Source organism: Squalius cephalus (genome assembly GCF_949319135.1).
Source record: "Squalius cephalus genome assembly, chromosome: 6".
NCBI classification, from domain to species: domain Eukaryota; kingdom Metazoa; phylum Chordata; class Actinopteri; order Cypriniformes; family Leuciscidae; genus Squalius; species Squalius cephalus.
The window spans coordinates 40066819-40138907 of record NC_137127.1 but is presented as its reverse complement, the minus strand read 5'-3'; the positions used below and the strand labels follow the sequence as shown (position 1 = coordinate 40138907).

General features: G+C 42.0%; 2 protein-coding genes and 1 long non-coding RNA gene across 4 annotated transcripts; all 3 read right to left on the bottom strand.

Annotated features, from left to right (window-relative positions):
* Nucleotides 1-17588: 17588 nt before the first annotated feature.
* Nucleotides 17589-19008, bottom strand: LOC307160472. Of its 2 annotated transcripts, none has more exons than XR_013821547.1 (3): nt 18844-19008; nt 18270-18388; nt 17589-17711 (listed from the first exon to the last, which is right to left on the bottom strand). It is a non-coding gene; the product is annotated as an uncharacterized lncRNA (long non-coding RNA). The 2 variants fall into 2 exon arrangements; XR_013821548.1 differs by having other exon boundaries at nt 18892-19008.
* Nucleotides 19009-26982: 7974 nt separating this feature from the next.
* On the bottom strand, nt 26983-47936 carry LOC307159896 (sodium- and chloride-dependent GABA transporter 2-like; the record flags this gene model as incomplete). Its single annotated transcript, XM_079873593.1, has 14 exons — nt 47792-47936; nt 46514-46648; nt 46014-46154; nt 44879-44966; nt 44628-44760; nt 44258-44392; nt 44018-44121; nt 43810-43934; nt 43581-43693; nt 38103-38240; nt 33803-33905; nt 33584-33684; nt 27340-27510; nt 26983-27105 (listed from the first exon to the last, which is right to left on the bottom strand). The coding sequence occupies exons 1-14, from the start codon at nt 47928-47930 to the stop codon at nt 26983-26985; spliced, it is 1749 nt and encodes a 582-aa protein (XP_079729719.1). The 5' UTR covers nt 47931-47936.
* An 8937-nt stretch (nt 47937-56873) lies between these two features.
* On the bottom strand, nt 56874-68265 carry LOC307160821 (sodium- and chloride-dependent GABA transporter 2-like; the record flags this gene model as incomplete). The annotated part of the gene is made up of 14 exons (XM_079875088.1): nt 56874-57053; nt 57242-57412; nt 57598-57698; nt 62849-62951; nt 63134-63271; nt 63464-63576; nt 63660-63784; nt 64070-64173; nt 64416-64550; nt 64789-64921; nt 65048-65135; nt 65252-65392; nt 67860-67994; nt 68127-68265. The coding sequence occupies 14 exons, from the start codon at nt 68263-68265 to the stop codon at nt 56931-56933; spliced, it is 1749 nt and encodes a 582-aa protein (XP_079731214.1). The 3' UTR covers nt 56874-56930.
* Nucleotides 68266-72089: the final 3824 nt, after the last annotated feature.

Sequence of the window (72089 nt, the reverse complement as noted above, 5' to 3'; positions counted from 1 at the left end):
AAGAGATTGAACATAGTCATTGTAATCACAGATTGACTCATCACGAAGCACGCTTTGAAACATAAGGTCAACAGGTAATCTCGGCACCCTCCCGAACATCAGGTAAAAAGGGGCAAACCCAGTTGTTTCATGGGCAGTGCAGTTATACATGAATGTCATTGTTTGTACCAACTGTGGCCACTTTTGCTTGGATCTGGGTGGAAGCAATCTCAGCATGTTACCTAACGTTCTGTTGAACCTCTCAGTCCCACCATTCCCCATTGGGTGGTACGGTGAAGTCCGTGACTTGTCAACGCCGGCAATATCAAGAAGCTCTGCTATCAGCTCACTCTCAAAATTTGCACCCTGGTCTGAATGGATACGCTGGGGAAATCCATAGATACAAAAGAAGCCATCCCACAGTTTCTTAGCAACACTTTTAGCACACTGATTTCAGCAAGGAAAAGCGTGAGCTAACTTGGTATAATGATCTGTAATTACCAAGACATCCACAGATTTATTGTGCCTATCTTTAGCAGACCAGAAATCAATACAGACAAGCTCCAATGGGGCAGTGGTCTTGATGCTCTCCAAGGGCGCTCTTGCTGCTGGCTCTGGAGTTTTACTCAGGACACAACGGGCACAAGTCTTGACGTAATCACGCACATCACGTTCCATCCCAGGCCAACAGAACCTCTGGCGGGCTAAAGACAGGGTACGTGGCTGACCTTGGTGACCGGCCAAATCATGAACACCAGAGAGTGCTTGCTGTTTCAGGGAGCCAGGCAGGACGAACTGAAACTTTTTATGCCTAGTGAGCGGATCTTTGACAGCTCTATACAGGATGCCATGAAGCAAAAAGAGTTTTTCCCACTGCCTCAAAATGAGCAAATCCTCATTCGCACGCTCACGCCTGGTAGGTCTGCGCTTCCTGCTGACATAGAAAGCCACCCTCGAAATAACTGCATCTTTGTGCTGCTGACACTGCAGTTCAGACAATGAAAAGGCATGGATTACGTCTTGACAGTCGGAAATCAAAGAAGACAAATGACCACCCACGGATGTTGCTCTGGATGCAGCTCCTGAATCCCAATCATCACAGACAGACAAGATAGACGAAACATCCTCAGAAGTCATGGAAAAGTTTATCTCAGAGCTTAGATTGAGTTCAGTGTCAACTGTCTGTGGCTGCCACGTGAGACGGAATGTCCTCTGCACAGAATCATCTCCCACACTGTGTACATACTTCAGTAGTTCAGAGTAAGGCTCGGACAGAAGTCGCTGACTCACTGGGTTGACGAATGGGTCACGACTGAGCGCATCCGCCACGACATTCAATCGTCCAGGAACGTACTTGATTTTAAAGTTGTACGGGGCAAGCTTTGAAACCCAGCGCTGCTCACAAGCATCCAATTTAGGTTTTGTCAAGATGTACGTGAGCGGATTATTGTCCGTCCACACGGTAAACTCATGACCTTTTAGCCAGTGACTGAACTTGTCGCACACTGCCCACTTGAGGGCCAAGAATTCTAGTCTGTGTGCAGGGTAATTGGCTTGGCTGCGGCTCAAAGACTTGCTGGCGAAGGCTATGGGACGTGCTTTGTCCTCACCACTGGGAACTTGAGAAAGTACTGCACCTAAGCCGTCCAACGATGCATCAGTGCAGAGAATAAATGGACGCTCAAAGTCAGGGTGTGCCAGGACCACGCTCTCGACAAGGGCTCTCTTTAACTCCTCGAAGGCGACATCACAATCAGGAGTCCAGTCCTGGGGAGACAACTCCCGATAAGTGCCAGATCGATTACGGCTACTTGTGCCTTTCGCCAAACGTTTTTGACCGGCCGTCAAATTGAACAATGGCTTTGCGACATGTGTACAGCCAGGGATGAAGCTCTGGTAGTATAGAACCATGCCCAGAAATGATCTTAGTTTCTTTGGCGAAGGTGTGACATTATCTTCCTTCATCAGGTCATTCTTTTGAAAGGCTGAAATGACTGCTACCTTGTCTTCATCCACGGAAACTCCAGATCCGCTGATCACATGGCCCAGAAATTTGATGGAGCGCCTGAGAAAGTGACACTTTTTCAGAGCCAACTTCAAATTACTAGCTCTCAACCGTGAAAACACTACTTCCAAGCGTTTCAAAGCCTCCTCTTCAGAGCGGGCGAAAACCAGCAAATCATCCAGATAGCAAAGGAGGCTGGAAAAATTTAGATCTCCAAACACACTGAGCATCATGCGCATAAAGGATGCTGGGCAGTTACACAGGCCTTGGGGAAGACGGTTGTATTCGTACAAGCCCATTGGTGTTGTAAATGCTGTGTAATGACGATCAGAAACATGGAGCGGGACGTTGTAAAATCCTGACGTCAAATCAACAGAGCTGAAGAGAAGATTGCCTCCTAGAGCAGCCAGGCAGTCTGCCTGATGTGGCAAAGGATGAGCATCCTTAATGGTCTTTGCATTAAGCCAGCGAAAGTCCGTACAGACTCTGAGAGATCCATCCTTCTTCCATACCATTACCAAAGGAGATGCATACTCGCTGACGGATTTGCTAATGATGCCTTTCTCTTCCATTTCAGAAAGTACCTCTCACAACTTCTGGTAGTGGGCAGGAGGGGTTCGGCGATATGGCAGACGAAACGGACGCTCATCGCTCAGATGAATTCGATGTAGAAAGTCTTTCACCTCTCCACAATCGAGTCCGTCTCTGGAGAAAACATCACGATAGGACACGATAAGACTCGTCAACTCCTCCTTCCATGACTTGGAGACCTCACACACCCTTCGATATCAGTGCCCTCCAAACCATATTCATGCAGTAAATGCACAGGATCAACAGTTGGAATAGACTTGGGGAAAGCTGCATCAGAAACTTGAGGTCTGCACACATCTTGTGAAACTGTAACATCCTCCACTGCCAAACAAGGAGACACATCAGCCAGCTTAGCATTACGTCGAAGAGTTATTGGAGACTGGGTGGGGTTCAAGATCTTCATCGGCACCCATCGATCACCCCACATAGGAGTCACTACACGTCCAACAAGAACATGACGCGGCGCTGAACGTGACGTAGTAGGCTCGACGATGACGGAGCTTCCTGGGGAATCATTAGTGTTAGCTGGTAGTTTTCCCCAGACAAGGTGCTCACATCTGGGAAGCAAAGTAACCGCCTGACAAAGCCTAACTGTGCCGAGCTTAGCGGGCTGTTGGGGACCAGACCAACGAGCAGAGCCGGCGGCAGAAACAAATCAATGGACGGGCATTTAATATTCTTGGGGGGGCCTAATTATGACATCCAATACATTTTTCTATAGGACAACAACCAACTATTGCTACAACAGTTTCACGGCGATTTCAATATATTAACTACAATTAGCCTATTGCCCACTCATATTTCGGCTACTCAGGATATCATGTTACAGTTATAGCCTTGGTCTGCATTGTTCCGTGAACACAGCATGCTATAAGGCAACTTCCTATAAAAACAGCCTAATAGTCACAAATCTCAAGTTAAGTATTAAATCAACCATGCATAATCAACTACGACACACTCACACATAGGGCTGGGTACCGAGTTCGATACTTTTTAGGTACCGACCGAATTGCCTCGATACTATCGAGTATCGAAAAATGACATGTTGTTCGGTTCCAGATTTCGATACCTAAGGAGTTAACTCGTCAACGTCAGTGCTCAAACAAATACATATGAAATGCACAACGACACACATAAAGGCGCTCACGCACATACAGGCGCTCACGCACATACACGCAAACTCTACACACACGAGACGCGCGGAACTCTCCTCGCACATACTCATATAAGACGCGCGCGAACGCACAAACTCTCCACGCGCATACTTCTATGAGACGCGAGCACACACACAAACTCGCGCACATACTCAATGAGACGCGAGCACACACACACAAACTGTCCGCGCACATATTCATATGAGACGCGAGCACACACACATAATCGGCTACCTTAAAGATGTGGAAAAGTCGATCAAAAGTGTGGGTACATTTCTCCAGGCTCGATGCCAACAGCGCGCGATGCAGTATTTGCGGTAAAAATAATTGCTGCAAAGACCGGTAGGCTACCATGACAAATATGATGAAGACATTGACAGTGCACGGAGTAAACATAAGAGCTGAAAGTTGCTCCGTCTTCGACTGGTAAATGAAGAGATACCTTGTTGATCACTCTGACAGTGTTTATATTGCAATAAATAATAACCTGAATGTACACTGCCGTTCAAAAATGTGTTGGTTAGTCAGATTTTTTTTTCCAGTAAGGATGCATTAAAGTTATCAAAGGTGACATTAAAACATGTGTAATGTTACAAAATATTTCATTTTTAAATAAATGCTGTTCTTTTGAATTTTTTATTCATCAAAGAATCATGAAAAAATGTATCATAGTTTCCAAAATATTAAGCAGCAAACTGTTTTCATATTTCTGAAGGGTCATGTGACACTGAAGTAATGATTTTGAAAATTCAGCTTTGACATCACAGGAATAAATTACATTTTGAAATATATTCAAATAAGATTTTAAATTGTAATACTATTTCCACTTTCATGATTAATTTAACCTAGCTAGCTAGCTTAGGCAAAACAGAGCGCATGTTGCTTCACGATAACTTTACGAGATGCTGCTGTTAGAGCGGGTCAGCGGAAAACCCCTTTTTTGTAAACAACCAGTCAAACTTCCAGGTGTTTTTTTTATTTTTATTATGAGTCAAACATTACACTTAAATACACACATCAATAAATCTATAAATACTACACGTAAATTATTATTATTTTTAAATAAATTTATTAAATGCAAATTGGATGGAGGGGGGGCACAGGAGCTCTGTAGGCGGGCCCGGCCCCCTAAGGCCTGCCCATAGCGCCGGGTATGCCAACGAGAAACACCGCTCAAGAGCTCAAGAAATTTTTCACATTCAGGGTTGCTGTTTTGGCAGGAAATTAGTTCCCAGTATCTCTTTTCGGCTTTCATCTTCTGAAGCACACATTTGATAACATTACTGCCGATAATGAACTCATCCTTCTGTCCAGGCACTACTAAGGTTGGCACGGCAAACTTGAACCCGTAGACTTCGATTTCCAGGTCATATGTGCACTTAGGCTGAGTAGTCAGACCACCGCAGCCCACCAGGAATCACTGAGGGTTGAGGGAGAACTCCATCGGCACGCAACTTGGATTCACTTTCCATACTCAGTGTGCAAGCCATACTGCCAGAATCTAGCATACCGTTCAGCACGGACTGGCCACCGACAGTCACAGGAGCATAAAAGAGTTCACTAGCTCCATCAATTTTCTGAGATCCCACATACAGCACTGTTTTGTCGGGTGGAAACAATTTGCAACTATTTACAAAAATCTCATGTGGGTCTGACTCATCTTTTAGGGGAAATACGCCACTGCCCATGTTATCCCCCTCCGCACATGGGCTATTTAGTTTAACTGAATGGCTGAAGGCGGCAGCTCAAGGCCTGTCGTCCTAGGACAATTGCTCTTAAAGTGTCCAGGTTTGAAGCGGTTACGACAAAGCCTCTGGCGCATACAATGAGTATGTGTAGTGTGCTCTTTAGATTGACATACTCTACATGCTGAGCTCAGACTGGGCTTGGGGTCTGAAGTTCTGACAGGACAGTTTGGAGTGGACGAGGACAGTGAGGCAGTGCAGAGAGATAAGACTTTGTCCATCATGCCAACCAACTGCTGCATACTAACATCAGGAGTAAAAGGAGCAGCGTTGGGGTTCAACTGACCAGTTAAACTTGGTATCTGACTTGAGAGTTCAGGCTGTTTGGGAGAACTTGACACAGAATTGTCACAGACAGTTACAGTGTTCTGATGGCAAGCAGACACAGGCAATGAGCGTGAAGTTCTAGCAAAAGCTCTCTTCAGAGTCCTGCGATGACTATCCAGTCGCTCTTGAACTTCAGCAGCACTCCACAGTTCAGCAGGCTTGAACTGAAAAGACAAAGCAAGGCCAGGATCTGGACAGTGTGAGATAAACATCATAAGAGCTTCAGTAGCAGGGTCCTCAACACACTTGTTCCGTCTACTCATCAGCCACATCAATCGCCTTATTGAGCCGTATCCAGTAGTCCATTGGGCTCTCGTCCGCCCTAGGCAGGGTGTTATAAAAGTCAGACATAGGCATATTTGAATACATGTCACGGTTCATGAATCGGCTGTCTCTCACTGATGTGTCTGCGTGAGTGTAATTGTGTGGGTGTGGTTACTCGTTGTGTTAATTAGTGTCACCAGCTGTCATCAATCCCAGGTTCCTTTATATGCCCAGTAACTTCACTCTCATGTTGTCAGATCGTTGTGGTTGTTTCCCGGTGTGTGTCCTGTGCTCGTGCCTCGTCTACAAGGTTCCTCGTCTGGATTTCGTCAGTTCTTCGTGTCGTCTGGATTTCGTCAGTTCCTCGTGTCGTCTGGATGTTCCACGGTTCCTGGGTTTCACTCGAGCACGCTTACCACTGCACCACCACCGGATCGCCATCTCGTCCCTGCTTCAACAGCCACCTGAGTGTTTGTCCCCGACCTGTGTGTTTACATCTTACCACCAACAATAAACTGAGTTTTACTTGCATCTTGCATCCTCCTATTATTTCCTCACAGAACGATCTGACCAATCATGGACGCAGCAAGCACAACTCAACTCAACGATTTCATCGCTCAATGCATCACACGTATGGACCAACAAGAGGAGAACGTCTCGGGCACAGGTCGTGCGGTACAAGCACTCATGAAGCAGGTGTCCGAGCTCTCCCAACAGGTACAACAGCTACGGATTCCCACTGCGCCCCCCACACCGCCCGTTCCCCCACCACCAGCGCCCGCAGCAGCGGAAGGACCGGAGCCACGCCTACCTACACCTGAGGGGTATTCCGGTGAGCCTGAATATTGCAGAGCATTCCTCACGAGATGTTCCATGCATTTTGCATTGCAGCCACGCACTTTCCAGAGTGAACATGCAAAGGTGGCATTTGTATTGACCCTTCTGTCAGGGAAAGCAGCGCTTTGGGGAACGGCGGTGTGGGAGAACGGAAACAACTGCTGCACCTCGTTCCAGGCACTCTCCGAGGAGATGAGGAGAGTGTTCGATCGTGCAGTGGCGGGTAAGGAGGCGGCCAGATTACTCGCCGAACTGCGACAGGGGGAAGGCTCGGTGGCGGACTATTCCATTCAGTTCCGCACCCTGGCCGCAGAGTGCCGTTGGAACGAGGAGGCGCAGTGGGATATGTTCCTGCATGGGCTGGCTGACCGCGTTCAAAAGGAGATATATACTTTGGACTTACCTGAGTCATTGAACGGACTGGTGGATCTTGCTCTGAGAGTGGACGCTCGACTGAATCGTGTGACCAGATTGACGCATCCCAGCCGTCCACAGCCCGACACGGGGGACCACCAGCCCGGTGGTGTGAGCGCGGTCAGCCCCGCATTCGACCACGAGCCCATGCAGGTGGGGAGAGCTCGGCTTTCCCGGGAGGAGAGGGAAAGGCGGAGATCCCAAGGACTCTGCCTATACTGTGGCCGGGCGGGCCATTTCATCCACTCCTGCCCGGCAAAAGAAGCAAGCCCGGTAGTAAGTATGAGGCTACTATCGGGTGGGATCTCCGCCGAAAAGACCTCATCACCATCATCGACCCTCCTCCCGGTAAGACTGAGATGGCGAACGTCGACGCACTGCACCAATGCACTACTGGATTCGGGAGCGGAGGGTAATTTCATGGACTCCAAACTTGCACTTAAACTTCAGATTCCCGTCACTCCCCTCCCGCACCAGATTATCGTCAACGCACTCAATGGACAGGAACTTCCCCGGATTACGCATTCTACTGAAAACATCACCCTCATCACTTCTGGCAATCACACAGAACTCATCTCATTTTTACTCATGGACTCACCACTTGCACCAGTGGTTTTGGGACACCCGTGGCTTTCAAGACACAACCCCCGTGTCGACTGGTGCACTAATACTGTTTCCACATGGAGTAACCACTGTCATGAGTCCTGTTTAGTGTCTGCCTGTCCCTCTGTGTCTGGTTCTGTGTTTCAGGGTGAGGCAGCGGATTTGTCTAACGTGCCCGCGGAGTACCTCGACCTGAAGGAAGTGTTCAGTAAGTCTCGTGCTGCTTCTCTCCCTCCGCATCGTTCCTATGACTGTGCGATAGATCTACTGCCAGGTAAATCTCCGCCTAAGGGCAAACTTTACTCTCTTTCTGTTCCCGAGAGGGAGGCCATGGAGAAATATATTTCTGATTCTCTAGCCTCTGGATTCATCCAGCCTTCCTCTTCTCCTGCGGGGGCGGGGTTCTTTTTCGTTGGGAAGAAGGATGGTTCTCTGCGACCTTGCATTGATTACCGAGAGCTGAACAACATCACGGTAAAGAATTCTTATCCTTTGCCGTTGATGTCTTCAGCTTTCGAGAGGTTGCAGGGAGCATCCATTTTCACGAAACTGGACTTACGCAATGCATATCATTTGGTTCGCATCAGGAAGGGGGATGAATGGAAAACCGCTTTTAATACCCCCAGGGGGCACTTTGAATATTTGGTTATGCCTTTCGGGCTTTCCAACAGCCCAGCGGTTTTCCAGGCACTCGTGAATGACGTGTTGAGAGACATGGTAGATCAGTTCATATATGTTTACCTGGATGACATATTGATTTTTTCTTCGTCTCTCCAGGAACACGTTCAACACGTCAGACGAGTGCTCCAGAGACTGTTAGAGAATGGGCTTTTTGTCAAGGCGGAGAAATGCGCGTTTCATGCACAGTCTGTTCCCTTCCTAGGGTACATCATCTCTTCTGAGGGAGTGCGCATGGATCCTGACAAGGTTAAGGCTGTGGTTGATTGGCCAAGTCCAGATTCCCGTAAGGCCCTACAGCGGTTTCTGGGGTTCGCCAATTTTTACCGGCGTTTCATTCGCAATTTCAGCCAACTAGTCGCACCTCTGACTGCCTTGACCTCCCCCCGAACGACGTTCAGGTGGTCGAACACTGCCGAGGCAGTGTTCACCAACCTCAAGAGTCGCTTCGTTTCGGCTCCAATTCTTGTCACCCCTGATCCCACACGTCAGTTCGTGGTGGAGGTCGACGCGTCAGAGGTGGGAGTAGGAGCAGTGCTTTCACAACGCGCTTCCTCAGACGACAAGATGCATCCCTGCGCGTTTTTTTCTCATCGACTATCGCCTGCCGAACGTAATTATGACATTGGTAACAGAGAGTTGTTGGCGGTCAAGTTAGCGTTGGAGGAGTGGCGTCATTGGTTAGAGGGTTCGGGGGTACCCTTTATCGTTTGGACCGATCACAAGAATCTTGAATACATCAGATCTGCTAAAAGACTCAACTCCAGGCAAGCTCGGTGGGCTCTTTTTTTCGGACGTTTTGATTTTGTTCTCTCGTACCGCCCGGGTTCCAAGAACATCAAACCCGACTCTTTATCTCGTATTTTTGATCCATCCGAACGCCCGGTGACTCCCGAGTGTATTTTACCTGAGAAGGTTGTCATCTCCACTCTGGTATGGGAGGTCGAATCGAGGGTCAAGACAGCCCTAGAAGGGGTAACGCCTCCGCCTGGTTGCCCACCGAGTCGTTTGTTTGTTCCGGAGTCCCAGACGGGTTACTTCGACCGCTGCCTGTCCCTTCGAGACCCTGGTCCCATATCGCTCTAGATTTTGTCACCGCCCTCCCGCCCTCCAAAGGCATGACGGTTGTTTTAACCGTAGTGGACCGGTTCTCGAAGGCGGCACATTTCATCCCCTTGCCCAAATTACCTTCAGCCAAGGAGACAGCGGTCACAGTCATAGATCACGTCTTTCGGTTACATGGCCTCCCGATGGACGTGGTCTCTGACAGAGGTTCCCAATTCGTATCCAAATTTTGGCGAGAATTTTGTAAGTTACTGGGGGCCACGGTCAGTCTGTCCTCGGGCTATCATCCACAGAGCAATGGTCAGTCTGAACGAGCCAACCAGGACCTCGAGAGAATGTTGCGATGTTTGGTTGCCAAGAATCCGTCGTCCTGGAGCCAACAGCTTTCTATGGTGGAGTACGCCCACAATTCATTACCAGTGTCATCCACGGGCCTTTCGCCATTTAAGTGTAGTTTAGGTTACCAGCCACCAATTTTTCCGAGTCTGGAATCCGAGGTCGCGGTCCCCTCCGCTCACGCATTCGTCCAGAGGTGCCGCCGTACTTGGACTAGAGCCCGTGAGACTCTACTCCAAGCGGGGGGGCGCATGAAGGCCAAGGCCGATCGCCACCGGTCAAAGCCTCCCGTCTACGTCGTGGGTCAAAAAGTGTGGCTTTCTACCAAGAATATTCCGCTCCGCTCCGTGTCTAACAAGTTAGCTCCCAAATTCATTGGCCCGTTTCCTGTCACCAAGATTATTAGTCCGGTGACAGTCCGACTCAAACTCCCTCCTGCGTACAGGAGAATTCACCCCGCCTTCCATGTGTCTAAAGTCAAGCCCGTGTTTTATTCTCACTTTAATCCGCCTGCCCCGGTTCCCCCCCCGCCGCGACTCGTAGATGGGGAACCTACGTATTTGGTACACCGTATTCTGGACTCGAGACGGAGGGGACGCGGATTTCAGTACTTGGTGGACTGGGAGGGTTACGGTCCGGAGGAGAGAAGTTGGGTACCTGCTAGAGACATTCTGGATCACTCCCTTATCGATGATTACAATCGACAGGTAAGGTTGTCTGGGAACGCCAGGAGGCGTTCCTAGGGAGGGGGGTACTGTCACGGTTCATGAATCGGCTGTCTCTCACTGATGTGTCTGCGTGAGTGTAATTGTGTGGGTGTGGTTACTCGTTGTGTTAATTAGTGTCACCAGCTGTCATCAATCCCAGGTTCCTTTATATGCCCAGTAACTTCACTCTCATGTTGTCAGATCGTTGTGGTTGTTTCCCGGTGTGTGTCCTGTGCTCGTGCCTCGTCTACAAGGTTCCTCGTCTGGATTTCGTCAGTTCTTCGTGTCGTCTGGATTTCGTCAGTTCCTCGTGTCGTCTGGATGTTCCACGGTTCCTGGGTTTCACTCGAGCACGCTTACCACTGCACCACCACCGGATCGCCATCTCGTCCCTGCTTCAACAGCCACCTGAGTGTTTGTCCCCGACCTGTGTGTTTACATCTTACCACCAACAATAAACTGAGTTTTACTTGCATCTTGCATCCTCCTATTATTTCCTCACAATACATCAACTCACTGAAATTGCGCTTCAGTATATCGAACACGGTGGTGGGGAGCACTGCAGCAGTCGGCCCAGGGAAGCTGCGCAAGGACACTTTGACTACATCTCTCGCTTTTCCAGCTAACCTGCTCAAAATGAGATCAGAGGCAGTTTCATCAGTGCATTTCTTTCTGTTCAAATAACTGTACATCAAATCTTCCCATTCATGTACAGTAAATGAATCACTTTGATCACCTCTAAAGAACGGTGGAGGCGCAACATCATGTTGGACAATGACTTTCAAATTACAAGCATCAAAACATTCACCTGAATGCTGTACATTTGACTTAGATTGCACTGGGCTGGGCTGTTGCGTTAAGTTGAGACTGGCTGAAATGCTTTCACCAATTTTCTGTGCCAAATCAGAAATAATACTCCCCAAAGACTCAGAGGTAACTGCACGATCAGTGTTAGGGAATGCAAAAGGGGTAGAACAAGCAGCGGGGCTCACAGAGGTACCAATTGCTGAATCAGATGTAAGTACATGGTCAATTTCTGCATTAAAGAATGTCCTCCCTCTTCCAAAACATCGAGGGCAAACTCCAGACATATTGTCAGGACGATTAAGAACAGCCCCACTACCCCTGCCTACTGGGAACATGGCACTAGGCCGTTGCACAGGGCTATAATTATCCTGACTAACAGTGTCCTCAAACATGACTCAGTTTGAATAGAGAAAAAAAAAAAAAAAAAAAAAAATGTAATAACAGTTTCAGAAAATGAGAAAAAAAACAAAACAAACAAAACAAAACAAAACACTGAAATCACAACTAATATGCAGATAAGTGTAGTTTGCAGAAATACTCATTTAGACTCAAAACAGTTCAGTGTGACGTTTCACGGAGGAAAACAAACTATGTGACTTTCACAAACACTCAGTCATCGAGTGTGCAGCAGCGCAAAAAAAAAAAGTTCAATACAGCTTTGCACGGAGAAGAGAAAGAAAAAAAAAAAAATCCCGTGATGATCACAAAAACACCGTCATTGAGGAGCGTGCAGCAACAAAAAAAAAAAAAAAAAAATAAAAAATAAAAAATAACTTCTACACATCAAAGCCCATTTACAGCGAATAGTCATTAATAAAAACCAAAACAGTTGTTCATCATACTTCATAACGGCAACCGTTCAACCTTTACCGTCTGTGATATGAGCAACAGAAGATAGAACACTGATGACGAGATCGGACAAGATGAAATGAGCTGCGGCCTCCGCGATCAGCGAAACACTCTCACATCCAGCGATCTTTCACGGCACACCGTCGTCTGTTGAAGCAGCAACTCCGGCGATCGGTAATCAGCCGATCATGCGAAATCCGAAGGGTTATGGCACCACGTGTAACCGGTGGCTCGCGACACCAGTTATAAAATCACTTTTCTGCGTTGTGTAGTGTAGTGGAGACAGACACGGGACAACAGGCGGCGGTTTCACTGGGTTTTATCTGATGTAAAACAAATAAAAGCAGCCTCTGAGTACAATCACCCTTATTTTGCTCTCTTCCATGCATTAACAATGCCAAGAGAAGAATACAGAGAAAACATACCTGATGTAAAACAAATAAAAGCAGCCTCTGAGTCCAATCACTCTTATTTTGCTCTATAAAACAAATGTGATGTAGATTTAATTACCATGTGCTTTTCATCTCCACATATAGGCCAAAGACATAACTTAAATTGGGCAAAATGACAAAAATAACCACACAGGTAAGTAAAATAACATAATACACATAATTTGCAATAAAGATATAGACATAAAAGCAACAATTAAAATAAAGATTAATGAGGATTAGCAGGAGCCAAAAATAACCCACCTCTTCCATGCATTAACAATGCCAAGAGGAAGAGGAGACAAAACAGGAAATTATGTAGGCTCATGATGACATCACAGCAATTAAAGGGGAAAGATGCTCATTCAGGCAGGTACACCAGATATATGAAAAACCATTTTGTGAGAATTATAACAATCAATACACATGTTTTAACAGAACACTTTCTGTACCTGTTACACATACACATAACACATTATAGACTTTTATAATTCAATGTTAGGCTGCATAGATTAGGTCAGCTGGAACCGGGAACACTTCCCATAAATCCTGATGTACTCGTTACATAATAAGAAGAATGGCATCTATGCATATATTAGTCTCTCTGTTTATTCCGAGGGGGGCGCTTGTCTGAAGTTTAAAATCATTGGTTACCCGTAAGCCAATCACATAACGTTTGGTTATGACGTGTGTTATGCGCAGGCTCAGCCGCATCTAACTTCCACTGTAAACACATGTATGAAGCGAAAACAAAACCATCGAGCAAAATACCGGAGTGAACATGGCTGTGAACGACTTTTGCAGATTATGTGAAGTAAATCTACGCATCCACGGTAAACAGCGTCTACGTCACGGCTCTCAGCCCGCCCTCTGTTCGTTGATTGGCCGGCTGTTTTGAGGCCGGAGGAAAACGGGGAGATAGGTCGCTATCTCAGACTGAGTACAGAAGCAAACTTAAATTGAGCGGAAGTACGAAGTCTGACGTAGTCAGGCTACATGTTAGCGGCCCCTAAGTTAATAACTAATGATCGTTGCGACAGAAGTGAATCAATCAAACTAACTTTAGCTGGACAATAACTTTATTCTAGAGCTGCTATAAAGCCAAAACAATCTCTGTTACTTTAATTTCCTATTATCAATGTAAAGCCGCTTTGGAACAATCTACATTGTTAACAGCGCTATATAAATGAAGATGACTGACTTGACTTGATCGAGACTGAATTGCCTTGAGGTTTTTGGATCACATGACATTACTTTTATTCTGCATAAAGAGCCAATCAATTGTTTTATGGCTTTAGATAAAAGAGACATTAATATTTTGTATGCAACTGATATTATTTGTCTAAAATCTCTCAAAGGCCTAAACTGATAAAAATATTTGTTATTTGTATATAATTGTATTAGCTCTGCTTAAAAGGCCTACTTTTACTCAAAGGTGCTGTATGTAAATTTAGCTTACTAAAGCATAGCAATAATAATATGTTTGCAGATATTTAGGAACACAGGTTGCCAGTTGGTGGAAAACACAGCATGTTCCAGCCATGGAAGCCAGCCCAGCAAACAAACTGGGTCAGAGATCGCAGATTCTACACGACCTAAAAAGCCTCAGCACCCATCTAAAAATCTCTAACGGGTGCATATTAAAACGCGATATCAACTCATCACAAATCAACTCATCAATTTACATCAAATCAACTCCTCACCTTCCATTGTCAATTGACCTATGGCTAAGCCACGCCCCCTCAACTCACTCGGACAAAGTCAACATTCTGTAACAGGCACTATGGCAACTGTCACAGTAGTAGACATTTCACAGGAGGCAATTGATGATTTTTGGAGACAGAAAGATTATATATCATCTCGAAGTCACCAAAAGGGCCTTAACTATGCATTGGAGGGTTATATTAATAATTTTATTGTTGAGAAGGTCGATAAGCTTCAGTTCCAGACAAAGATTTACAGTTCACAGTGTAAACGTTATAGCAGTTATAGTTTGGTGCTATTTCGCTTCAAACACTCGCTTTATACGCGCGTCCTATTCGCAAAATGTTCAAGCGTTGAACTAGACGCGATGCACGCTAATTTGACGCTCTATTCCCGTTTGGTGTGAACGCAGAATAATGAACAGGCTGCGATGTCAAGATTGCAATGCTGGAATGTGTGTGTGTGTGTGTGTGTGTGTGTGTGTGTGTCAGAGAGAGAGAGGCGCGGCATAAAAACATACTCCAGTCCGTTTTGTTCATACAGGATATCATTAAAACTGCAAAGTGTTTATCCTACTTATATTTGTGTAAAACACAACATTGTGCTTTTGTCAAACTGTAAACTCTTGTCAAACTGTAACCTACAACTGTCACCCAACCAAAATCACACACACACACTTTTTTTCTTTTGCAAGAATCTGCGACTTGTGAAATCATCACTTTGGGAAAAGAGGGTTTTGTTTAAAAATATCTTTTGTCTTGAAAAAGAAGAACAGCTTGTCATATGCAGCTTCTCTTCGTTACACAGTTAAATAAAATCCTAAATTCATTCTGTTCATCATATAAAGCGATCGTATATATAGAAAATTTGAGCGAAACCTATTAAATCTATTACTATAGATATAGTTAGCAGAACAAAAGTGGTACGGTTTGGAACGACATGAAGGTGAGTAATGCTTTTAAAGCTGCTTTTAAATGCAAAAAAGACGAAAGCAATGATATTTGCCCCCGTAGGTACTAAAGTCCCAGTTCTTGCTATTAAGACACTCCAAGATGAAGCTATTGAACTTGTTGATACTTACAAGTATTTGGGTATCTGGCTTGATAAAGGATTTACCTTTAAAAAACACATTGAAGCTCTCGCTATGAAACTTAAATTCACTCTGGCATTCTTATATAGATTAAAATCTTGCTTTTTTAGGACTATAAGAAAAAGACTGGTTGCAGGACTATTCCTGTCTCAGATCGATTATGGGGATATCATCTATCAATTTGCTTGTCCATCTACTCTGTCAATACTAGACCCTCTTTATCATGCGGCTCTCAGGTTCATTACAAATGCTGGCTATCAGACACATCATTGCATCTTATACAATATGGTAAATTGGCCTTCACTTAAATCGCGCAGGATGCGACATTGGCACATTTTTATTTATAAAGCGATTTTAGGTATCTTGCCGTCTTATATTTGTTTAAAATTTGTTCGTACCCAAAGTACATATCAATTAAGATCTAGTGATGTACTACTTTTTAAGGTACCAAGAATGAGGACAGAAGCAGGAAAGAGGGGTCTGTCTTACTATGGTTCTTCGTCCTGGAATGAACTCCAGTCTAGACTTAAGATTGGTGCGCTAATTTCCTTAGCTGCTTTTAAAAAAAGAATATCTGATATGCGGACGGACATGTGCAATTGCTTTAATTAATGGTGGGTGGATATTGACTTCTAGTCCCTATTTCGTTTGTTTATATATTTTAAACTCATTGCATATTCACATGCAAATATTTAGTACATTTTGTGTAAATCTGCTTTGTATTTTATATTGTAATTTATTGTCTGCAGTTGCAACCTATGATTGAACGTGCTATACAGGACTCCCTTGTAAAAGAGACTCAATGTCTCAATGGGACTTTTCCTGTTTAAATAAAGGTTATATATATATATATATATATATATATATATATATATATATATATATATATATATATATATATGTAAAGCCTGTATAATCTAAATCGTAAAATAAACTTTGTTGCAAGTAGAGAATCAGAACCAAGTACGTATTGTGCACAAGTTTTATTAACTAAATCACAAACATAACTAAACTAAACACACATAGCCTACACACAAAAATGGTAAGTGACAGTATGAAACCGGAAGCAGGAAATGGAACTATAAGATCCATCTAACTATGAAAAGAACCATCAGCATATTATTTTCAGAGCACCTCATTAAATGTATGCTTCCATTGCCTTTGCAGTGAAAGCATTTCGTGAATTTCCTTAAGAAGGATTTTGATGGTTCCATGAGTCTCAATCGTTTTCTACCGCGTTGAAGGAAAAAAATGGTGATAAACTCGAATGGTTTATTTGACTCTGTTCTGGTCGAAAGTTTCTCTCTCTCCATGAGCACGTGGCTGGATTGCAGATTGTGGCCTGCTGGCCCTGGGCCAGAGAAGCCATGCAGAGCAACCAGGAGAAGGGAGGAAGTCGGAAGAGTTAATGGTGGTCCATTCAGTGATGGTAAAGTTGCAGTTTTCTTCTGAGTTGGAATGAAGAATTTACAGTCTGACTGTTGGGAGAGTGAAGAACTAGCAGGCTGTGGTCAAGGCCTGCCGACGCCCATGGGCCCCGGTGGGGGTCCCCACATCAACCCGAAGAAGCAGCAGTAGAAACCAGAAATAGAAGAGCAGGGGTCACTGTGAATTTGTCTCTAATAAAGCCTAAGAAAAGTCCCACCTGTCCGGGTTTGCTTGACCAATGAGAAAGGTGGAATTTCCAAGCGAGAAAATTCCTCTGTTGACGATTTATAGATCTTTTGTTTCAAAAGCATGCTCATTTGCATGTGCAGCTGGATTGGTTGCTGATGAAGAAACTATGAAAGATTAATACTAATATGTTGTGCAGCTATCAACATATCATATACACGATCATTTCGATCTTCAATGTACCAATTTATAGAGACCAAACATGGTATAGATGAGGTTACATTGACCATTGATTCTATTGTAAAATACATATAAAAAAAATAATAGTATTAAAAGACATTACACAAGACAGTAAATCATAAACAAAATGTTTATTTATAGATCAGTTTGTCGATAAATTAATGCAGGAAATGCTGGTTCTTCTGCTCCTTCCACCATCCCAATCCCGGATGACTGAGCCACGACAGAAGTTTTTACTTTGAATGCTTTAGCCTGGCTGTTTTTTCTCCAACATCTAAAATGAGAAAGAAAACAATAACCAAAATGTAAATGTAAAAAAACCATAACAATGGTTGTCCAAAATGTAAAGTATACACTTGATTTTTTCCTATACATACGTGCAAGAGCTCAGTCATAGATAAATTGTAAATGTTTGCTTGATTAGACATTACCTGTCTAGCGATGTATGTTTATCCTGAAATGTAATATTGGTTTGTGTTTTAAAATCATCTATCATGTGTCATTTTGTTGCGAACTGTCTCGTGTGATTAAAGTTTTGAGCTTCAGAACTTCCGATAAGGGAACATTAAAGTTTTTAGGGAGCGAATGTTTCAGTGCACTGTAAGGATTTTGTGATTAAGACAGCCCTTAACCATTGACTACTGAGCTAAGGACCTGAGTGATACACACCCGGAGTTTAGCACCTTGATTAGCTTGTTCAGGTGTGCTGGACTAGGTTGGAGCAAAACTCTGCATGTAAGTGGACCTTGAGAGACAATGTTGTGATCTCCTGCAATATGTTCTGAACATGACACATCAAAGATGCAGGATGACTGCTAGATTGATGACTTACAAAAGTGGCATCCTGACCAACGCTCTGCAGAGTTTCTGGTGATCCTCGTTCAGCTGCTCAGGTCTGATTAATTGGGGTTGGAGCTAAACTCTGTAATCAAGACTAGATGGCAAACAATACTGAAAAGAGAAAGAAGACAACCAATATTATTACATTATAAATAATTTATTCTATAGGTAAGCAGTGTTGTATAGGTAAGGTTATTGTATAGGTAAGCAGTGTTCATCTGCTTACCTATACAAAGTATGCATCATCAATAAGCTGTATTGAATTTTATATTTTAATAACACTGTATTACTACATTAATAACAAACCTGATATAAATGACTGGTGGGCAATGGAGGAAAACCTTATTTTGCCCTCCAGGTGGGCGTTCCTATAATGGTGTGACGTCACGTGGAACTATGAATTAACCGTACTGAGCATACTTTTAGGTTAAATAAATTAGCTTACTTCCATTCAGTGTTGCCAACTTAACAACTTTGTCGCTAGATTTAGCAACTTTTCAGACCCCTTTAACGACTTTTTTCCAAAAAAACGACTAGCGACAAATCTAGCGACTTTTTGGACAAACCTTAGCAACGTTCCAAATATCGTCAGTACTGCAAGTGTGAGGTCTTACTTCCCCGCTGCAGCCACATCTCTCTCTGTGTGACTGCGTCTGCTCTGTTCAGTGAGCGGTTGAGAGGAGCAGCACATTCCGTTGACCGCATGACAGCTGACATAGACATGAATGAGCTGCGCATGTGCACGCTGTGTTGCCATGGACCATTCAGTGAGCACTTATCAGCTTCAAACACAATTTGACTGTTTTTTTCTTGTCATGCGCTTATATTACTATCACAGGGCTTTAGTTCATTCCAATTTCAGAACTCTCCAACTTCATATTGTATATTAGAGACTGTACATTGTACTTATCCAAACACAACAATTAACTTCCTCAAACTCATAGACACATACAAAAAACACACAATATAAATTCAACTTTATTAAACATATACACATAATATAAATATAAAAAGTGCATATATACACAAGTAAATATAATACACACAGCTAGAACATTACACACATTTAAAATAGCAAACATGTCACACTAAGATATATTCACAAAAGTACAGGAAAGAATGGGAGTTAATCCCTGAATGTAAGGGGTGGCTGAAGCCCTATGTGGGCAATGACACAAGGGCTTACTGTCTGTATTGCAAGACAGAATTTTTTTTTATGCCAAGTTGTCGGATGATAAAAATCATGCATCAACTCAGAAGCACAATGAAAAGTCCAAGCCCTTCAATCAATCCAAACAAACTACATTAACAATTGCTCCAAAAAATGCAGACTCTTACAAACAGGCAGAGGCAACAATGGCAATGGCGATTGCAAAGCACGGTTCCATTCTGTCTTGTGACCACATTGGTAAGGCATGCAAAGCTGCTTTTTCAGATTCCAGTGCAGCCCAACATTTTCGGATGCAACGTACCAAGTGTACCGAAATGATAAATGGGGTGTTGGCACCATATTTCATTAAAAGACTGGTGGCTGATATTGGTGACCGCAAATACAGCCTCCTTCTTGATGAAAGCACCGATGTAAGTGTCTCAAAGTACCTTGGAAACTTAATTCGGTATTTTAGTGAGGACAAGGCAAATGTGGTGGCCACCTACCTAGGCCTTGTTGAGCTGGAGGGAGGGGATGCTAGGGGGATGCTAGATCAATAGCCAGAGCAGTTCTAGCTTTTCTTGGGAAGTGTGGCCTCAAGAAGGAGAACTTGCTTGGCATTGGCACAGATGACGCATCTGTAATGACAGGAGTGTACAATGGTGTACACAAAATTCTGAGAGAGGAGGAAGGCTTACAACATCTAGTCCTTATCTGCTGTGTGTGTCATTCACTACAGTTAGCTGTAAGCTCTGCCTCCAAAAACACTCTTCCACGTAGTGTGGAATTTCTTGTTAGAGAAACATATAATTGGTTCTCTATTTCTCCACAGCGCAGAGCCATACAAGGCTGTCTATCAGACAATAAACTGTGGGGAGAAGCCTTTGCTGATAACAAAGGTCTGTGCCACACGCTGGCTTTCCATAGAGCCTGTGTCCAGAATCCTGGATCAGTGGGAGGAGTTAAAATTGCATTTCAGCCTAATCATGTCAAGTGAACACTGTTACATGGCAGATGTTCTACATTCCAAGTACAGTGACCCACAGAACCTCCTGTATCTCCAGAGATGGCAAAAGTACTCACGTCCCGTACTCAAGTAGTACAGATACTTGTGTTAAAAAGTACTGCTTCTTTACTCAAGTAAAAGTAAAGTACAGGCTTGGAAATTTACTTAAAGTATAAAAGTAAAAGTAGCCATTCGAATGACAACCATTTTTTTATGCAAGGCTACCTGGACCACACAAATGTTACTAGAGTGCAAGCTGAGAAACTTAAGTGGATTTGGAAAAAAGGTTCTTTATATGCCATTGCCTACATTTTAAAAGGATGTCTGCCAACAGGCCTAAAACATCATATAGCCTATATGATTATTGTGACAGACTGGGACTTAAGATTCTGACTGAGTAGCAAGATATGAATTCAATTGTGATTCTGTGAGAATTCACAGATCCAGTTTCTCTTTTTTAATCTTCCCCATAACATTTAAAGGAATCTACATGTAAGTAATTATTTGCCGCGAATGAATGCCGCCGAATCAGTCGAGTCGTCTTGTAGTGGTGTTTCAAATGTGACGTATATTCCCATCCATTTGACCGTTCGCAAAGACCCGCCCCTTTAGTTACCGTTGCTATGTCCGACAAGGGATGCCGTTCTCACGCCACACCATGTTCTCACGCAGTGAAAAATACATCGCGGAAGCAGAAAGGACACTGACAACACACTGACAGACAGGACAGACCAGGTTATTTTTTATATGAAACAAAGTCTCACCTTTTAAATTTAGTCATTTTTTAAAGAAATTTAAACAATAAATACCGTTTAGTGTCTCTTTAATGTGTCTGACAGATCGATCAGTTAAAGCTGCTCGTGAACCGATCATCTCTTCCTTCTAGTTAATTTAGCATCAAATAAACATGAATGAACATAGGAAGGAATGTTGTTTTAACCGCGGAAAGACGTCGGTACACTTCGTTTTTCAAGTTTAAATCCTCCAATGTTAATCTACTAACTCTCCTGACTGCTTTGTCGGACAAAATGGCAGATGGCGGATTATGATTGGTCAGATCGCCTGTCAATCAAACTCCATGTGAAGGGTTGATGATAATAATAATGGTAACTCCACTGAAATTATTTGAAACTAAAGTAATGAGCCAATTTTGTAAAATGTAAGGAGTAGAAAGTACCGATATTCGTGTTAAAAATGTAAGGAGTAAAAGTAAAAAAGTTGGAACAAAAATAAATAGTAGGGGAGAGCGGGGTAAGTTGTCACACTGTTCATAACTCCAACACAAGAGGCTCTATCTCAAAAATCAAATAGCCACTTTATGTGACTTCTATAGTCAACTCCCTGTTTACATGTGGTCAAGATCACTGTAATCTGAGGTTAGCACAATTTTCTTATTGTTCTGCTTAAAAAGTAAAAAAATGTGCACTTTACATTTTATGCAATACAACTTTGTTAGGTATGAATGTTTAAAATGATTATTTTTAATAGAGGAGACAGTAATGTGTCTTTTGATACTTTAGCTAAAGTGATATGTTGAGCTAAACTTTAGATTTAGCCAACATTAGCACACATGTCAGTATGGGGCAAGTTGTCTCAATGACTTTGGGGCAAGTCGTCATATGTGACAACTTCCCCTTGTACAAATAAACACATAGAACATGATAAATTGTGATATTGTAATTTATTTCTAATTGCAATAAGGTGTTTGAAGGAAGGAAGGAAAGTCAGGAATTAAGGAAGGAAAGACAGGAAGGAAGATGGTTCGAAATTATCAACGAAAGACAGAGCATGGCAGTACACCACCTGACATAATGTTAAAGGCAGTCAGGCAGGTAAAGTACAGCAAAGGATTTTGACATAAATTACCGTACTCTGACTCGGTATTGTCAAAAGATTACCAGAGCAGAAATTGAAAGTCAGACAGCCATACCAACAACAATGGTTGGTTATACAACGCCACGGAAGATTTTTTCACCTGATTTGGAAAAGCAGTTTGTTGCGTATATTACTAGGTCAGCTGACATTTATTTTGGTCTGTCACCAAGTGAGGTCAGAAAACTTGCCTACCTGTTTGTTGTGGCACACCAGCTGAATTTTGCGCCTTTGTGGGCAGAAAAAGAAAAGGCCAGCAAAGACTGGTTTACAGGCTTCTTAAAGCGGCATACGCTACATTAAGCGTCACTGAGAAAGCCAGAGGCAACTAGCCTTGCCAGGGCAAGTAGCTTCAACAGAGAGAATGTTAATGCTTTCTTTGACAACTTAGAGATTGTGTTATGCAAATATGAATTTGGACCAGGAGACATTTGGAATGTTGATGAAACTGGGGTCACCACTGTACATAAACCAGATGTAAGAAGGAGAAGGAGAGGAGAAGGAGAAAGGAGAAGCCCTGTTTACTCCTTTTGGACAACCACGAGTCTCATCTGTCCATTGATGGACTCAATTATGCCAAAGAAAATGGCATAATCATGCTGTCATTCCCACCCCACTGCTCACATCGGCTCCAACCATTAGACAGGTCTGTCTACGGGCCACTAAAGAGGCACATCAACAGCACATGTGATGCCTGAATGAGGAACAACCCTGGGAAGACAATGTCGATTTATGACATTCCTGGGATTGTGGCAATTGCCTATCCTCTGGCTGCAACCCCCTTAAACATTCAGACTGGCTTTAGGGTGGCTGGGGTTCAACCTTACAACAGAGATGTATTTATGGAAACCGAGTTTGTACCATCCTACGTCACAGATAGCCCCATTCAGAACCCTGCCTTGCAAGGCTCCAGCACCAACCCTGCCCTGCCAGGCTCCAGCACCAATTCTGCCCTGCCAGGCCCCAGCACCAATTCTGCCCTGCCAGGCCCCAGCACCAACCCTGCCCTACCCTGCCAGGCCCCAGCACCAACCCTGCCCTGCCAGGCTCCAGCACCAATTCTGCCCTGCCAGGCTCCAGCACCAACCCTGCCCCCTCCAGGCTCCAGCACCAACCCTGCCCTGCCAGGCTCCATCACCAATTCTGCCCTGCCAGGCTCCAGCACCAACTCTGCACTGCCTAGCACGCCCAGTTATGCTTCTGCTATCCCCAGCTCACCCTTACCCAGCAATGCTATTGCTGACAGTGGGCTACCAACTCCCGAGGACATCCGGCCATATCCAAAAGCTGGCCGAAAACCAGCCAGCAAAGGAAGAAAACGATGCAAATCAGCAATACTTACTGACACGCCAGTGAAGCAGCAACTAGAAATAGAAAAGAATAAGCCTCAATCTAGCAAAAAGCTGTTTCAAAAGAAAGGGAAGCAGAAATCTGGACCTATGAAAAACAAGGCAGCTAAATGAAGAAAAATCATGCAAGAGTCATCATCAGATGATGAAGAGTGCTTCTGCCTCGTCTGTGTAGAGCCATTTTCAAACAGTCGTCCAAAGGAGACCTGGGTGAAATGTGTAAAATGCAACAATTGGGCCCATGATGCTTGCACCTCAGGCCAGGCAATTTATGTGTGTCAGAATTGCGACTCTGGAGATGAGTCCGATTAGTCAGATACAGGGCATCTGTTTTGTTCAGAGGTTAAACATGTTAAGTTAAGCAAGTTATCTGCAGCATTCCATTCAGTTATCAGGATCTATGTGCAAGCCATAGAACGTTTGAGTTTAAAGTTCAAAGTAAAGTGGTCTTGCCACTTAATTGAAATGTGCATTATTTGGATTGAAATAATTGTTTTTCCAGATTCTCCAGGCACGGATGTTTATATTTCCAGTCCTGGTTTGAGTTTAAAAATTAAAATCAATATTCACAATTAAGTAGTTGTGTTCTTATTTTTAGATAATCTAGTGTGACAACTTACTCGCCGATGGGGCAAATTGTCACAAGTGCACACTCGCTATTCAACAGTCTACAACTCCGTAATGAGATAAGATATGAAGATGTTATGAATACAACATATGTGCCCAAGACTTCCTTCTTTCATTTGGTATGAGATTTATACCATTTTGATGTATGGTGCTCAGTAAATGTTAGACAGTGTGAAAAGTGTGACAACATACCCCGCTCTCCCCTAAAGTAAAAATATCTGTAAAATCTACTTGAGTACAGTGACGAAGTATTTGTACTTCGTTACTTCCCATCTCTGTGTATCTCACTTTTTTTTTTAAATCTATCATTAGTGAGGTGCAGTCTGCTGTTAAAGCTTTTGAGGGGGAACAGTCAGATAATGAGGCTAATGAAGTCTGTCTGCAGCAGGGTCATTAACCCAATGGCAAAAATTGATGTCCTTAAAGAATCAATAGATGGCCACATTTCTCCCAAGCCATACCTTGGCTATACATTTGAGTCCAAGGCAGCACAGCTAAACCTCTCTCCAGAGGAGGACGGTGTGCGAAGGAGATGTGTGAGCTACTGCAGCACATGTCTTTGTTCAATGTGGGGGAGACACTAAACCACAACAAGAGCTTGACAGACATGGTCAAATTTGCAAACCTTTTAGGATATTGCCAATTATTAATCAGTGGAGGTCTATTCACCTTCAGAAATGGTAGGAAACAACAAACACCTTGGCATCCTGGGCTGAAGTTAAAAAGTACAGAGATTCAGCTGGCATAAACCCATATGAAGACTTGGCTTCTGCTGCAGTTTCTGTCCTCTCACTCCCACACTCAAACGCTGAGGTAGAAAGGCTGTTCAGTCAAATGAGTGTCATCAAAAACAAACAGAGGAACCGCATGTCCCTGCAGACCCTCAGCTCTATTCTGTATCCGATATGGTTTGAGGTTGGCTCGAGAAGCATGCTATGAGCACAAACTGCCTGATAAAGTGCTGCAGCTCTTTGGAACTTTAGCTGCTTATTCTTTTAAGTCCTGTCCAGGTTATCTAATATCACAATATCAATTTTTTTTTTTTTTTTTAAATATGCACACAGTTTTTTGTAAATGTTCCCAGGTTTGCTTTTGTTTTTGTACATATGCACATTTTTTTTTTTGTAAATATGCACATAGTTCCTTTGTAAATATGCAATTAATTCAACCAAAGGTTTACCTTCTAGGGGCAGATTATCCTTAACGTCTCTGACTGAAACTGAATATCATTGTATGTGTCATATCATTGTTGTTTGACATGATTTCAATCGGAGATCGACTATTTTTGACTGTCAAAATGACGGCGGACAAAGCTACAGTGAGTTGTTCAAAATCTTTCTTTTTAGTAAACTCTTTGTACACAAACAATGCTCTCAATGCTTGAGTTCATGTGTAGATCCCCTGGTGATACTTTGAGCAAAGTTTCATGTTGTGTCGAGCCTTCTTAGTGTTTTAAAAATAGCGATTTTTGTTGCTATCATAGAAGTGCCCCAAGCACTCCCATTCAAACGGCAAACTTTTCAAACGAAAATACGGTCAAACTTAAAAGTTGCGTTTCCATTCTAATTATGTTTTTAAACGAAAGTTTGCCTCGGGTAGATTAACAAAAAGACCCTAGGTTGCATTTTGGTGACAGTTATCCTTTAATTAAATGTCATTTTATTCTCAAATAATACAAGACCTTAGAAGCTGCTTTGGAGTTCAGTGCAAACTGCCATAAAGTATGTAAAATATGCAATCAGATTTTTCTCAAAAAATGTCATTATTAGTCGGAAGAATAGAGCAATTAGAAAATAGCTGTGCTGCTCCAGAACTAGTGAATGTACTTTCTAGCTGATTAGTTACGTTTGCTTCCTAGCTAATGACAGCTAGCCTACTTTTGTTTCTTCTTACTAAATTATTTTTAACTGCTAAATATTGCCATTTTTAGCAGTTAATCTTCATTGTTGTCAGCGAAATCATGTTAAAATCAAGTCAAATTGACAAAATCAAGTTGTAACCACAAAGATTGCACAAAATAGGACAATTTATAACTGACACACATCTACTCAATTTATTATGTTTTATTGTTATTTTTGTATTATTAAAATTATTGCAATGAAATTGGGTGGAGTTATGGGAAGTAGCCTACTTGTTAATCATTATTTGAATACTATATCAAGTTAATTGTTATTAAAATAAATACATGTTCAAAATTAACAACCATACTCCGGTTTCCCCAATATTATGAATCATGCCAGGGAAGTTATGCAAACCTACAGGTCACCAAAAAAATGTACACTCAACTTTATGATTTTTGTTCTGTCCTGTAAGGATTATGTACACAGAACTATACAATCCTCAAGATTGAAGATTTCTGCTGGATTTGTTTGCGTAATTATGTCCAAATCTAAAAGATGTCTGGCTCTCTCTGGTGGCTGTGAAAGGAAACACGAGCCACTGAATCATGCTGAATTAACATGGAATTAAGTTTATTTGGTGAATAATACTTTGTAAACTTCAAATAATCTTCAAAAACATATGTTGTCAAATGGTCACATGGTCTATATCTCGTCTCTGTAGCTATAAGATTAGTGTTGATTTCAAACACCAAAATATAAGTTTATCAATTCTATATTTCAAACTAAATTTACAATATAAACAAATGCTATAGTTGTTGGAGCTATTGTAGTTGTTTTTTTAATTCTAAATATGTAAGGCTTTAGTTTGTGTTGCTCCTGACTAAGTCTTCCATCTCTGCAGTAAAAGTTGTATCCTGTATTTCAGCTCGTTGCTTACAGGTGAGAGGGAGGTTTGTGTCAGGACTACACAAGTGGCGCCAACGCTGTCAAAAAACACAGACAAAGGGAAACAAGATCATATAATTTAAATATTTATTTTTTATTAGCTTGCTTTGGTTAAATTATTAGTTTGCATCCATCTTTTGCAAAGTTTCATTGTTTAATTCCAATGGGAATGTACCTGATTAAATGTATACCTCAAATGCAAATGTAAATGTCTTTGGATAAAAGCGTCAGCAAAATACATAAATGTAATGGTTGAACATTATCATCCTCACCTGTTTCAGACTCCCTTTCCCAGCACACATTTGGCCAAGCGCCCATCCAGGCACCAGCAGAATGGAGGACAGGGCCAGTAACCAACCTAGTGCGTATGCCCAGTCCGGGTACACATACCAGCGGTTAAAAGTGAGAGGCTTGTACTTAACTATTGAACAGACAAAAGACACCTGAAAATGGACAGAAGTGAAAGATACTGTGAAGAAAGAATGGGAAAGACTGTACGTAAGAACAGAGTAAGCTCAACTGAGGCATATCATAGCCCCTTGTGGTAAAGAAATAATCCAGTTTTTCCTCAACTGATTTACACATTCTTCCAAACTAAGGTAATTGGGATTGGGTTTATTCACTAATAATTGTGTGGATTGTTTTTATTTATACACACAGGAAAACTCACAACACGTGCATATGCACATGGATTTGTTCTTAACCATATACATAAAAAAAGATGGACGACACACCTTCACTCTCTTCCATTTTAGAAAAGTGAATCCACGAATATCCCGATATGGCACTGATATTTTGCGCTGATTACGCAGACTTGGAGCCAGAGTCTGTGCAGTAATGAGCCTGAAGTGGAACTGCAGTATCAAGGCCCCGCCCACACTTCCACAGAATCGGTTAGTACAGTTTAAATTCTTCTGTCAGCGTGCCAGCAACCAGGCATCTGCCCAAAGTAGTTTGACCTGCAGCTATCCCTGTCTCTGAAGAGCTGAGTAATGGGCGTGCCGAAAGGTTAATTGCTACAACAGAAACTGTTGCATGTTCCATTCTACTCACGTCAGGTGTACAGTCTAAGATAATTGAAAAGTAATTGACCGATTTGAGCATTTTTATAATTTCCCGTTGCATCTGAGATGCAAGAATACCTATGATTTCATTTTGAATCTCTTTGCCCAAATAGTGAACATGAGCTTCTTCTGATGTAAAAGCGTAATTTTTTAAAAAACGCCTCGGGTTCGTTTTTTTTGGTTTGACGCGCCGCGTCAAAAACTATCCGACCGATGAGATTGGTGCTTTTGCTCACGTGTCTGGAGCTTCTGAAGTTACAGTAAAACACAACTTGGGGGCGCTCAAACACAAAACGGTCTTGCCGAGCACACATACGTAACGGCGAAGAAGATATACGCCAAGTAGCGTCTACACTGCCGGGAAGAATTAAATATAAATATTGATTTATAAAGAAAACAGTCATGTTCCTAATTCTGAGTATCTGAATTTTTGTACTTTTGTACCTAGGAATTTACTTTGAATTTACTTTACTCTTTCCCCACCATTGAATTAATTTTCGGGCTATCCATGTTTTTACTGTTATACGGTAGGGGGGGGGGGGGGGGGGGGCGCTATTATGGATCTTCTGAAATGGTACATAATCTCCAGATACACAGGTGAAGAAGATGCAGAAACAAGTGATAGAAGATTGCTTACGCAAATGTAAAATGATGTGATCATCAAACATTAAACAACATATATTTTCAAAATAGGTTAAAGCTGCAGTCGGCAAGTCTGGCAGATTGGGTCGATTTAGCCAAAATTTTGAATGTTTACAACTCTCATGCCCCTCCCCCACTACCAGCGAGCACCCTCCCATCGAGGTTGTGCTCGTCAGTGCGTGTAAACCAGATTTTCTGTAAACGCGTCCATCTCTTCAGCATCGATTAACACCATGGACACGGAGGTAGGCTGCCCTGGCTAATCTACCCATAGATAGCAATAACTGAGGAATTGGAAGCTTGTTAGTAGATTTTCTCTCCGCCATCACGCTTCGTACAATCTTCAGGCGAACTTCAGGTGTGTCATGTGCATGTGATATTGTAACGTGCGCGAGGGAGGGGGGATCTGTGGCGTGTGCACGACCTGTGATTGACAGTCAGATCTCACACCCCCCTGCGCTGATTGGACCCGATGATCCGGGAGTGGTGGATTTTTGCAAAACAAGTAACACGCTCCAGGTGGAGTTAGAAGCTCGGGTTTTTTTCTAAAACCACCTTATTTATGTTGTTCTGTCGGATTATAGTGTCGATTTCACTGAATATGATCAAAAAAATATTGCCGACGGCAGCTTTAACAAATGAAATGTTGACCCAGGAAAGGTTAACGACTGTGAAGCTTAAGGGGTGTTGATGAACTCGACCTACTCCATCTGTGTTTTGAGCATCGTTCTGAATCCGATCTTGATGTAGCCTTTGACAAAAATACGGTTTCCTCATAGCCTAGAAATCTAGACGCACCCTAGCAGCAGCAAATTTTATTTTGCAGCAAGTGTGGTCTAGCAACTCTACGTTGGCTTTCGAGCTGGAAAAAACAAACTCTAGTCAGGCCAATCACATTGTGTATAGAGTCGGCAGGCGGGCTTAACATATTGACGACAGAGTTGCGACGGTTCCGTGCTACTTGAAAACAAAGAATGGCTGCTGCTGCTGCTGGCGAACAGCGGTCTTTCGAATCGGCTTTGGTTGCGTCTCTGGAGGACTTGGAGTTAAGATTTTCTTTGAGAAAAGAACAAAGAATGGCACTTAAAGGCCTGTTCACACCGGGACAAATTTCACGCGTGATATTCGCCAACGTTTAACGCCTCATGACTAAACAAAGGGCGCCAATGTGATTGTGCACAACAAAACGCCTCAGGTTCGTTTTTTTGGTTTGACGCGCCGCGTCAAAAACTATCCGACCAATGAGATTGGTGCTTTTGCTCACGTGTCTGGAGCTTCTGAAGTTACAGTAAAACACAACTTGGGGGCGCTCAAACACAAAACGGTCTTGCCGAGCACACATACGTAACTGCGAAGAAGATATACGCCAAGTAGCGTCTACACTGCCGGGAAGAAATAAGACGAGGAAGATGCAAGGCAAGATGAATGTAGAGCTGCTGGTCTCGTTGGTGTCGGAACAAAAAGAACAATATGACAAACGCGACAGCGACTACAAAAATCTTGATAAAAGAAAAAAATCTGTTTTACATTAAGCGCCATCTAATGTCAGGGAATCGTCAGCGAAAATCGCTTGGGTGTGAACACAAAAAACGCGTTGAAAAACGCTGGCGAATAACGCGCGCCGATATTCGTCCCGGTGTGTACGGCCCTTTAGTCATTCTTAAAAAAGGAAGATGTGTTTGTAGTTTTGCCGACCAGATACGGCAAAAGTTTCAACTATCAACCAGGGCCGGAGTGACACCACTTTTCAGCCCGGGAGTTTCAGGCCCAAGTCCGGCCCACTTTTTCCATGGTGGAATCCCAAATTAGCACTTTTTCCAAATTGGATAAATGAAGCAACAGTTCAGCTCTTACTATTGTGTAGTTTGTGCATGGTTCAACAAATAATGTAAAGGTTAAATAATAATTCACTTAGACTTTATAAGAAGCAATTGCGACTTTATTTCACGCAGTTCTGACTTTATTTCTTGCAATTCTGACTTTATAAGAAGCAATTGCGACTTTATTTCACACAATTCTGACTTTATATCTCGCAATTCTGACTTTATAACACGCGATTGCGACTTTATATCACGCAATAATAATTCACTTAGACTTTATAAGAAGCAATTGCGACTTTATTTCACACAGTTCTGACTTTATATCTTGCAATTCTGACTTTATAACATGCAATTGCGACTTTATATCACGCAATTCTGACTCTATATCTCGCAATTCTGACTTTATAACACGCAATTGCGACTTTATTTCACGCAATTCTGACTTTATATCTCGAAATTCTGAGAAATAAAGTCAGAATTGCGAGGTGCAAACTCGCAATTGTGAGATAAAAAGTCGCAATTATCTTTTAAAATGTTTTATTCTGTGGCGGAAACAAGCTTCCATACCTCCTGGCCTCTTCCTCCCATCCTCCCTGACGCGTACCGTTCCGGTAGGGCCGGCCCAGCTATCGGTAGGTGCCGGCGGTGCCGCGGTAAGCCCCGTTCACACTACAAGCGACTTTGTCGCTGCATGTCGGCAGTGGCTGGCGGTGAGGTCGCTAGTGGGCGTTCCCACTACTGGTTGCCTAGTAATTTTTATTAGTGACATTCACAGTTGTAGACAACAAATCTGTTTTCTTGCTGTTACAAGCTAACATTTTGGAAGGAAAAGTTTAAACATAAATGGAATCAGTACATAAAATGCATAATATTAAAGATGAATAAGAAACAGCGAGTGTTCTTTGCTATCGCGGCTATTTAACTGCAGCAAATGGGCAAATACTGGTCTTTCTGAGTTCACGAAACCATTCAGGCTCGGAGTCAGCACGGCAAATACCACAGTATGTACACGGATACATATCATACTATATTGGACAGTTTCTGACTGCTAAAATAAACTTCTCAATCATCTTGCCTCGGCACTGAAGAGTGATGGATCACGCGCGCCCTACTGACTTCACTCCGATTGGTTGTCGCTCCCGAAAGTCGCTCTTCATTTGCATAAAGTTGAACAGGGGCACGTTCAAGTTCAAAACGGTGCGCAACGTTTTGCTACGGTTTCCGGGTTGAACGTCATGTTTCCTGGAAACGGCGTGCACCGGTGTGCAACGGGGTTTGAGATACGTTTTCTCTTGTTTGGTGGGTGTGTCAGAACTGCAGTCCAATCAGCAGCAACATGTATAAAGCACGCGGTATTAAAGTGAACTCGCACAATGGGTTCAAGGAAAGTAATTTACAAATGTGTTCGATGCAGCTCGGTATACGCAACAACTGAGGATATTAGATAAGTTTTATTGTAAAAATATAGGATATCAACGTAATGATGTAGTTTATATTTTTAGCTTCATTGCAAGTGTATGACATTTGGTATAGAAATAAACAATGGTAATTAAGTGCTTTTCCTAAAAATGAGAAAGAAAATACAAGGTATTAAAACAGTATGAACTACAAATAAAGTCAGTATGTGAGGCTAAATAGTATATACAGTATATATATATACACACACTACCGTTCAAAAGTTTGGGGTCAGTAAGATTTGTAATGTTTTTAAAAGAAGTATCTTCTGCTCTCCAAGGCTACATGTACACAACTGTTTTCAACACTGATAATAATAATGAATGTTTCTTGATCATCAAATCATCATATTAGAATGATTTCTGAAGGATCATATGACACTGAAGACTGGAGTAATGATGCTGAAAATTCAGCTTTGATCACAGGAATAAATTACAGTTTAAAATATATTAAAATAGAAAACAGTCATTTTAAATTGTCATAATATTTCACAATATTACTGTTTTTTTTAATTGTTTTTTATCAAATAAATGCAGCCTTGGTGAGCAGAAGATACTTCTTTTAAAAACTTCTTACAAAATCTTACTGACCCCAAACTTTTGAACGGTAGTGTGTGTGTGTGTGTGTATATATACAGTATATATATATATTACAAACAGACTTCCAGCATTTCTTTTCTTTTATTCCATAGCTGGTGTGTGCAGTTTATTTAGCTTGCTTAAAATAATTTTCTCTTGTTTAGTAAAATTTGTTTTTGATTGCAGTCTTTTTCTGATTCCATTGTTTCCTTGGATTTGCTTCTCAGTTCCATGCAATTTTAAGATTTTCTTCGTTCATTCCATGTTTTATAGGCAACCTCTATCATGCTAATTCAGATTAGCACAGTTGGTTTTAAATTAATCTGGTTTATTTTAGTTCAGGACTCCATAGTAACTAATCCGTACTTAATCTGTGTTACAGAAAGACATTTTTTAAGGCACGATTAACTATTCTAGATTAAGGCCTACTCCTGTCTTAATTTAAACCCTGTCGGGAAACCGCCCCATAAAGATTAAATATATTTAAGATGAAATATGAATAAAATTTATAAGACCATCCAGAATATGTTTTTTTTGTACATGTGGTTTAAGTTCCTTAATTTTTTCGTAAATTTAGAATAAAATTTAGAACATAAGTTATTGACGTGGAAATGTTCGTAAGCAGATCTATACACAGAATTTACGCAGACCTGCAGTGATGTTGATGCACATGTATGCAATGCATGTATTTATGTATCATTATTTCCCATGTGTATAGTTAAAAAAAAACATTGTTACGTGGGAACTCTAACAGGGGGAAAACATCTCCACCGTGGAACACAATAAAAATGCTTTAGTTTAAGAACACTAGTTTTTTTTATGTGAGTATTTGCTTTTGTTAAATGTTAAAAGAACTGACTTTGGTTTGGAGAATTGTTTAAAATCAGTTGAGAAAAACAATAAAATATTTGTTTGACTAAGTATAAGCATCTGTGCATCCAAAATATATATACTTACCAGGGACACAAGAGGAGTCAGGTATTTCCAGCACAACATGAATATGTAGTTGGGTCGTGAATTTGTCATGTCTTCAATGACGTCAAACATTCTCTCAGCCCCTGTTGCATAGGAGAGGAAATACTGTCAATGCAGTCTTTGACATTTTGCATTTAACTTTTCATTTTATTATAGTCAGAGTCTGTTAAGTTCAGTTCCTGAAGTTTGTTTGCAACTCACCAAAGACCGAACCAATGGCCAGAGACTCGAACATAGACAGGAACAGCAAACAGGCTCCATTACAGGCATAGTAGTCAAACAACTGGAATATGTACATCCCCCCCTGCAGGCCATAATACAATATTGCAACTCTAGATATAGTGGAAAAGTTTGTTTTTAACTGTAATGCTTTCAAGGTTAGAAATATGCTTGAATTGTTGTTAATTCCATATATGATATTCATTGTTTATATCTAGAGGTAGTGGGCAGTTCTCAGAGTAATACCATTATAGATGATATACAGAATAGGCATTTTTACCTAATTTAACTTTTAGATATCTGTAAATTATGAAGTATAAAGGCAATTTATTAAACATATTTCTTAAAACGGCTGGCCTTAATCTTTGTAGTAGACAATAGTCACATTTGAGTAAAAGAAACTCAAGTAAAAGGTAAATTGCCCCCATCAGACTCATGCCTCCTTCCGCTCTTTGTTCCCCCTCTCAAGACTATCAGTTATCAATAAATGCATCATCAAGGACTCAATAGATGTGCATCTCTCTCATAGTCTCATTGTCTAGCCTTGACATTCTCACATCACTACCCTTCCGTAGTGTTCCTTGCTGGTTGTCTTTCTTGGATTATCTCCAATTCCAACATACACTATATTGCCAAAAGTATTGGGACACCCCTCCAAATCATTGAATTCAGGTGTTCCAATCACTTCCATGGCCACAGCTGTATAAAATCAAGCACCTAGGCATGCATTTGTGAAAGAATGGGTCGCTCTCAGGAGCTCAGTGAATTCAAACGTGGTGCCGTGATAGGTTGCCACCTGTGCCAACTGTTTGTTATAATCCAACTAAGTAGAAGCAATTGGGAACAACAGCAACTCAGCCACAAAGTGGTAGGCCACATAAAATCACAGAGTGGCGCATGCTGAGGCGCACAGTGCGCAGAAGTCGCCAACATTTGTCAATAGCTACAGACCTCCAAACTTCGTGTGCCCTTCAGATTAGCTCAAGAACACGGCCAAGCAGCTGCATCCATGCCTTACATCACCAAGTGCAATGCAAAGCGTCGGATGCAGTGGTGTAAAGCACGCCGCCACTGGACTCTAGATCAGTGGAGACGTGTTCTCGGGAGTGACGAATCACGCTCCTCTGTCTGGTAATCTGCTGACGAGTCTGGGTTTGGCGGTTGCCAGGAGAACGGTACTTGTCTGACTGCATTGTGCCAAGTGTAAAGTTTGGTGGAGGGGGGATTATGGTGTGGGGTTGTTTTTCAGGGGTTGGGCTTGGCCCCTTAGTTCCAGTGAAAGGAACTCTTAATGCTTCAGCATACCAAGACATTTTGGACAATTTCATGCTCCCAAATTTGTGGGAATAGTTTGGGGATGGCCCGTTCCTGTTCCAACATTACTGCGCACCAGTGCACAAAGCAAGGTCCACAAAGACGTGGATGAGCGAGTTTGGTGTGGACGAAGTTGCCTGGCCTGCACAGAGTCCTGACCTGCACAGAGACGGAGACTGCGAGCCAGGCCTTCTCGTTCAACATCAGTGCCTGACCTCACAAATGCGCTTCTAGAAGAATGGTCATAAATTACCATAAACACACTCCTAAACCTTGTGGAAAGGCTTCCCAGAAGAGTTGAAGCTGTTATATCTGCAAAAGGTGGGCCAACTCCATATTAAACCCTATGGATTAAGAATGGATCATAAAAGTTCATGTGCGTGTAAAGGCAGACATCCCAAAACCTTTGGCAATACAGTATAGTGCATCTCTTCTGTTATACTCCCCAGTGTGTCTTGCAGTATCTGTAATATATATGATCCTCCATTTGAGTTTGTACCATCATCATGTCTTATTACATGCTTCCTGAAAGAAGATGATCCAGAGTTTTGGTGGTCTTGGCAGCTCGGTGGAGTTCAGATCCAGCTGGGTTCGTGCTTGTGGGCTCATGGTGTAGAGCTCTGCCAATGTCGCACTGCTTCCTTATCCACTCTGAAACCTCATCACGCTTTGCCCACAGCCTCCATGATCCATGCCCAAAGAAAACAACCCAAATGTTGTGCTTCTGGTTCTTCCCTAGTAAATCCCTCAACAGTTCTGACTTCACCATCCATGTTTTTCAGCCAATTATCCAGTCCTCTGGCCACTACAGCTAATTATTCTGGCTCAAATGGACAGATGGAGAGTGTCTCTCTCTGATCCAGAACACAGCCAGACCCAGAGCCCAGCCCACCACCACCCACGGCTGCGGAGAATTCGCTAGAGCTCCCCGCAGATGGAGAGCGACCGCCCAGGGGTGTGAGCCAGCAACATCAGTGGGAGAAGGAGTTCTGGTGGAATTGGACAACGAGGACTGGTTGATGGATTTGGACACGGAGGTACTGTCTCCCACCCTATCCCACCCGGTATTATCTGTCTGTTCTGAATCCTCGCTGTTTCAAGACCGCACTGAGATTGTTTTGTTGACCTGTTGGGAATTGGAATTACCGTTATTGATCACGTCAAGCTTACCTCTGTCACCTTTTCCTCACCCGAGCGTGAGTATCCTTTGGCTGTGCATCCGGCCTCTGATCCCTTTGCTCCACTTCGGCTTGACGATCTGTTGGCCACCATAGATATCATATAATAAAGGCTAGATGTCTTGTGCATGCTGCTGGCCAATGGAGGTCGACGTCTGGACGTGGCGGCCATCTTGCCACAGGCAGCTCGCTCACCCGTAACATTGTGTTTTAATGCTGCATGTACTTTTTAAATAACCATAGCTTGGTCAATTTTCTACCGATTTTCAAACGGTTTGGTTTGTTATAAACGTCAGAGATGTAGTTATGACACTGCATACATATGAATAATTATAACCATGGACATCAAGCATTCGGAATTATAGCCACGTTAATAACGTTTGGAAGAAACCAAACCGTTTGTAAATCCGTCAAGATTTCAGCGAGATTAAGAGTATTTGTGTTCGTGCTGATCACTCTCCTTACATCAGGTACCACCGAGCCCGCCAGAAAGCCTGCCTGTGACAAGATGGCTGCCGGTGATGCCGTTCGAGACTCCGCCGTAAGACATCTAGCCTTATATGGATATCTATGGTCGCCACAGCTTCACCTAGGTCTCCAGTGCCAGCGATGTGGCTCAGGTCCATCAGCTCTCTGTCTGTGCCCTGGGATCCATGGGCTCCTGCTTCGTTGGTTGTCCCCCGGTTGTCGTCGGCCATAGCAACATCTTGGCTCCTCCCTCCATCGACTCCGCCGTGGGCTGTCGTCACTGCCGAGTTGTGGATCTGCTGCATCGGGCTCTTACCGTCATCGCCGCCGGGGTTTCGTTGTCCTCCTGTCACCGTCCTTCGCCATCTCCTTGTCCATCCCCTAAGCCTCCTCCTTCTCTCCACGCCATGAGGTTGTCACAGATGATCTTCATCTGTCTGTCTGCAACCTTGTTAACACATTGGAGTCATATTGTCTCATTGGCAAAGCAAACCTCCAAAGCTCCATGCCTTCACCATCTTCTCAATATAGCTCTCAGCCTCCAAGCAAAATTATGACTTCCATAACAGGTAGTTGCTGGTAATCACGCTGGCACTGAAAGAGTGGCACCACTGGATTGAGGGAGCCCATCACTCATTTCAAATGATCACAGATAACCGCAACTTAAAGCACCTTTGTGATGGAAAGCGGCTGAACCCTCACCAGGCCCAGTGTGCCTAATTTTTTAGCAGATTATTTTACACCACAACGTTTCATCTAAGATTTATGAACACAAAAGCAGATGTCCACTTCTGCTTCATCTTCATCTTCATCTGTTATCAATCATTTCATTATCAAGAACTCCATAAATACTCACCTCTCTTACAGCCTCTCTATCTAGTCTTGACAAGGATTGTTCTGACCACACTGTTCTTCTGGAGAATTATCTTGATGCTTATCCATTGCTTTTCTTTGACCTTCTTTCTACCTGTCAGGCATCTAATGCCTGCTGTTTTTTGTTCTCTCTATTGTTGCTCACCTACAGTATGTGTCTTGAGGTATCTTCACTTTGGTTTGTACCACCCTCTTGTCAAATGCTTTCGGATATAAATTAGCCCATAAATTGAAAGTTGTAAAGTAACTGTACTTAATATTACATGTACTTAATCGGACCTAGTGTCAATTCCAACAGATATTACTTTTCATGTTTTTTTGTGCCATGCTGGATGCATTGTTGCATATTGATTAAAAAAAAAAAAAATGAAGCATGGATTTCGATTCCCTCTCTCTCTCTCTCTCTCTCTCTCCCTCTCTTTCTCACACACACACACGCTTCCTCTGACCTCTGTAACTATGATGAGTTCTCCAAAGAAGCAAGTGAGACAGAAGAGCAGGAGGAAGATTTCTCGTCGACCAGCTCTACGCAGCACCACGGGGAACAAGTCCATCACTGATGTAATTATGCACTCCACTCCAACAAACTTTGAGGGATGCAACACAAATGCGTTAGAACTATGAAACCTTTCTTTTGATAAGCTTATTGGTGTACTTAGTATAAACTGGCCAGTTTCATCAGATTTAGCAAAAAATTATAAAAAAAATTACCTAAATAAGCATTTAAAAATAATACTACAGATATAAAATATATATTTTTTAATACAGTTAAATGAAAATTCTTGGTTCAAAACAAGTTACAGTCTGCATCATTTGTGGTATAATGCTGATTAGCACAAAACGAATTCCCTTCCGATACGTTCACTCGTATTGTGTCTTGCTAGACACCATGGAGAAAACTCCTTTTTCTCAGATTATTGTAGCCTTTTATTTAAAAATGCATTGTTACTGCACAGCAATAACAGTGTAGTGATATGCACTGTAAGCGTGCTTATTGGCTGAGCAGTGGGAACTACATAAACCTATGGTGATGCGGCGCATCTGTGCAAGCTAATCGGGGCACATCCTGCCGAACCGAGTGCAGAGATCGCCAAAGGGGGCGGGGCATTTGCCTATTTAAACAGGAAGAGGAACCTCAGAGGAAGAAAAAGCGGCACCAGAGGACTGAGCGATCGGATATGAGTGAGCTACTGTCTGCGCAGATCCTGCGTGCCTCACTCACTCCACAAAGACAGATTACTCTGGTGCTCTTTACCCACCCACCCTCGTTTCGTTTGGAGGTTCTGAAGAGGACTTTCATGATGACACAATGTCATTTGTGGCTTCTGATGCGGAGCATTGGTTAGGCTCTAGAGACCTTAGTGACACCAGAGCTGGACTGGATGCAGAGTTATTCCAAGTCCTTTCTAAAGCCGTCGAGGAACTTGGAGTCGAGTGGTCTACCCCAGAGGACGCCATACGCTGGCCCCCTCGTCAGTGATCAGCGTCATTCTTCCCTGAAGTTTATGAGAAACTCACTAAGTCGTGGCGTTCCCCCTACTCGGCCCACCTACGCACTTCCACATCCACCGCTCTCACTACTGTTGACGACGCCGTGGAGAATGGATAAGAGAAACTGCCCCCTCTCGACGAAGCTGTGGCTGCACACCTCTGTCCGCCTACTGCTATTGGATGTAAGTCCAAGATAGCTCATCCATCTAAGCCCTGCAGGACCTTTTCAGCCCTCACTGACAAAGCCTACACGTCCTCTGGCCAAGCGGGTTCCAACCCTCACACCATGGCAGTCCTTTAGGTGCACTGGACGCCACAAAGGCAGCCGCCCAAGCCATCGTAAGAGCCATGTCTAGCCTAGTGGTGCTGGAGTGCCACTTGTGGCTCAATTTGACAGAGATCAAGAACGCAGACAAAGCTGCCTTCGTCGACTCACCTGTCTCCACCACGGGTCTCTTCGGCCCCACGGTAGAGGGCTTTGCTGAGCGTTTCATGGTGGCACAGAAGTCTTCGCAGACAATAAGCCACTTCCTGCCCAAGCGCTCCAGCTCTGCAGCACCATGTCGGTGCAGACTCAGCAGCCAGCCAAGCCAGCGTCTGCGACCGATCAGCCACAGCCAGCTCCTGAGCACCTGTCTAAGCGATTACCTCCTAAGCGCCAGGGACACGGCCCAAGATAACGCTGGACCCTGCGCCTCAGAAGCAGTCCTGATCCCGCTTCGTGGGCATATTCGACAATATAGTAAGGAGCAACGTAGTACACGTCCTCCGCACTGAAGTAATGAGATTGCTGGCGAAAGGAGCTGTATAGACAGTTCCTCCTCCCCACAAGAAGTCAGACTTCTACAGCCAATACTTCCTCGTTCCCAAGAAGGATGGTGGCCTCAGGCCCATCCTGGATCTCAGACATCTGAATCGTGCCCTCATGAGATGGCCGTTCAAGCTGCTAACCTTGAAACAAATCCTCTCGCAAGTACGCCCAGGGGATTGGTTTTTCTCAGTGGATCTGTAAGATGCATACTTTCATATCCAAATAGCCCCCATCACAGAGCATTTTTGACATTCGCGTTCGAAGGGGTGGTCTACCAGTATTTGTTCCTACCATTCGGACTGTCCCTGGCATCACGCACTTTTACGAAGTAAAAGCACTTTCCCCCTGAGAAAGAAGGGGATGCACATCCTGAATTACCTCGACGACTGGCTCATCCTGGCCCAGTCAGAAACAGAATTGATTTCCGAATTGATCACAGATGTGTGCTCCTCAGCCATTTGGAATGCCTAGGACTCAGAATTAACCTAGTCAAGAGCTCACGGTCTCCCAGCCAGAGAATCTGTAACCTGAGGGCGGTTCTCGACTCAGCCCAAATGCGGGCGTGGCCAACACCCGAGCGCGCTCAGAATATCCAGCGGCTAGCAATATTGTTCAGAGTATGGGGCCTTTTCCCCTCTCAGAACTTTTCAGAGGATGCTAGGCCTAATGGCCTCCGCATCGTCAGTACTTCCACTGAAACTGCAGGTCCCAACTCATGCCTGGTGATCAGGTCGCCTTCGTGTCAAGGTGAACCATGGCTGCATCAGAACTCTGGCCCCTTGGACGGACCCCAGCCGTTAATGGACTGAACCAGGGAGCAGACATTGTGTCCCAGGGCAACATGGTCCCAGGGGAATGGACCCTCCATTCCCAGATGGTTCAAACGATTTGGAGTATCTTCGGCAGGGCAGAGGTTGACTTCGCCTATGAAAGAAAATCTCACTGCCCAATACTCTTTACAAAGAGCAGGGATGCGCTAGCCCACGAATGGCCCAGCCTCCCCTTTACACCTTACCCCCAGTTGCGCTACTCTCTCAGGTCAAACGGATCAGGGTGGACAGACATGCCGTCCTTCTGGTGGCCCCTCTCTGGCGGACCCAACCTTGGTTCCCCAAGTTGATTCAGCTGCTAGCAGCAGCCCCATGGCCAGTTCCCCTGAGGATAGACATCCTCTCCCAGGCAAACAGGACAATCTGTCATCCGCATCCCAACTTGTGGGTCCTCCACGTATGACCTCTCACTGGGAATTTACGTACCTCCCAGCGAGAGGCCTGAATACTATCTCTGAGGATAGAGTCCTGTCCACAAGACGCCTCTACACCCTTAAGTGGTCTGTTTTCTCAGACTGGCATACAGTCCTGAACCAAAACCCTATTTCGTGTGAAGTACAGCTGGTGCTTTCCTTCCTACACGAGCTAATGGATGCGGGTTGCACCCTCTCCACGCTCAAGTCTATGTGGCGGCCATAGCTGGTGTGTAAGCTGGTGTGTGGTGGGTGTTCTAACACAATATGGCTGCCATCACATCATCCAGGTGGATGCTACACATTGGTGGTGGTTGAGGAGATTTTTCCATTCTATGTAAAGGGCTTTGAGTACCCAGAAAAGCGCTATATAAATGTAACAAATTATTATTATTAAATATAGCAGCATACCACGCTCCTGTGCCCGTTTAATCACTGGGTAGAAGCAAACTGGTTGTTCGCTTCTTGAAAGAGAGCCACCCCATTGGCGGGCTCTGCGCTCTGTTTGGCGGGATGCCCCCTGATTGGCTCACGCAGATGCGCCGAATCGCCATAGGTTCATGCAGTTCCCACTGCTCATCCAATAAGCCTACACAGATCACTGCACTGTAATGAATGTGCAGTAGCACTGCGTTATTGAATAAAAGGCTTCAATAATCTAAGAAAGAGAAGTTTTCCCCATAGCATCTAGCAAGATGCAATAATCGTTCCTGTTATCTTAGGGAACCGAGGTTATGGTAGTAACCGAGACGTTTAGAATTGTCTTTTGTTTTGTTTAATAATAATAATAATAATAATAATAATTAAAGCTGCAAGCAGCATTTATCAGGGTTCAAGCATTTATGGCCTTTAAGCACATAAGCATTTAAGACATTAAGTTTTATTTAGCAAGCATTTAACCACTGAAATAATAGATGGAAAATCCATTTACAGCCAATACAGGCAATTTACCATAGGAAATATATGGTTTTCAAAGCTTTTTTACAGTTATAGTGCCACCTATGGTCCGATCTCCATGATACTCTGCATGCAAAACCACTGTACTTTTGGTTGTTGTAGAACCACCTATGGGCCAATCGGGGTCATACTCTGATAGGTTCTCCCCAAATTGAGGCCTACCATCTGGCCAGGTTTCAAGTCTCTAGGCCTTACGGTTTGGCCTGCACGATCAGTTTTACAAATCCTTACAATTACAATAGGGTTTCAGCATTTCATGCTTGAACCCCTAATAAGAATGGAAGCTTTTTGCCAGTTATAGCGCCACCTATGGTCCGATCTCCATGAAACTCTACATGCTTCTTCACCATGTTATGACACATATGCTCATCAGTTTTTGTGAAGTTCTGAGTTTTCCTTTAGGATTTATAGGCTTTTGAGTGTATTTTGTCACACCCCTTTTATAAATGACCTTGTTACAGCCACACAAATGCAAATGTTCAACTTTTTTTCAATAATTATTGATCTAGAGAGTCCAGAGAATTGTCCTAGACTGGTTTAGTTCCGATCGGGCGAAAAACCAGGGACTAGTTTGCAAAATAGGTTTTGGACAAATTCGACATGCAGAAAATTGTTCCTGCCTAAATCGAATTTGGAGATACACATTTTGTCCGCTTCAAGCCAGGGATCACCAATCACCGACAGGGGTGGGTGTTGTGAGGTTTTGCGCTCGTGCACGGCTGGCTATGACGGCTGCACGTGAAAACTTCACAACACCCACCCCTGTCGGTGATTTGTTGGAACACTGTTTATTTTGGTTTTGAGTGGTGGTGAAAGCAATTGTTTTTGTGTGCAGATCTCAGAGCCTAGGCTGCCTTTTTTGACGGCCTGCTTATGAGGCGGGCAGCTAGCGGATCGTTAGGAAAGATTATATGAATGTGATCATTTATGTTTGGGCCTGAAATCGCTGATACAACCTTTAAGGTGTGGCACTTACAATGGGGCCCATTTTTGTAGGTTTAAAAGCAGAAATTTGAAGCTTGTAATTATATAATAACTCTTAAATGAATTATTCTGTTCAAATGTATTGTATTATTTGAGCCTTAAAGTGGTTTAAATCATTTTTTTTTTTTTTTGCAGTTGTTTGTGTTTATGAGGTTGCACTGCATTGTGATGTCAATTACATTTTAAGGCTAAAGTGTCTAAATACTGTTTAGTTAAGATCTATATTTTGGTTTACATAAGAACATTTGATTGTATATGAAATACTGATTTTACTTTAATGTAATTGTAATTCTTAAAGCAAATATAGAACGTATAAAAATTAGACTATCAAGAAAAGTATACATATAGTTTTATTATTAAAAATTACAATTTAATATACATCCAAGAGCTGTAAATGAATATAGAGTATTAATAAAAGTGTATGTGTTAGTTTTAGCTCACCTGTGTATCTAGCCCCAGCAAAATAATCATGATGAAGAAACAAACAGCCCACAACTGAGGGAGAGGCATCATGGCTACTGCCTGTGGATAAGCTATAAACGCTAGTCCTGGACCTGACAGAAACAGAGTGAGATCTGATTTTAAGCATTTTGTATTCTTAATCATTAATTTAATTTTGTCTTCACTCGCCCTATAATACCTTCTGCGTTTTAATGAAATGTTTCAGTACCTGATTCTGCCACCTCTTCAATGGGGACACCCTGCTCTTGGGCCATGAAGCCTAAGACTGAGAACACAGCAAAGCCAGCCACCAAACTGGTGCCGCTGTTCAGAAGGCAAAGCCACCAACAGTCTCTGATAGACATAGATTATACAAACACATAAATAAAACAAATCCAGCTATTCATTTGTGCACTCATTTTCATTTATTTACTAACCTGTAGCAGTTGTTGTTGTATTTATTATAGCTGCCTAGTACAATGAGAGTGCCAAAAGACACACTATAGGAGAAAATGATCTGAGATCCTGCCTCCATCCAAACCTAAACAAACACACAGCACCCCAAGCTGTATATTAATAGTCTGGTGTTTTAAAGCTTTAATATGTGTTGTTACTTTTCCTTTGAATTTATTTGGTTATAAGGCACCAGGGAAGTAGAGGGCACATGGTGGGGTTACCTGTGGGTCAGCGAGACGGGCCGGTTCAGGGTAAAGGTAAAACACAACCCCCTGCAGAGCTCCAGGAAGAGTCAACCCACGAATCAGCAACACCAGTAGCATCACATACGGAAATGTGGCTGTGAAATACACCACCTACATGCACAATGCAATAATATAATAATATTGAAACTGAGAGCAGAATAAATATAGAATAAAACATGAACTCATCCTCAAAACACAAACAAATCTACATTATAAACTGAAGAAACTTAAAGTCGCCATATTTTATAATATAGAAAACAATGAGGAGAAACAATCTATGACCAACGTTTAAATATAAACAAGTTATTATCAAGTGAATATTCTCCCAAATAATATTCTTGCATACCTTTCCTGTAGATTTGACTCCTTTCCAGATACAGAAATAACATATGATCCACATTGCAAAGAGACACAGAAGAATCTCCCAGTTGATCTTACCAATCTCCTCAATACCTCCAGAGAGAGCCAGCACTCTGCGCCTGTACAATGTGACAAGAAAGAGAAACCGTAAGCATTTTTATTTTAATACATATTAAGAGTTTTTATTTAGTTTTATTAGATGCTGTTTTTCAACAGTATCAATTTGCGTTTATTTACTCCCAGAACTCAGTAGCTGCAGGTGTTGAATTAATTAGAGATGTCTGGTTGAGGGTCAGATTTCTTGTAGCAAGATTTACACAGTCATCTAACACAGAGAAATATATATATTTTTTAGTTTTATAGAATATTCAGCTGTGATTATAATAATTTTTATGAAGACCATGCTTATGAATTATAGCCCCATTTATTAATATTTATAAGTAAGTATTACTATAAATATATAGCATTTACAAAGACTCATTAAGACCTATATTGCATTATAAGAACAGTTATGGTTACATTTAAATTATTTTTATAATTCCTCAAGTCATGCATTTGCTTTTTCAATGTGCATGCTCAATCTATTATACGCTGATTTATACATTTTCAAATATAAAATAGTTCCAGTTGCTGTACCAATTAGTTACCAATTATGTATTTAATGGCTAATGTTTGCATTAGAGTTCATGAATGGTAATTTTGATTTGTTAAAATCTATATCTCCTTAGCCATATGCATGGTAATGTTTATAGCAGTATGAAATTATACTTTAAAAAATATTGTTGCAGTGTTTTGTTAGTAGGCTATGTAACATTAAAAATGTTCGTATTAATGAGTTCTGTTTTCCCCCCATTATTTTATTACAGGAATTATTGTTTATTAGTTACATTTACAAGTAAACAACTTAAATGTATAATGATCACTTCTTCATGATTTCTTAACATTTGCTTTAGGAAAAAAAGTATTTATAAGAACACAACACGACTATTAATAACAATATATTCACTTACAGAAATAAATCTGAATGACTAAAAAGTCGTAATTATAATATAATAACATTATAGCAATGCAGGTTACATCTTTATAAGTACATTCATGGAACCATACGACTATGAATAATTCATACTTATTAATCAGTGTATAATGGATTATGAACATGCACATTGAAAAAGCAAATGCATGACTTATATGAGTTCTTATAATGCAGTATAGGTCTTAATGAGTCTTTATAAATGTATTTATAAAATAGTAGTACTAATAAATAAGCATAAATGAAGCTATAAATCATTATAAGCATGGTCTTTATAAAAGTGTTACCTATTTTTTAATGCAGTGTTTATTTAATTATATTAATTTTAGATTAGATTATCACCTGTGTTCCAGGTGTTGTCACAACTGGCCCATGGTAGTTGGGCACTGAAAGAGAAGAAGAGGTAGAAAAGCGCCCAGGCCAGAATGATGATGTAAGACATGCAGCTGTACAGAAGAATCAGTTGTCCTGCATAGCCAATACCTGAAAAAAGCAAACAGAAACACTTACTAAAGAGAATGAAAACAGAATTAAGTGAATTATCAGCACTCATCAGAACCCAAGACAAATGCAAATTGGGAGGGACAAATATTAAATATATTACATATTTTACATATACAACCAAGGGGAAGCAGCCAGGGGGTCCAACCAGCCTTATAGCGGTTCAGTATGCCTATACATAAAGCCAAATACAATTTTGCAAAGCCAAAATTTGAATTTTGCAAAATGAAAAGTTTGCATAAAGAAAAAAGAGTTTTAATCTTTCTAATTATTTATAAAGTATTATCTATTCCTAAATAAACTTAGATTTATTTATATATTTTTTTTTAAATCACTCTCACCTTCAGCCAGTGGACAGAGGCGATGCCAACATGTAATGCCTCCTTCCCGTGTGTACTGTCCCATTGCTGTCTCTAGTAGGAACAGAGGCACCCCACAGGTAACCATAAACACCAGGTAGGGTATCAGGAACGCCCCTGAGAACACACCATTACAATAATACATTATCTAATGGGGACATTAATTGCACTTTTTTTTATTATATAATGTTCTCCAGGGTCTACTTATAATGTTGGTAAGATTTTTACATAAAACACAGTCATAATTTAGAAAAAAATGGCCATGGTGATTCAATGTAAATCACCCACTGCTTTGGTTGAGTAACATTGTTTGCACATGAAATGTGTATTATATGTTGTTATCGCGAACTGATCTTCTCCATCAGAAGTTTTTTTTAACAACGTGATTTTGCAGTACTGAATGCATGAATACAATGGACAGAGTTTTATTTTCAGCGTGAGCTCACACACCTGAGTTCTTCACTCTTGTGAGTGATCTCATCATAACCAACAGTGTAGGCAGACATGATGTAAATATGAGATTCATTTTGCAATGTAGACAGTTTCAATTATTATAATGAGAATTTTGTAGACTAGAGAATATAGAGCTTGTGCCAAACTGAAGTGATTGACAGCTCCAGGGATTATAAAGTAAGTATTCTTTGATCGTTTTCTATTATTTAATCACAATTTGAATAGGGGGCTCAGTGGGTAGCACTGTCACCTCACAGCAAAAAGGTCCCTGAATCGAGTGCCAGTAGAGCCTAGTGCATGTTCTCCCTGTGTTGGTGTGAGTTTCCCTCACAATCTGAAGCCAAGCAGTGAGTGTGTATGTCAGCGTTTCAGTCCTGTGATGGACTGGCTGTGGTGGAATAGATAGGCTACCTGTGACCCTACATAGGACAAGCGGTTTGGAGAATTAAAATAATAATTAATCACAATCAGGCTTTAGAATTAACATGGTTACTTACATGTTGCATTATAGTTGCATCCGCCTTTCAGTAAAAGTGTACATAAATAATTATGCTCTACTGGCACGATCAGGCACTTTGTTGAAAATAAACAGCAACTTAACAGATGACAGAATCCTTTGGAAGGTATGAAGATGATAATCTTCAACAACTAAGAACTGCACAACATTTGGAAAACTACAACATTTGGAAAACTTGAATTGAATATATTTTTATACAAAGTGACCCTGTCCCGTCACTAACATCATGTTACCAGTTACATTCAGCAATGTGTAGATATAATGAAATACGCATTTAGGCTGCATCATACCTCCTCCATTCCTGTAGCAGAGATAAGGAAACCGCCACACGTTACCCAGTCCAACCACATTCCCTGTCACAGCCAGAAGAAACTCTGCTTTACTGCCCCAGTACCCTCGCTCCTCTATTTGTTCTTCTATTCTGTTCATTTCCTAACTCTGTTTTCATCAGTTCAGTCTGATCCCACAGTCCTGCTGTAATTCTACAGTGGGGAGGATAATAATTAAGAAACACATTAGTCAGTGTGTGAGTCTAAAACTGGCAAATGCATCATTTATAATGATGGTTGGGTGAGCCTCAGGTAAAATATATGCATAAGTAATACATTTCGAGAACATTTAAATATGTAAAACTTTCCATTTGTTCAGTCAGCAACTTCTACTAAGTTTTAACAGTTAAGGTTTTACAGAGTTGTAACACCACTGGCCATAACAGCAGTGACACATTCTTACAAAGGATGAATTATGATGTTAATAGCATCTCAAAACCCACATCACTGAGCAGAGTAAATCAACACCTTCTTAAATCTGGAACACCAGTGACCTTTGTGAAAATTAAGTGCATTTAAAAACCTAATTTAGTGAAGTTGGGAAATCACAATGTGCATTTGATCACATTTTATTCCTCTGAACTGACCCCAAGTTTTCACAACTTTTAACTGACCCCAAGGTTTCACAACTTTTAATATTTTTACTTTTTAACACTGAAAAGACCAATGATATAAAATAAAGGAAAAACATTTCTTTTTAAATTATTTATAATATTTATGAATTTTTTTTTTTTTAACTAAAGTAAACAAATGGAACCTTACTGTAAAGTGTTATCATGTTATTAGTTAATGGATATTATTAATAGATAACATTTTATATACTATAGTCTAAGAGTATACGTTTACACGACAACAATGCTTAAAGGAACATGATGACTTTTGGGGACTTTAGCTTATTCACCGTATCCCCCAGAGTTAGATAAGTCCATACATACCCTTTTCATGTCTGAAAAGATGAAGTAACTCTGTCTGACACACCCACCGCTAGCCTAGCTTAGCACAAAGACTGGAGGTAAATGGCTCCAGCTAACATACTGCTCCCAAAAAATAAATAAATAAACAAAATAATTACTATTTACATGTTGTGATTTGTATAATCACAGCGTGTACAAATAACAAGCTCTCTCTTTCTGCAAATTGTATAGTTGCATGAGACACAGCCATCTTCAAACCGAATACATTCTGGGAACTATATTCTCAGAAGACGAAGCACTGCTTCTTGGGCGGAGTGATTTGCTCGCAGCACCTGAGAAGCCCCGTGGTGAGGAGCAGAGAGTTCGCTCAGAGTTGGAGTAAATCACTCCACCCAAGTAGCAGTGCTTCGCCTTCTGAGAAGAGTTACGGCACGCATGGAGATGAAAAGGGTATGTATGGACTTATCGAACTCTGGGGGATACGGTGACTAAGCTGAAGTCCCACAAAGTCGGCATGTTCCTTTAAAACGGAGAAGTTTTACCTTTTAGTTCTCCGCGTACAGACGACATCAGTCTCGTCTATAGCCCTATTTGCGCGGGATTAGTATTATCTGGGGACCTTGTGTGATTTAGACAATGAGATGTTACTGACTTATCTCCTGGATATGATGTCAATAGGCTATTGCTTGGAAATGTCTAGGTCTAGCTGTATGATATATCACAAACAGAAGAATGTTCCTTACCGCATGCTGATGTCATCAATCTCCATCTAATCATTCTTTTTGTTTTCGCTCTTCTGATGGTTTTCAGCTTTCTCTTTCTGCAAATTGTATGGTGTATAGCAATATGACCCAGTACCCTAAATACTCCAAAACACTCCAACGCATCCTTAATTCTTTGCAAAAGATGGATACAAAAACCTTGAAAAAACTGATATACGACTCCGGAGATACTGATATTATGACAGGACCCTCTGTGTTTGGCGAAATATGGTAGGTCATTTGTGGGGGAATTTTTACTTTACAAATTACAGACATGGCCGATTAGCACGGGATTAAGATCACAGACAACCTCCGCAATTATTACAAATGACTAGATCAACATCAGTCAATCAACATTTATTTGTCAAGCACATTTAAAAACAACACAAGTTGGCCAAAGTGCTGTACATGTCTAAAAATTACTCAATAAACACTCAACAAACATTCCCAACACAAAACAATGGCTCAATATACAACACTGATCAGTGTCCCAAAGCCTAGGGGCAATTGTATACCACAGCGTAGAGGTGTGTTTTCAGCATAGATTTAAAACATTCTAACGAGTCACAGGATCTGTCATGCAGTGGAAGACTATTCCAAAGATGTGGGGCTGCCACAAAAAATGTACAATCTCCTTTGGTTTTCAACCGTGATTTGGGAACATGTAAGAGCAAACTCTGGGATGATCTTAGGGGTCGAGCGGAATAATGATGCTGTAATAGATGTGCTGTATACTCCGGAGCAAGACCATGCAAACCTTTAAAAACCATGGTCAAAACTTTATATTGGACTCTAAAATCAACAGGAAGCCAGTGCAAAGAGGCCAGCACCGGAGAAATTCTAGATCATTTCCCTGTGCCTGTCAACAGTCTGGCTGCTGCATTTTGTACCAGCTGCAACATTGATAGCAACTTTCTAGACAATCCCAAATATAACGAGTTGCAATCATCCAATCTGGATGAAATAAAAGCACAAATGACAGTTTCTATGTCCTTAAAAGACAGAATTCTCTTCAATTTGGCGATGCTCCGCAATTGATAGAAACTACTTTTAACCACGGCATTGACTTGTTTGTCAAATTTCAGCTCCGAATCAAAAATGACACCAAGGTTCCTCGCTTGAGTGTTGACATTAGTGGTAAGGGGTCAAGATGTAAAGAAAGCTGTTTGGCTAACTTTGGGGGACCAAAAATCACCACTTCAGATTTTGACTCATTGAGCTGCAGAAAATTAGCAACCAACCATGCCCTTATATCGTCCAAACACTCAAACATAGTTGTAATGTTGGAGTCGGCACATATAGCTGGATATCATCAGCATAACAATGGTAAAACACATTATATTTTTGGCAGATTAATCCCAGAGGGAACATATAGGGTATATAGGGAAAATAAAACAGGACCAAGACATGAACCTTGAGGAACCCCTGAGGAAATAGGCTGAGAAGACGAAATAGAGCTTCCAAGCTCCTCTGCAAAAGATCTTTCATAGAAATAGGAGGAGAATCACTTAAAAGCAAGCCCACTAATCCCACCCCAATCCCAGAATTAACAAATGTGGTGGGATAACATCAAGCGAACAATAAGATGGCTTAAGATGTTGAATAACTTCTAGCAGATTAGATAGTGAAACAGGCTCAAACATACATAACTGAGCAGTGGTGTAAGATTCTGGCTGAACTAGAAGAGAAGCTGGATTCATAACAGAATTAGAGATATTTGCTCTAGTAGCAGTGATCTTATCCACAACAAATTGCAAAAAACGTTCACAAGCTCTCTACAATGTTCAGGACTGTATTTATTGCTCGAAATAACACCCTTGGACAATGATGATTCTGTGAGATTAAAACTGAAAAGTATCGTGCTTTAGCAGATTTAACAAACTGTTGGTAGGTAATCATAAGTTGGTAAGTAAAAATAGTTTCTGAGTATCTCATATGAGACTTGGAGCTTATATTTTCCCCAACTCCTTTCAGTCTGTCTCCATTTTTGCCTAAGTAATCGACTTTCCGCATTAAGCCAGGGCTGAGCTACCTTTTTAGATTTGACTTTTTTAAAGGTATGGAATCCACAATACCATTGCAATTTGAATTAAAACTAGCCACCAACATATCTGATCCCTGACAACACTGTTAGCCTTTTCTGTAATTTCTACAGTTATTTACTTTAAATCCCCCAGTATTATACTGCTATTTCTCTTTAGATAAAATAACTGTGATTCCCATTTTATCATGGGAATTTTCTGTGACGTCTAACACAACATACAGAGACTTACTGTATTTTTAAAATTTGCTGTATACTACTGTATTTGACGTAACGGCCTCTCTGGCACCATACCATTGTGCTTTTTATTTCCTAATTTTTGCCTTACACCACGTGTCTACAATGCTATGATAGCCAGAGGCTGTCTATATTGGACACATTGAAGCAACCAGACCATTAATGCAAAATGCAAACCTGTTTGTCCCTTGTCAGAAATAGCGTGAGCGCTTGGACTTGGAGTACCGTACGTAAGAAATATAACGGGGCATCACTGTCTGGGATTTGTCGTGTCGTGCCGGAGCATCCAGAGTAAAATCACTGGGTTCTGACTGTCTTTTGTTGGATCGCGCCGTTCGTGTCTGCCCGGGGTAGAGACGGAATTCACTTCACAGAGAGAGAGAGACCAGCAAGCAAGGTAAAAAACATTGTGTGTGTGTGTGTTGACAGGATTGTGCAACCCAGTTTAACTCGTCAACATGGCGGTAACAAACTTTACCACGGTAAACTGCGCTAATGTTTCGTTTTACAGACTTTGTTAGATTATTGAATTGTCGAGTTAAAATATGCCAACGAGCAACGCTTAGTTTATATTAACAATAAATTAACTAATGTGAAATTCTGTTTTGGTTGTAGATAATGTTGGCCTACTGATGAGAAAATAACATTGTATGTTAGCTAACAAGTTTTTTTTTTTTGCCTAGTGGCCACCTTTCTAGTTTTAGCATTAGTTTGCAAACTACAATATATTATAGTTTTTTTAAATGGAATTTAATATTTACTGCCATTTTTGTATGTGTTTAAAGGCAACTGCAACAAAGGACCACTTCGCACCAGTGACTTCTAGCAAGATTCCGGAGGTAGGCCATTTGTGATATATTTTGACATAAGTTTGCTGAAATGATTAGCAATATGTGATAAGTGCTTTGGAGCCACTGGTGCAGACTAGGTAGCATACAATATCTTATAAAATCTCTATGAAATTGGCTAACATTATATCAAATAAGTGACCTTTGCATCATGCCTAACTTTATTACACAGCAAATGAACCAATCAGAAGATGGACCATTTTCTATGTTCAGTCTCACCAGATTAAATGTATCCAGGTAAGCACTGCAGTAAAACCCGCACTAATTCATTCATACCAAATCTAGCATTCTAAACAACTTAAATTTATATGTTTGCATTATTTTAATACAGACCAGGGAACATTCTGATGTTGTCAGTCAAGTTCTGAACAGGAACCAATCTTTGGACAAGTTTATTTATTCACAAAGGTTGACAAAAACATTGTGTTGGTTTTTTAAAGATGATTTTGATGATGACTTTTACTCCTATGCTGTGGAAAAGATGGAGGAGTAGACAGTCAGACATTGATAATAATAAGAAATGTTTCTTGAGCATCAAAGAGACTTATTTCAAAAGCATTAAGACACTTAACCTGTTATATAATACAAATACTTCTTTTGGCCACCAGTGTACATGAATCCAACAAATTTTTGGAAATAATTGAAATTATTTTGAAGGTGGGGTTATGTGTCATGTATTGTGAAAATAACTGTGTTTTGTCCTGTGTTGGACATTTCCTTTTTGACTGCTTAAAATGTATTTATATTCTGCAGTTTTATGAATGTAATGGTTGATATTTCATTATAATACTTGAATAAGCTAAACAACCAATGACTCTACATTCATTTTGTCAAATGCTAACATTTTGTTTATGATTTTATGTATGTTTTTTAACAATGTGTGCAATGAAGGACAGCACATAATGTGTTAATTTAACACGTTTACACATCTTTGTGCTAACCTTTCTGACATATCTACTTTGTTAAAATCATTAACACAATGAAAGAGTTAAAATTAACACAAAAAACGTTGTCCCTAAACTTACCGATTAATGTGTAAACATTTCACACATCATTTCCAGCATTGGCAGACTGTTTATTTTGTGAAATATATTAAATGTTTTAAATTAAAAAATGGTATTTTGTAATAACTTTGTCTAATTGGTTTGTATGTCAGTAGTACTTGTGTAGGATAAAAATAAACTTAATTATATATCAAAATTATGAAATCTAATTTATATTTAGTACAAATAAAAATAATTACAGTAGTGTACTGATTAGCTTGGTTTTTACAGTAATGCACTGTATTATAGAGGGCTGCATTGGGATTGAGTCCCGCCGGGTCCCGCGGGACCCAACGCAAATCTCGCGGGAGCGGGCGGTTTGAACTTTGCTGCGGGCGGGAATGGGCGGCTAAAAAAAACACTGCGGGATCGGGAGGTAGCCTTGCAACATGATGGAGATGTCAATAATGGCGCTTTTCCACTACACAGTACCAGCCTGGCTCGGCTCGACTCGACTCGTCTCGCCTTTGTTTGGTTTTCCACTGTGTAAAAGTTGTAACTGTATCTGCTTCCCGGTACTTTTTTTCGTACCACCTCCGGCGAGGTTCTGAGCGAGCTTAGGCGATACTAAAATGTGACGTGAAAACACGGCAGACTGCTGATTGTTCAGAGAGAAGCATCACTATTCACTGCGTCATCATTGCACGCGCAAGACAGAGTATCCTGAATAAAAAACAGCAAAAACGAAAACAAAACCATCCAAAAACAGCACACTCGATTTCCTCCATTATCCTGTGTGTATGTGTCCAGTAGGCTATGCCGGCCAGGGAAACGAAACAAACAACCCCATGAATCTCTTTAATAATAGCAATACAAATATGTGTTTTTTCCTGCGGGACGGGAGAAGACACAAAATCAATGCATCTCTATTATTGTGCGGGAATAAATTCTCAGAGTTTTGCGGGTGCGGGCGGGAGTGGACATACATATTGCGGGAGCGGGCGGGAGTGAAACACATACGTTGCGGGAGCGGGCGGTAATGGTCAGAAATTCGGCGGGCGCGGGCGGGAGCGGGATGATGAAAACAGTCCCGCGCAGGGCTCTACTGTATTACACAATTACAGTGCCATGTAGTTACTGTAAAACTGGAATACGGTAATGGTACTGTAAATCTTAATTATAGTAACTTACTTAAAAACCCTTGAAATGTCTAACAGTGATGGAAACAAATCCATGACACTAGCCGCGTTTCCACTGTCGGGCCAGGGCCGGGCCGTGCTAGTGCGTGCCAGGGCCAGTCGCGTTTCCACTGTCACTTCCGGGGCTGTATCGGGGCTTACTCGAGGCCAACGGCCAGGATTTCTGGCCCGTCGAATACCTTGGGCCAAAGCGGGCCAGCTCGGGCTAGAGGAGTGGTTACCAACAGAGGAGGAGTTTACCAGCGCCGGATGATTCTGTCAGCATTAAAGACTTAAAAATAAAATAATTTAACTCGCGTTCATGTTTGAATGCCTTCTGTTTGTGATGCAAAAGACTATGCGCGCTAACCGTTACCATAGTAAACATAGTAAACGCTTGAAGATACGCATAGTAAAAAAAAACATAGCGAACGCTTGAAGAAATCAGACCAATCTTAAAGGCTATGACAGTCATGTTTTTATTTTATCTGTCATAGCCTACGTCTCGTCTCTTTAAACCGGACTATCATAAAATAAAGTAACTTTTTTTTCGGGAGCTTCCTCTGTTTCTCTGACTGAAATATCTGTATGGGAGTCGAGAGATTACTAAATCTAAGTCGAGAGATTGCTAGAGATTGCTAAAGCTCCTCAGGTCGTGGCATATATTTGTAGAAATTATCATTTTTTTCTAAATGTGATGTAAATATGATAAAGAAACAGACGCGACTGAAAAAGTAAGTGTGTCCTCTTTCTTTTGTGAAATAGACCTAATGGTAATTTATTTCTGAGTGACTAATGTGCAATTTTGACATAAATTAATTCATTATGATCAATGTATCACTTTTTATTGTAAATCTGTGGTAAAACATCGATGCTTGGGTTTTAAATATTCAAGTAAACAAACAAAAAAAATGTTAGCAAACGGCCGCTTTTATCGTGTTTGTTTTCAACGCTGTTTCCAGTGATTTCTGATTAGTTTTCTGATAAAACTTCCATTTGTTGGTGAAAGGATGGGTTAGTGTGACGTTGTTCCAGAGAGGCGTGTTACGGGCGTGTTTTAGTGAAGCGCTGTGGAGCTTCTGGCCCGACAGTGGAAACGCAGGCCCGGTGCTATTGGCCCGAGGCTATTAGCCCGGCACGGCCCGTTTAAAGCCCTGGCCCGGCCCTGGCCCGACAGTGGAAACGCGGCTACTGACACACAGCTGCGTATGAGAATCAAACTCCTCAGAGGCAGTCAGCATTAATGGACCTAACATGACGATCAACTGATTCACAGCCTCGAGTGGGCCTAGTGAAAAACATATTAAAATTAATAATTGATCTGATAGCCCAATGTTTTCTATAACAAGCTTGCACACCAGAACACCCCAGGACAAAAACAAATCTAATGTGTGGCCTTGTAAGTGAGTAGATCCCACTACAGACTGAATAAGGTCAAAAGAATCTAACACAGTTACAAAATCTTGTACTAGGGGCCTATCCGGGCAGCAGATATGAATATTAAAATCACCTAATATAACAAGGCTGTCACAGCAAGTGGTCATATAGGATAAAAATTCAGAAAATTCCAAAATAAAATCTTTGTTATATTTAGGAGGTCTGTATATAAGTGCAAAAGTAAACAACCTAATCAAGTCCACTTTAAATACGTGCACCTCAAAACTAACACAATTCACCACCAAAACCACCTTCTTCGTTAAACCTTCTTCGTCAGCTTCATGTTATTCGTTTGTTTAATCTCCGTCACAACCCGTGACATTAGTATGTTCTTAATCTCAGATTTCATGATTGTTAGGGCCAATTCATTTTTCACAGAAACCTTGAAAGACAATAATGTCTTGAGCACACAGAATTCAAGTTATCTTTAACATGAAAAATATGCATTTCCATACATGCTCGCAACAATATGTTTGATGTTTTATTCTAAAAAGTTAAGCTATCAAAGAAACTGATTTTTGGAGTGATACTATTTTGAAAAATAAAAAGATATATGACATGTGAAAGCACAAAAACGGTTTAATGACAAACATTTTGCAGTTCAGGCACCCTTGTGTGCTGTTGTCAAGGACATGAATAGCTGATTAAATTACAAAGATTGCTAAAAACAAATTGAAATAATAGCAAGAGTTGAGCATCTTTTAGTTTGTGTTGCAATTGACTAAGTCTTGCATCTCTGTGATGAAGGTGTTTTCTTCCATTTCAGCTCGTTGCTTACAGATACAAGGGAGGTTTGTGTCAGGACTACACAGGTGACGCCAACGCTGTCAAGAAACACAGACACAGTGAAACAACGTTAATCTGTTAGGATTTACTATTGTTTTTTTAGGTTTTTTTTTAATGCAGTTTAGCTTTGGTTAATAGTTATTACATCTCGTATACATACGTATACATCTCTGCTCTGATTATATCTCAGTGGCTTGTTCATCTCTTGATCAATGTTTAATCTCACCTGTTTTAGGCTTCCTTTCTCAGTAAACAGTCGGATCAGCGCCCATCCAGGCACCAGCAGAATGGAGGACAGGGCCAGTAGCCATCCTAGTGCGTAAGCCCAGTCCGGGTACACATACCAGCGGTTAAAAGTGAGAGGTTTGTACTTAACCATTGAACAGACAAAAGACGCCTGAAAATGGACAGAAGAGAGAAAATTAGTAAAGAATGAATAGAAAAGAAAAAGGAAAATTAAATCAGATGAATGTGAGAAATGGCTTTAGCCAGGAATATAAAACTAAATAATGACCAGAGAGATTTGTTGGGTTTTTGACAAATACAAAACAAAGCAGATGAATGAAATGTAGAGGCACTTACCAGGGACACGAGAGGAGTCAGGTATTTCCAGCACAGCATGAACATGTAATTCGGTCGTGAGTTTGTCATGTCTTCAATGATGTCAAACATTCTCTCAGCCCCTGTGGTGTTAGGGAATAATTGAGCATCACTGGCTTTTAGATACTGTCATTGTTGTCTATTGTTGTTTCTGATACTGTCATTGTTTTCTCATATCATGATTCATTTGTATTTAATTTATAGTAAAAGTTCATACTTTTTTTTCATTACACTCAGAAGCAAGGTTTGACAGACATCACAACATTTTACACTTATTAGTTACTGGTGTTAGTATAGTACAGAATAGTATTTCATATCATGACAACTCTCAGAGTAGCTTTGGCATGTGAACCGCCATTTACAGGAATTTCCGTCATTTGTGAGACAGCGCTTCCCGCCATTGACGGGAATTTTCCGGCTTTCTGTGTTTTCACTGTTATATGATAGGGGGCGCTATTACACATCCTCTGAAAGAGTGCTGCATCTCCTGATCAAAACACATGCACAGAAGATGCAGAAACAATTGATATCATGTAACATGCATATGTAAAATAATGCGATCATCAACATTAAACAGCATATAAATCAAAACTGCTGTACTAAATTCCTTATAAATATAGTATTGGTAGTCCTTTATTGTGTATATTACGCAGTTGTGCATGTACAGCACGCTGACGCGCATTCTGCCAGAGCAGTTTCAGTTTACTTTTAGTTTCGTTTCTGCCGCCATCTTCTACGAGTGGTAAATGTACGTGCATGAATGCAAGTTAATTTATCCTTATATTCAGCTGTTATATTGTGATATATTAACACTTTCATGTCTCAGCTGTATATCCGATTGTTGTTATTCTGTTCATATCATGATTAATGTGTTTGGAGGCGAGTGATGCCAGTGTAATTCACGTGCATATGTTTAGCTTATTTACCGCACTTTGGACAATATTATTATGCATAGATGATGTATACTGAGGTGAATATTTATGTTGACTGTATTCAGATATATTCTGATATATTTATTTGTTTATTTCAGACCAAACCACATTTTACCACCTCTGTTTTGGCTAATGGCTGTATAATGCTGGACATGTATATTGACAACATGTATATATAGATAAACAGTTAAACATCTCGTTACGTATGTAACCCTCGTTCCCTGAAGGAGGGAACGGAGACGTACTCGACGTGTCGACTGATTGAGATCATGGTAGGGAGCCTGTCATCTTCGAGTATTGTAAAAACGAGCCAATGGACATTGGTGTGCGTGAAATCGCATCACACGCCCCGCCCCGCAGCGCGGGTAAAAATGCGGAAGTGGATGCACGCACCAGTTGTGTTTCGCTGAGGAGCCAAGTGGAACCAGGTCAGCATTGGTACAGTAATAGTGGCTAGGGGACTACGTCTCCGTTCCCTCCTGGGAATGAGGGTTACATACTGTAAATAACAGAGACGTTCCCTTTCAGTCGCTCACGTTCGACGTAGTCGGATCCTATTAAAACACTACTAGTGCTGCCATTTTCCAGTGCCTAGACAAAAGCCTCCTGATCCTCCCGCATATTGAGGCGGATATAGGACAGGGCTTAGGCCAGGAAAGTCACTGCTGTTCCACAGGACCACTGGGAAAGCGTACCTTTCGTTGGAAGGCATACGCTGTGGAAGCCACATCCTGCCCGAAGGAGTTAATATGTGGAGAATACACATAAGGACTGAGCGAACTTATCGGGCAGTACAACATATGGCATGTCACTGAGGTGGCTCCAGCCGATAACAGGGGAGATGCAACCGGTCAGTGATGGCAGAGCAGGCTCTGCCAAGTGAAGACACGGGCTCGCCGCAGGGAGTCAACCCGTGGAAGAATACACAAATGGTATCGCCGTAGGGATCACAACATATAGACCCCACCTAACACAAGTTACCAAGCATACAAGTGATAGGTCTAATATCGGACGCTCCGCCACGTCCAACACCGAAGGGGTGAGGAGTAACTCAACAGGGTTCGGAAGAGGGAACTCAACTGGAGCAAAAAGGCGCACTTATCCAGTCCATAGGAGGGGAATGGCGCAGCAAGCCAACACTACAAACCGGGCTAAGGTGAAGCTGGCTTCATATGAAGGGAGCCCACGGAAAGCAACCGGCTCGACAAATAGGCTATTTTCCTAGCGAATGTGCTGGTGTCACCCAGCCCACAGCTCTAATTCTGCCAGTGAGGCAATCGTGTCAACGCCCAGGAAGGAGCAACACTCTCTTTTTGGAGGAGCTCACTACCCAGATAGGCACGGTGCATCTTGGGAAAAACTCACCAAGATGATTGAAAGCACTAATTTTTTAGTGGGCCAACCTCTGCATGGAAACCGCCTTCCCTTCTGCTGGTTTCCGAAACGGACGAGAGCTGGAGAGGTCCTGAGACTTTGCATTCTGTTCTGAATAACCACAAGGAGGGAGGAACAGAGAAAAGTCAGGGCTGGGTCTGCCTCCTCCGGGGCAGCACTTGCAGGCTCACCACCTGGTCCCGTCTTAAGGGAGAGGTAGGAACCTTGGGCACATATCCAGGCCGGGGTCTCACATTAATGAGAGTTAGCCGGCCCGAATCCAGGCACGATTCGTTGACCGAAAATGTGTGCAGGTCCTCTACCTTCTTGATAGAGCAAGCAAGCAAGCAGGAGAATTGTTTCTTTCAAAACAGAATTTTTAACTCAACTGCGTGCAGTACTCAGGGGAGGTCTAGAGTGCAGAAGCACTGGATATAGGTCCTGAGACGGTATAGAGGGGACGCAAGGAAGATTCATCTCCTTGCACCACTCAGGAACCTGACGATCAAGTCGTACTTCCTATAGCTCTACTGCATCATGATGTGTGTTAATATAAGGGCAACATACATTTTGAGTGTGGAGCGGAACAGCCACGCTCCGACCCATCTTTTGCAGGAAGGAAGCACACAAGTGATCGAACACTCTCGGGGGGCTTCTCGGGGGGCTTCCCGTGAGAAGAACACCAACAACGAACAGGTTCTACTTCAGATCGTAAGCAACCCTCATTTTTCTAGAGGGAGCTCTTGCAGAAGTGATAGTATCTACATTCCTTTTAGAGGTAGATAGCTGAACCACCGCAACGGATCCTGAATTTCTCAGGTTCAGTGCGGGTGCCAACGGTGCCCCACCCCTGAGAAGTCTCAGAGGAATGAGTCAGGAAGGCTGTCTGAGGAAGGAGGTCCTAGGGAATTAACGCATCTTGCGTAGGCCCCGGCGTCAGCTGTATGCCAGTGTCTCCGTGTTTCAGGGAATAAACAACTGGAAAGGGGACGAGATCAGAGCGTCTGCAACAGATGTAACTGTGCGGCCCCGAAGAATCCCGGACAGCTGGACCACCTGGGGATGGAGTCTCCACTCTTTTCGGCAACAGGCTGTCGTGAGGCCACCTGGGCGGCACGATTGAGCAGGCCGGAACTTAAGTGGAAGAAGCGAAATCAGAAGCTTCTGACTCCATAGGAGGAGGCGGTGGGCGAGTTGTGACATGCGAGGGAAGCGTATGAGCAACGGTTGCTGTACTGGGCAGTGCAAACTTGGTGAGCAGCGGCATCAAGCAAGGACACTGCTAACAACTCAAGGCAATTGAATGCCAATGCAGTGGGAGGTTCGCCCATGCCCGTTATACGTGGTCCCTGAGCTAGTGTTTAGTAGACACTTGTTCTAGGAGCGATTAGCCCGGAGAAACAAAAGGTCTGAACACTGCTGAGAGTTTGGCAGCAGACCAGGTGTTGTTAACACACAGAGCGTGCTGCCACCTAGGGTCATGAAGTCAGTGCTGAAGCGGTCATCATATGGAGGAAGCCGGCTATATACAGCTGTGTCTACCTTATGCTAAAGGAGCCTCTGAAGGTTATTCAGTGAGACCCGTTCTCGCCTTTAAGCACCGGCCGGACACATTCCAGTTAAGAAACGTGTAAACCAAGTCCACCTCCAAACCGGAAAAAAGCTCCTCAGTCCGTGGACGAGTTACTCTTCTCCAGTTGACCTGAAGACCCAACTGACTACTGTATGTAGCACTTGAAGGGAGGGACTTGTACTGAGACTGATGCGTACTGTGTTTGTAACTTGAACTGAAGCTTGAAAAATAGCCCGAAATCAAGAACACAGATCCCTGACAGTCTAACTCACTATAGTCTGGGTACAATGAAGAACAGCCTTTTTTTAAAAGCCTATCTTCATATCGGCTGGAGGAACGGCTCGATCGCAACCTTCGCCAGTAGGAAGTGACGACCGCACACACGACAGGCACAATTCGTAACACTGAGGTGTAACAAATAGCGCTGAACATGGGCGGGTGCCAGACGAACTGAATCGTGTAGCCGAGTCTGAAGATACGAGGAACCGGAGTCGGTTGGGAGCACCTTTTAGTGCTATAACGGACCGACACAGGGGGGCACGTCTCTGATACATACTGAGTACGTATCAGAGACGTACTCAGAGTGAGGCAGCGGGCTAGAGAACAGGAACCCAACTCGGAAAGCCTGAAGACGGCCTGAAGCAGGGTCTGAGTGTTTAACACCTGTCTCTAGGTAGCGGCAGAGAGTGCGTGAGAAGGCATGACCGGGTCCTCGAACCGCACCCAACTGCCGGCTGGCGATACAAGAGGTAGCTGAGGGGTGCGAGGCTTTACAGGCTCACACACTGCCAGTCTGGCTCTCTTTGGACCTAGGAACAGAGGAAACTGCTCTTTCTTTGAAGTGTGGGAACCGCCGGCTCCACTGTTTTTGGGAGCAACAAGCCTCTACCCGGCCCTCCACAATTTTTTTTTTTTGTTGTTGTTCAAAAGTTGAGGGTCTGTTCTTTCTTTTGATATATTGCATGTTCAGATATATATAACAATAACAATATACAATCGCAACATTTTGTGAAAATGATCAAAAACGCTGGCGGTGGCTGTCAACTGGCAGGGAAAGAGTTAATAATATGGCAATGTTAATGTATTTGGTATTGGCGGACTAGATCTGCTACACATGCTGCTGCTGCAGGACAAGTATGGACTTGCTACTGTAATTAGATATAGGCTACATACACGTTGTTGTGAGCATGTAAGCTGCCTCATGAATAGACATACATAAATCCCACTGCCCTCTGGTAATGGTGAGACAGCTTGCAGATTGCATGTAAAGGACCTATCAGCTTGCACAATTTAGAGTTTCATGATTGAACAAGAACAGTTGAACAACTGAACAAACAGCTTTTGTGCAACTCACCAAAAACCCAACCCATGACTAAAGATTCAAAAACACAGAGGAAAAGAAGACAGGCTCCACTGCAGGCATAGTAGTCAAACAACTGGAATACATACATCCCCCCCTGTAGGTCACAATGCAAAATTACAACTCAATTACAAGTCAACACAAAGAATTGGAATGCATACTGCACAACATGTACTGTATACTGCCTACTATTTTCAAACGTAGTAGCTTGTAACAGTATACAGCATACAATGTTAAAGTTTTGAAAGTATGTATGTAGCAAGTTATACAAACACAAACCTCTGTAACCATGACAAGTTGGCAGAAGAAGCAAAAAAAACAGAAAAGCAGAAGAAATATTTCTCTACGTCCAACTTTGCGCAGTACCATGGGGTACAGGTCCATCACTGATGTCATGAAAACTTCCATCGCAACAAACTTTGGGGGATTCAGAACAAAAGTACATTAGAGTTGTGAAACACTTTCAAGTGCATCAGATGATGTTCTGTATATTACATCTATTAAATAGCTTCCCAACTTAGGAAGGCTTTAATTTATCAGTATACTCATCAAACATGGCTCATGATTAAGTTTTTACACCTCTGTGTGCAGGTTTGAATTTCAGCTCACCTGTGTATCTAGTCCCAGCAAAATAATCATTATGAAGAAACAAACAGACCACAACTGAGGGAAAGGCATCATAGCTACTGCCTGTGGATAAGCTATGAACGCTAATCCTGGACCTGAAAGAAAGACACAGAGAGAATGTTTTCTTGAGTATTTAGTGTCCTAAAGCTTTACAAAATTTTAAAGAATGTTGCAGTACCTGATTCTGCCACCTCCTCAATGGGGACACCCTGCTTTTGAGCCATGAAGCCCAGAACTGAGAAGACAGCAAAGCCAGCTACAACACTGGTGCCACTGTTCAGAAGGCAAAGCCATAAGCTGTCCCTGGGGAAAACATAGATTATACAAGTCCTTGGTTTGAAAATCAATGTGCCTAAATTATGGTTTGTAGAAGAGAAAAGAGGAGGGGGCCAAACACCGAACCCTGAGGTACATCAATGATAAGTTAGTGCAACTTCGACACACCATACCCTTTAAGATACAATGAAGTAAGAATGCCTTTGAAGTAGTACTTAAACAAAGGTAGCAGTATACATGCAGTATAGTTAAAGAGAATCTTGAAGAAAAAGAAAGATACTGAAAAAAATCATATTATCGAACCAAACTAACCTGTAGCAGTTGTTGTTATATTTATTGTAGCTGCCTAATACAGTAAGAGAGGCTGTACCCAAAGCATATGAGAAAAAGATCTGAGCTCCTGCTTCCATCCAAACCTAAATGCACAACACATTAGCAATAAGGACTTGAGAAGGGGCTCAAGAATTGTAATCTTGCAAAATTTCAATTTTGTTTTGCTACTTATAACAAGAAAATTATATTTCTTACTGGTTGTGAATATAATTAAGTAGACTATGAAAAAACAACAACATTTCTTTATAAAGTAATATCAACTGATCTAGTCTATATGTAAGAGTTATTAAGCCTGATTCCAGGAAAGGGCACATGATGGGGTTACCTGTGGGTCAGCGAGACGGGCCGGTTCAGGGTACAGGTAAAACACAACCCCCTGCAGAGCTCCAGGAAGAGTCAACCCACGAATCAGCAACACCAGTAGCATCACATAAGGAAATGTGGCTGTGAAATACACCACCTACAGTAGAGGCCCAATACAAGAAAGGTTAAAAATGCAAAATAATAATAGTAATCATTTTACTAATTTCAATAAACAGACAAAATAATGTACTGACATTCCATAATAATGAATGCAAACATAATTTCATATAAAAACTGTAAATGCAGCAGAAAATAGACCAAGAAGTACATTTTGACGTTTTGTGAAATGTTTAACGTGTTAAGACAAAATTCTCTTCAATGACATTTTTGCACACCTTGCCTGTAGATTTGACTCCTTTCCAGACACAGAAATAACATATGATCCACATTGCAACGAGACACAGAAGAATCTCCCAGTTGATTTTACCGACCTCCTCAATACTTCCAGATAGAGCCAGCACTCTGTGTCTATAAAATTTGACGAGAGAGAGCAACTATCATGCTTTATAATTTGCTAATGTGGAATGTTCTTGCAAGATTTGATTTTATTATTATCAAATCTTATCATAATTTAATTTATGTTTATTTATTTACTTCCAGAACTCAGTAACTGCAGAGGTTGAATTAATCAGCGTTGTCCAGTTGAGGGTCAGATTCTTTGCAGCGAGATTTACACAATCATCTAAGATGGAGAAAAGATAAAAATAAAAAAAGGTTTGCAAACCCCTGGTCTAGCATATTTTGATATGATATTCAGAAGATGTTACTTCTTTATGTTAGTGTATTTTAAACTATCACCTGTGTTCCAGGTGTTGTCACAGCTGTCCCACGGCAGTTGGGAGCTGAAAGAAAAGATGAGGTAGAAAAATGCCCAGGCCAGAATGATGATGTAATACATGCAGCTGTACAGCACTATCAGCTGTCCTGCATATCCAATACCTGACAAAAGCAAACAGAAACACTGATCAGCACAAACAATACCAGACAAGGAACAGAACAAACTGAAGGACTAATGCTGCCTTTACGTGCTATCATAAAGTTTCCTACTTCTGAAGTTGTGATTACAAGCTCACGCATTCAAATTTTGACTTCCAAAAAATCCTTTTTTTGAAATCCAAACCTCAGGAAAATATAAAGAAACCAGAAACTGCTCAAAATGCTGACAGAGAGTGTGAACCAACCAACCAAACAATCAAACAAACAAGACTTCATACTGAATGAAGACAAAAGGCGTTTAAATAGACAGGGTGATAATCAAATGAAACAAGACACAGCTGAAACAGATAAACTAATAATGAGCATAGTGTTCTGGCAAATGAAGTCTGGGAATAACAGTCTATGGAAACAGTGAGGGACTAGGCTGCCATCAGTTGGCACATGATGGCACCTGCAGCTGACAGATGTAACATACCCCCCCCCCCCCCACCTTCCAGACGCTCCAACATAGGTGGGAGGTGGAGTGAAGGTGGATCCTGGTGTGGGAGGTGGAGCAGAGGCGGATCCTGGGGCGGTACGGTGGGCCAGGACCATGGAGAGGAAGAGAGCCTGAAGACTGTTGCAGGACAGGCAACTAGGACGGAGCAGGCTGAGCAGGCGGCCAGGGCAGAGCAGGCTCCGACGGTTCAGGGGGCCAGGTCGCATACGACGGGTCAGGGGTAGAGGCGGCCATCTTGTCTGAAGACACCGTCGTAGACACAGGCGTGGCGGTGGCCATCTTGTCCGAGGACTCTGGAACAGTTTCATAGATTTGAAGAGGCTCAGGAACTGATCTATAGACTAGAACAGGCTCAGAAACAGCATCAGGCTCAGGAACAGAATCAGGGAAAGATCTGCAGACAAGGACTGGCTCAGGAACAGACTCAGGAACACATTTGCAGACTAGGACTGGTTCAGGAAGAAACTCAGGAACAGACTCATGGACTCGAATAGTCTCAGACACAGCCTCAGGCTCAGGAACAGATCTGCAGACTATGAAAGGCTCAGGAACAGACTTATTTACTAGAACATGCTCTGAATTATGTGCAGTTGTCTTATTGTCTTATTCAAAGTCATTTCGACGAACGTCGACCAAACACACCCAGCGCCACTGCCATCACTAAAAGTACAGAGGAAGATGGGGTGAACTCTGGGATTAGAGAAGCGTCAGCAGAAATATTCGATGATAGTGGCTTTGATAAGCCGGCTGTTCTGACCATTCTCAGAGGTAGATCTGCCAACTTAGATATCAAACCCCAACATGGATAGGAAGCCTTTGCATCCTCAATCGCTGCATCAACGACACCCGGGAACACAGGGATGGTGTCCGTGATGGCTGAAGACTGAAAGGTTTCTTCTTTCACAAGTCTGAAGACTCAGACAAGGTTGTGCTGACGGTTGGCGGCCCTGACGTGATTATACTGGTGATTGGAGCTCTGACGTGACTGCAATGGCTACTGGTGGCTCTAACATGACAGCTCTGGCTAACATTGTAAGCACTGGGGTTTTCAGCATTAGAGTGGGCATGGATGGAAAGTGCTGGCCAAGCTCCGTGGCCATCGGAGTTTGCCTCACGTAGCCCCCTCCCAAAAAATGTTTTAAGCGCAGCGTCACCATCTGCCACGGTAAACAACAATGCATAGTCCAGAAACTCAATGAACGAACTTCGAGGTGCATCATGAATTAGCTTATCTTTGAGAGGAGGGTTAGTCCGGTAGATCAGAAGAAATTGCAATGTCCAGCAAAATTTGTATATGTTCTTCGAGTGTGCGGTTACCTTGATGCATACAGACTAGTTCAACTTCTGGATTCATGATGATGAAGTCTTCTGTAATGATTTGGTTGTGGGAGTAAGACAGCATTCAGCAGAGAGAGTAAGAATCCAAACACAGTTTATTAACAAATGTAATCCAAGGTCCATACCAGGGTCAAGGGGTCAAGCACATGTAATCAGTCCGAACACAAATACAATCCACTGAGGCAGACGGTAACAAGAAATCCAAAACTCAGGAAAATATAAAGAAACCAGGAACTACTCAAAATGCTGACAGAGAGTGTGAACCAAACAAACAAGACTTCATACTGAATGAAGGCAAAAGGCATTTAAAAAGACAGGGTGATGATCAAATGAAACAAGACACAGATAAACTATCTGAAACAGATAAACTAATAATGAGCAGAGGGTTCTGGGAAATGAAATCCGGGAATAACAGAGTCTATGGAAACAGTGAGGGACTAGGCTGCCATCAGTTGGCACATGATGGCACCTGCAGCTGACAGATATAACACTGCCATAGAAAAATAATAATAATGTTGACTCGATTGGTACACTGCCCTCAGAAAATGTAAGTGCTGATTGCCTGTGCAAATCCCACATGCACAAAGAATGCAGATAAAATAAATTAAAAGTTGTTTAAATATTTTGACTCACCTTCAGCCAGTGGACAGAGGCGATGCCAACATGTAATGCCCCCTTCCTGTGTGTACTGTCCCATAGCCGTCTCTAGCAGGAACAGAGGCACCCCACAGGTAATCACAAACACCAGGTAGGGTATCAGGAACGCCCCTGAACACATCAGTACAATAAAACATTATTCAAATGCCAGAAAGGTAAAGTAGATCATTCATATTTGTAACCACTAAAATAATGAAATTTCAAAACAGCAAACAACATTTGTGTATTTAAGCTGCCTCATACCTCCTCCATTCCTGTAGCAGAGGTAAGGAAACCTCCAGACGTTACCCAAACCAATCACAATCCCTGCCACAGCCAGAATAAACTCTGCTTTGCTGCCCCAGTGCCCTCGCTCCTCTTTTTGTCCTTTGATTCTGGTCATACCGTCACACCGTTTTGACCAGGTTACTCTGATCCTGCTGTCCAGACTGCTGTAATTTAACAGTGAGTATGTTCTAAATTCTACTTAGCAATTCATATATTAAAATGTATCAAGCTATTCATTGACTGATCCTCTCCAGATTAAATGACAACCAAAGTACAAAATAAACAATGGGACGAGTCTAAAGCTGATGCCGTTCATCATGATATATGACATGCCTCAGGCAATATTTGCATTTCAAAATCTGTAGTTTTGAATAAAATTGTTAAAATATGCAAAACCTTTATCATCCAGTCCAGTGTGAAATGTTGCAAAACCACTTGATAAGTCCCCACCACCCCCTCAGTTCACAAGAACAAACTTAAAAATGCATGACAATATAATTATAAAATGCATGACAATATATTATAAAAAGGCAACTCGGATTTTTAGTTTGAAAATACTGTACGAGCAAAACATTATGTTTTATTCACTCCTTTTGATATTATGGTTATTTCCTCTCTTTTGTCCTTTGTAAGGAGGTTTCAGATCCGATTCAAATGTCACAATTAAGTTTAAGATTCCTCAAACTGTGATACTTTTCCACCAGCATGTAAAAAAAAAAGAAATATTAATCTTAATATTTGACTAAGGCTTTTGACTAATGACTAAGGCTTTTGAAGGGCAGTCCTAAATGACAAAATAAAAGCTTTAAACAAAATAATGACAATTTACACATCACTATCCTGGCTCTTATTACATTGTGTTGCCTTCTTGAGCATTAGTGAATGTTTGCATTTTTTTAAATAGTTGCATGAGTCCCTTTAATTGACTAAATTCTATCATAACTCTAAGAGCACTGGCCTTGAAAAAGGATTTCTAGATTAATGCCTTTGTCACCTATAGCAGGATCAAACTGTTGACATTAATTGTAGCTATGGTATTTTGACTGAAACTATGATTACTAAAGATAAATAAAATACATTTTAGTTAGGGCAGCTTTTTAATTACGATGTCATTAGCCCAATCTAAGAGACAATAAACATCTTCAGGGTCCAAAATGAACACTCACCAAGTGCCAAATGCAAGTAAAAACTGGCAGGAGCAAGTACATTTATTGACTGGTAACATTTTAGGAATTGCAGTAGCCTATAAAACAATGTAACTCCCGTCGGCGATTTAGGGGTTAAATCACAGTAAAAGGGACAATAGCTCACTAGAAGTTAGATGATTATTTTTAGGAGCGCTGTAGACCAGATTAATACCAATCAGAAGACACAAGAATTCGTAAGAGGCAAGGGCAAACACACACACACATAGATGATTTAATTGCACTTATTTATGTAATGTGGAATAGTCTGTTGGGATTGAACAGAATACAACAATTGAGTGTATCAATGACACTGTAGAAGCAAAACAAACAAAATAAATAAAAAAAGGTATAAATCAAGTTTAAATTGGACTTTTAACCAAATAAAATAACCAAATAAATTTGAACTGTATATGACTCAAATGTTCAGTTCTAGGTTTGATTCCCCCCTTTCTTTTTTATATGATGACCTTATGTCAGTATTATTTCAATTTTAGCACTTTAGAGTTCAAACGTATACTTATACAAAATACAAAACTTATACAAAACTTTATACAAAAAAAAAAAAAGAAAGAAAAAGATAATAGATACTCCAAACCTTCACGAACCCAATGAAAATATTTGGTTGGGAGCGTTGCAATGCAGATGTCCACTAAGACAAAAAACAAACGTCTGCTCGCCATCCTCAACGGTGTACACGTGAAGTGTTCATACTAGTGCAGTCCACGAATAGAAGGATCCAGAATCTTGATTTTGAGATAACAAAACTGGCCGATTCCCTTGTGTATTAAATTAAGTTTCATGTAAAAAAGTTCGGGAGGAGCACGTTCAGGTAATCAACCAATCAGCACAAGAGGAAGCCGGTATAAATAAATCCTTTCCTCACCTCTGTCTCATGTCAAGTTTCACAGCATTTGGCCCCGCCTTTTGCTGTCATGTCCGAGATAGAGCTCTACCCTTCTGATGACGATTCTTTCGTCACAGATGAGCCTCCATCGCAATCTGCCGATCCAAGGATTATTCCTTCTCCAACCACCAACATCATCGAGCCTCCATCCTCAAATCGGGGACGCCGGCTCACACGATCCTCTCCACGCACGCCAAGACGCCGAGGACTCCCCTCACCACCGCCGGCGAGAAATCCACCATCTTTTTCGTCTACCTCCTCTCCGGTCCATCCAAACATCCCTGCCATAGGGAAATGGACTGTTAAAGGGCTGAGACAAGCCCTTATTAATTCTGACGTCAACTTTTCACGAAGATTGAATAAAGCAGAATTATTTAATCTATATGTCTCATTGCAATCTACTCACCCTTCTCCTTCAGCTCCCACTTCATCGGCTCGAACGAGCAAGGCCCGCTGGGCCCCGATCTCTCGTCCTGCAGCGTCTCCACCTTCCTCACATGCAGTGCCGGGTCCCGCCCCGGCGTCACGCCGCCGGAGACCTTCAGCGAGCCTGGGCCGCGCCCCAGAACCAGTCGCGGTAGGGCTTCAAACCCTTTCGGGTCAACTTTTCTCCTCAGCTCCTCCCACCACTGCACCGCACGCTCCAGCCCCCTGCAACACCAACTACACATCAACTCCTCAAACGTTCCCTTTTCCTCCTACCTCCTACCTTTTCCCCTATCAGTACTTTTCAGCTCCAGGTGCTCACCCTAGCGTGAGGATGCATCCGCTAACTGGACAAGCGCCGACGCAATTCCTTCCCCTTCCTGTTCCTCACCCTGCTCCTTTTCTTCCTCCTCCACCTGTCCCGGGGGCCGACTTTTGCGTGAGGATGCCTCCGCAAACGGCCACAGCCCCGGCCCTCCCTCCTTTTAACCCTCTCCATGCTTGATCTCCCTTCTCTCTCTTTTCAGCAACACCTCAACCAGCTCCTCCAAACGCTGTCACCGCAGAACCTCCTCCAGTGACGAACAACTTCAGAGCTCAAATCCTCGCAGGTGCGGACGTGGACTTGAGCTCTTTACTGTCCTTGTTTCCCCCATCAGAGTCCAATCGCCAGGTGGACTGCGGCGATATATCCGTTACTTTAAAAAACAACACACAGGTTTTCGTCACGCACACTATCATTGGCCGAATTTTGTATTGCTTTTAACCGCTATACTGAAATTATATGTTCTGCTTTTTCCCATAGACAGCGCAAGCTGAACGATTATCTTTCCATCATAGCGGAGCTCGCGCTGTCGTATGGGGGTAGTCATTTCTACACATATCGCAAACTGTTTTCTGCCAAATGCGCTGTACGTATCTCCCAATGGAATCAGTGTCCTTATTGGGGAGCGTTGGATACTGATCTCCATAACAGAGTTTTTCTCGGATGCCGAAAATTTTCATGCGCAATTTGCAGATCCGTCAACCATGCCACTATGGCATGCCCTCAAATTAATCCCTCAATTCCTCCCTGCCCAGAACATTGTTGTGTTAATAGAGTGATTCTGACTATTTAATTTAGCTCAAAGGAATTATTAATCAATTTATAGGGAATTCGAAAGAATCACTTATTACGACCGAGCAAATGACTCGTTCAGGGTTCATTTGAACCGGCCGTAACCATCTGCTCTGCAGCGGATATAAATTTTTCAAACTATAGTGAAACACTATTTATTAGCAAGGTAACTTAGATCAGCAGTTTAAGACATTAAGACATTCGTAAGCACATAACACAAGTAACACTTCTCTTTAAAATACAAATAAGACTTTATTGATTATTCTAACACATATGCTAAAACTAATATCTAACACAAACACACG